Source organism: Triticum aestivum, chromosome 3D (genome assembly GCF_018294505.1).
Source record: "Triticum aestivum cultivar Chinese Spring chromosome 3D, IWGSC CS RefSeq v2.1, whole genome shotgun sequence".
Lineage (NCBI taxonomy): Eukaryota > Viridiplantae > Streptophyta > Magnoliopsida > Poales > Poaceae > Triticum > Triticum aestivum.
The window spans coordinates 354,894,086-354,966,174 of NC_057802.1; the positions used below are offsets into that span (position 1 = coordinate 354,894,086).

The 72,089-nt window shown below is 42.8% G+C and overlaps 1 pseudogene; it reads right to left on the reverse strand.

The window, feature by feature from the left end:
• Positions 1-7,793: 7,793 nt before the first annotated feature.
• LOC123074644 (uncharacterized) lies at positions 7,794-57,943 on the reverse strand (annotated as a pseudogene).
• Positions 57,944-72,089: the final 14,146 nt, after the last annotated feature.

Below are 72,089 nucleotides of genomic sequence, written 5' to 3' on the forward strand. Positions count from 1 at the left end.
ATAGCTATGCTCCCTGATGACCCACAAGTATAGGGGATCAATTGTAGCTCTTTTCGATAAGTAAGAGTGTCGAACTCAACGAGGAGCAGAAGGAAATGACAAGTGGTTTTCAGCAAGGTAATGTCTGCAAGTGCTGAAATTATAAGTAGTAGAGTAGTTTGATAGCAAAGTAATTTGCAACGAGCAAGTAATGATAGTAGTAACAAAATTGCAGCAAGGTATCCCAATCCTTTTGCGTCAAAGGACATGCCAAAACGGTCTCTTATGATAAGCACAACGTTCTTGAGGGTACACGGGAATTTCATCTAGTCACTTCCACCATGTTGGTTCGATTTGTGTTCGCTACTTTGATAATTTGATATGTGGGTGGACCGGTGCTCAGGTGTTGTTCTTACTTGAACAAACCTCCTACTTATTATTAACCCTCCCGCAAGCATCCGCAACAACGAGAAAAGTATTAAGAATAAATTCTAACCATAGCATTAAACATTTTGATCCAATCGGTCCCTTACGGAATAGCGCATAAACTGGGGTTTAAGCTTCTGTCACTCTCGCAACCTATCATCTAATTGCTACTCCACAATGCATTCCCTTAGGCCCAAATATGGTGAAGTGTCATGTAGTCGACGTTCACATGACACCACTAAGGGAATCACAACATACATACTATCAAAATATCGAACACATATCAAGTTCACATGATTATTTGCAACATGATTTCTCCCGTGACCTCAAGAACAAAAGTAACTACTCACAAATGATAATCATGCTCAAGATCATGGGGGTATTAAATAGCATATTGGATCTGAACATATAATCTTCCACCAAATAAAACATATAGTAATCAACTACAAGATGTAATCAACACTACTAGTCACCCACAAGCATCAATCTATAGTTCCGGTAAAAAGATTCAACACAAGAGATGAACTAGGGTTTGAGATGAGATGGTGCCGTTGAAGATGTTGATGAGGGTTGCCCTCCCCAATATGGGAGAGTTGTTGGTGGTGATGTTGACAATGATTTCCCCCTCCGGGAGGGAAGTTCCCCCGGCGGAATCACTCCGCCGGAGGCTAAAAGTGCTCCTGCCCAAGTTCCACCTCGAGATGGCGGCGGTCCGTCCCGAAAGACCTCTCCTTATTTTTTCTAGGTCAAAACGACCTATATACCAGAAGATGGGCACCGGAGGTGGGCCTGGGTGAGCACAACCCACCAAGGTGCGCGTGGGCTCCCTGGCGCGCCCAGGTGGGTTGTGCCCACCTGGTGGGCCCCTTCTTATACGTATTTGCTCCAATATTCATCATATATTTGATAAAAAATCTTCGTGAAGTTTCAGCTTGTTTGGAGTTGTGCAGAATAGTTGGCCTGACGTAGCTTTTCCAGGTCCAGATTTCCAGCTGCCGGAATTCTCCCTCTTTGTGTGTACCTTTCATATTATGAGATAAAAGGCACTAGAATTACTCCAAAAAGCATTATTATGGATAAAAACATCATAAATAACAGTAGGAAAACATGATGCAAAATGGACGTATCAACTCCCCCAAGCTTAGACCTCGCTTGTCCTCAAGCGAAAACCAAAATCGGAAAACATGTCCACATGCTTAGAGAGAGAGAGGTGTAGATAAAAACAAAATACAGACATAGAAGCATTAGGTTCATTATTATAACAGCAAAAAAATTAAACATAAGGCTTTTGTCATAGAACTTTTATCATATACTTCTCATGAATAAGTAACAGTTCATCACACAATCGAAGTATAAAGCAAAAACTCTATTAGAAACCAACAAACTATGTTCTCAGTCAACTTTGCAACTACAATTCATCATCTTTTCAGGAAGGGTCGCGTATCAGAGCCTTTAGGCAAGTCCACATACTCCACCATCATATAGTCTTCTATGATTGCTAACACTCACCGCATACACATGAGCAAAACATGTCAACCGGACACATAAGAAGATAGGGGCTTATAGTTTCGCCTCCCAATGTATTCACCTCAAGGGTGATGTCAACAATAATAACTCATGCTACCCATATTCAACTGGACATATGTGCCTAGATCTTTCCTCACCACATGATGCTTGACAAAGGGGAAAATAAAAAGGAATAGAGAGAAAACTTTGACTCTTTGCATAAAAGTAAATACATAAAAGTAAAAGATAGGCCCTTCACAGAGGGAAGCAGATGTTGCCATGTGCTTATTTGTTTGTATGCTCAACCCCTTAGTGCAAAAGAACGTCATGTTGCATTGCCCCTTGTGATAGAGACCTTTATTATGCAGTCTGTCGCTTTTATTCTTCACCAGCACAAGTTCATGCAATGCTCAATTTTCTCTTACACTAAATGATCTCACACATTTAGAAGCAATTTTTATTGCCTTTTTGCACCGATGACAACTTAATTGAGGGATCTTGCTCAATCCCTAGGTAGGTATGGTGGACACTTGAAAATAAGATTTGGGTTTAAGGGTTTTTGGATGCACAAGTAGTATCTCTAGTTAGTGAGGAATTTTTGGCTAGCAAAGATAGGGGGCAAGCACCACATGTTAAAGGATCTCTGACAATATGACTTCTCTGTGAATATGAATAAACATAGATCATTAAGTTGTCTTCCTTGTCCAACGTCAACAATTTTGCCATATAATATTTTGATGGGGGGCTCACAATCACAAAAGATTTCTAGGATAATATATTTATATGTGAATCTTCTCTTCCCTTATTAATTCTTTCTTGAGTTGCATCTGTCGGATTTCGGGTTCCGGCAAAACCCTTGAGGTTCGAACACTGGGGTGCGCATGAAGATCTCTCCCTACCTACTCATGCCCTCATCCTCACCGCGATCTCAAAGCTTAGCGCGTCGAACCCGCAAGAAGAGAGACACAAGAGGTATACTGGTTCGGGCCACCGATGTGGTGTAATACCCTACTCCAGTGTGGTGTGGTGGATTGCCCCTTGGGTTGAGCATGAACAGTTACAAGGGAAGAACAGCCTCCTGAGGAGAGGTGCTCTTGTGCTTGGTGGTGGCTCTGTTCGAGGTGAGATCCAGCCTTTTCCTTTGGTGGTGGCTAGTCCTATTTATAGAGGCCTTGGTCTTCTTCCCAAATATTGAGCGAGAAGGGATCCAACAATGGCCAAATTCGAAGGGGGACAACTAGTACAAGTTATCCTGACTAAAGGTGGTCTTCGCCTGCCAAAGGCTCTGGTGGTGATGCCATCTTGGGCTCCACGGTGACCTCCGTCTTGTCGTCCATCTGGTCTTGATCTTGTTTGCACTGATATGGAAACCTTTGCCTGATGCCTCGGGACTCCTCGCCTGCGCTTGCCTCTTTAGCACCAAAGAGGAAACAAGGACACTGCGCGCGCTGGCGCCCGCCTGGCTCCAGTCATCATGGCTTGCGTCACAGGAACCTCGTGAGGTGTCCCTTGCCTTGATCTCTCCGCCCCTCGCGATCCGGCCTGGTGAGGCCGCCCCCGAGGAGGTCTTGTGTCGTTCGCCCTCGCGAGGGTCTTGAGTACTTGCCGGTGAAGATGGGTCGTACAGGGCCGCTGGTGAAGCCACGCTGTGGGCCGCAGGCAGGCAAGTCTGGGAACCCCCGTTCCCAGGACCCCAACAACATCATTCACTAATGCTATGTTTGTCAATCTCTAATAAAATTTTCTACTTATACTTTTCCTTATGTGGTTCCATCACCTACCATAAGATTAGTATATGATCTTCTTGATTTATTTCCTTTCTTTTTATTTATTTCCTTCCCTTCTATTTATTTCCTTTCTTTTAATTTGCAACAAGAAAGTAAAGAAAGCAAAAACTGAAACTAAACTTTATTATATATCTTGCACATGATTACAAGGATAGATCACTAAGAAAACTCACAAAGAAGAAAGGATCGAACTAAACATTTATTCATCTAAAGCAAAAGATCGAACTAAAATAAATAAAGGTAAAAAGATAGTGGGGATGATACGATACCGGGGCACCTCCCGCAAGCTTGGCGGAAGCCAAGGGGAGTGCCCATACCCGATACTCAGTTATCTTTTGGTGATGAAGAAGAATGTGGTGGTGCAGTGGTGGTTTCCAGTATAACCATGAGTAGATCCTTCAAGCCTTGGATCTCCCGAAGGGCTTGATGAATTAGCTCACCGTTTCTCTTCACTTCAGCCATTATGTGTTTATTTTCCGGGCCCCAAGGGTTTATTCCTGCACTGTTTTCTCTTGGGCGAGATATGTCCCAATTGTACGGTATATGCCTACGAGGAGTATTCTCGAACCCATAGTTATGAATCAAATTACGAAAATTGTTACGATGTAACCTGTGTAAGGGCCTCCTTGGCCGGGTTTCTTCTTGCACTTCAAGGCTCTCTTGATTATTTGGTGACCTCATAGCTTGATGAGGATTCGGGTGAGTGGAGATGCCGGCCAAGGTGCCTCTCTCGGAAGCCGGAGAGTGAACCCGAAAAGTATTTTCCTCCTCTTCCTCCATAGCCACCTCTTCAACTTCCTCTCTTCTTAGATCCTCCTAAACCGCCCATGCGTCTTCTTCACCATTGTTGGAGGGTGAGGAAGACATGAGGCTAGCCTGGCTGAATCTGACAGGAAACAGCAAGAAAAGAAAACAGAGGATTTCTCCGCGATACGTGGTCAACAGGTTCGGGGAGTATATATGGATATTTTTATCTGGGGGGACAAGCAAATAGTAGAAAACGGAATCCGGAAGCTGCCCCAGGTGGGCACAACCCACCTGGGCGCGCCAGGCAAGCTTGGCGCGCCCTGGTCTTGTGCCCACCAGTGTACGCTTCGTGGAAGTTTCTTATTTTCCTATTTTTAAAAATATTCCAAAACTGACAAAAAATATTTTTGTGGATTTTTCGGAGTCCGCTTACTTAACGTATCATGTACCTCCTTATTTTCATGATTCTGGAGTGTTCCGGAAGGACTCTTTTATGTGTTCTTCCGATGTCAAAGTTTGGACAATATTACTTTCAACATTAATGGGCATACCTGCAGGTTAGTACCTTCGGCATTATTTATTTTGATGGCTCCAGACCGATAAACCTCCTCGATAACATAGGGGCTTTCCCATTTTCAGAGGGGTTTTCCTGCACAGAATCTGAAATGATAGTTGTACAAAAGAACATATTCTCCAAAATTAAACTCACGCTTTTGGATTCTTTTGTCATGCCATTAACTGTGGGGACCCTGACTCATAAGTCGTGATCACCGAATGCACGTGTACAGTGATCCCAGAGATCAATGCTCACTGAACACACAGTAGCTGAATAACAAGAGTCTTACATCCATACATATCGTCTTACATAAATTATGACCATTATGGTCAAGTCTTGAGCATAACTTCGCAGCGGAAATCTTCGTCGATAACTGGGACCCATGCCATCTGCCTTAACCCTACAGGCATTCTGACTGGGAAGCGTCCTAGCTCGCACGATCGTCACCAAAGAACTCTTCAATATATCTTGTCTCTCATGCCTGGCCAATAAAATAACCAGTGGCAAGCCAATGATTACTTTGAATGTACTCGCAAGCAACCCATGTTTTGGTTCAATATACAACAATGCATGATATAGGTAAAGTTTTGCAGAAAGCTAGTTTTGAGTGCAATGACATGTTCGACAACTTGGAAGACGTGCATCAGGAGAATTCAAGTAACCATGAGGACAGGTTACAGATATCAACATAAATAGAGTGGGCATCAACCCAACTCAATTATGTCAAGTCCTTTGACTTGACCCAAGTAGTTCTTCCACTTATCCAAACACACTCACCAGGTTTCGTAAACATGTGGACGTAGCCCAAGAGCGGTTACCCAACTGTCCTTGACCGTGGACACGGCTATTCAAATAGTTTTACACTCTGCAGAGGTTGCACACTTTACCCACAAGATCCGGGGAACTTCCGTGTCATCCACGACCCGCGGTACCTCAAGTACCCGGGGTAAGCACCCGATCACTATCTTTCCCTAGACGACACTAACATGGAGTCCACTCGATTGGTAGTAACCCCCGTGCCCAACATTTCACATCTTAAAATTGTGGAGCCTCGCTCAGCCTCGCTCCCATATTTATCACATACCACTGGCACGGGGTACCAACGGTGTGTCCGGTGCCCCATAAAAATGTTCTTGGCCGCCCTACCTGGCACGACCCCGTCCCGAGAGAGCGCACCAACAACTCTCCCGTCACTAGTAATGCGGGCTCCAAGCTAGCATCGGCCTAGGTAATCAATAATGCCCTTTCCCATATAAGGGTAGAGTGGTTGCGCATGTAAGGTTGGAATAACGGTCGCAACTTAAACCAATCCATTTATGAAACCACACTCACATATCCTTCTCCGGTACACCACTTCTTTGTCAAGTGGTTACCTAGCTCAACATCTCCCTCGGGCGTTAGTGGCACCCAACGGGGTTTTCAAAAAGTCTTTGGGAGCATACTTGCCTCCATCACCATGCATATACCCGTCCCATTTGCGTAGCATCTACTTTAGCATCCTATCTACTCCCACCCGCATAACCCTCGTAGGAAGGTAGGGTCATGCACAATGCAAGTATCAACAAGGAAGCAACAAAGGCAACCCACTGAAGTGGTTACCATCTCATCATGATTCCGATGCAACAATAGTAAAGTGCTATATGACATGCATAAAAAGGGTTTCATGGACATGGTAAAAGGGCTGCTTGCCTGGTTCATCAGAGCCTTGAAATCTTCTGGTCCTTCTCCAAGTACTCCGTCTACTTCGTCAACTAACGCCGGAAGCAACCATAATAAGCAACACAACAAGGTAGAAAATAAAAGTGCTCTAAAAATATTAATTTGACTTTTCTAGGACATCTCTGGTTATATGAAAAATAACCAGAGTAGTTTCATTAGAATTGGGTCAGTGGATATTTCTAAACATTTTGATATGATGGAATCAAGGGGTTTATGGATTTGCAAGAAGTGTACAGAAATATATTTTTGAAAAATGAGCAAAGGCACCCATTTAACAAAACATGATTTTAGAAGCATCCAGGAGTTGGTTTCACTGGATTTGGAGTTGAAATGATTTTCCTATGAATTTGCAAAGTTGACAAATATGAAGAAATGGCTCATTATTTTGTGTGGTACATAAAGTATTACTAAAAATGTTCATAAACTAAGTTATGAACTTAGAAGCATCTAGGAATTTGAATCATGGAATTTGGATCAACTTTGAGCTCTCTGTGATTTTCTAAAGTTCATCACAGAAATGGAAAATGGGGTTTTGATAAATATGTGTGAAGAAAAGTTTCCTGGAAAAATTTGCAAACAGCACCATGTGATAGATCATGATTTATGGATACCCTAGAAATTTGAATCATCAAATTTGGAGTTAATTTGATTTATTTAAGTGCTTTTGAAGTCTACTTGGAAAAAGAAAAAGGGAAAGGGGGCTTTACCCTTATCATGCGCGCAAGGCAAGAGATAGGCAGCGGGCCGGCCCAGCTGCTCGCCCGCGCGCGGGCTGTCGACGCAGGAGGCGCACTCGAGCGAGTACGCCTTCCCCGAGCGAAGGCGGTGGCAGGCAGAGCTAGGGGGTATGTATTTAGCGACAATATAATTAGCATAGTCAGCATACCAAGGTGTACTATTAGAAACATTTATTGCAGCAAATTGCTCATCAGGAAAACTATCATCAATAGGTAGTGGATCATCAAAAACATTCTCCAACCTAGACAGGTTATCAGCTACAGGGCTCTCCGCTCCTTTTCTATCAGTGATATGCAAATCGAATTCTTGTAGCAAGAGAACCATCGAATAAGCCTAGGTTTGACATCTTTCTTTTCCATAAGATACTTTATTGAAGCATGATCAGTGTGAACAATTACTTTTGAATCTACAATATAGGATCTAAATTTATCACAAGAAAACACCACTTCTAGAAATTCTTTTTCAGTAGTAGCATAATTTCTTTGTGCACTGTCTAGATTTTTACTTCCGTAGTGACTAACATTCAGTTTCTTATCAACTCTTTGTCCTAGAACAGCACCAATAGCATAATCACTAGCATAACACATAATTTAAAAAGGCAGGTTCCAATCAGGTGGTTGAACAATAGGTGAAGAAATTAAGGATTTCTTGAGTGTTTCGAAGGCTTCTAAACAATCATCATCAAAAACGAAAGAAATGTCCTTTTGCAAAAGATTTGTAAGAGGCCTGGAAATTTTAGAAAAGTCTTTGATAAATCTCCTATAGAAACCAGCATGACCAAGGAAACTACGAATACCTTTGATATCTTTTGGACATGGCATTTTCACAATTGCATCAACCTTAGCTTTGTCCACCTCAATACCTATTTAAGTGATTTAATGGCCCAAAACAATACCTTCGTTAACCATAAAGTGGCACTTCTCCCAATTCAAGACAACATTTGTTTGCTCACATCTCTGCAAAACTCGATCAAGATTGCTTAAACAATCAACAAAAGACTTCCCATAAACAGAAAAGTCATCCATGAAAACCTCAACAATCTTTCCACAAAAGTTAGAGAATATAGCAATCATACATATTTGAAAGGTAGCAGGTGCATTGCATAAACCAAAAGGCATACGTCTATAAGCATAAGTTCCAAAAGGACAAGTAAAAGTGGTCTTTTCTTGATTAGGTTGAGAAACAGGTATTTGTGAAAACCCAGAATATCCATCAAGGAAGCAAAAATGTGTGTGCTTAGAATATCTTTCAAGCATTTGATCAATAAAAGGCAGAGGGTAATGATATTTTCTAATTGCTTTGTTTAATTGTCTAAAATCAATTACCATTCTATAGCATTTAACAATTCTTTGTGGAATAAGTTCATTCTTATCATTTGGAACAACAGTAATACCTCCTTTCTTAGGGACACAATGGACAGGACTTACCCATCTACTATCAGTTGTAGGATAGATTATACCTGCTTCTAGAAGTTTTAATATTTCCGTTCTTAGCACTTCTTTCATCTTCGGATTTAACCGTCTTTGGTGATCAACAACAGGTTTAGCATCAGGTTCCATATTAATTGTGGGGACCCTGACTCATAAGTCGTGATCACCGAATGCACGTGTACATTGATCCCAGAGATCAATGCTCACTGAACACACAGTAGCTGAATAACAAGAGTCTTACATCCATACATACCGTCTTACATAAATTATGACCATTATGGTCAAGTCTTGAGCATAACTTCGCAGCGGAAATCTTCGTCGATAACTTGGACCCATGCCATCTGCCTTAACCCTACAGGCATTTCAACTGGGAAGCGTCCTAGCTCGCACGATCGTCACCAAAGAACTCTTCAATATATCTTGTCTCTCATGCCTGGCCAATAAAATAACCAGTGGCAAGCCAATGAGTACTTTGAATGTACTCGCAAGCAACCCATGTTTTGGTTCAAGATACAACAATGCATGATATAGGTAAAGTTTTGCAGAAAGCTAGTTTTGAGTGCAATGACATGTTCGACAACTTGGAAGACGTGCATCAGGAGAATTCAAGTAACCATGAGGACAGGTTACAGATATCAACATAAATAGAGTGGGCATCAACCCAACTCAATTATGTCAAGTCCTTTGACTTGACCCAAGTAGTTCTTCCACTTATCCAAACACACTCACCAGGTTTCGTAAACATGTGGACGTAGCCCAAGAGCGGTTACCCAACTGTCCTTGACCGTGGACACGGCTATTCAAATAGTTTTACACTCTGCAGAGGTTGCACACTTTACCCACAAGATCCGGGGAACTTCCGTGTCATCCACGACCCGCGGTACCTCAAGTACCCGGGGTAAGCACCCGATCAATATCTTTCCCTAGACGACACTAACATGGAGTCCACTCGAATGGTAGTAACCCCCGTGCCCAACATTTCACATCTTAAAATTGTGGAGCCTCGCTCCCATATTTATCACATACCACTGGCACGGGGTACCAATGGTGTGTCCGGTGCCCCATAAAAGTGTTTTTGGCCGCCCTACCTGGCACGACCCCGTCCCAAGAGAGCGCACCAACAACTCTCCTGTCACTAGTAATGCGGCCTCCAAGCTAGTATCGGCCTAGGTAATCAATAATGCCCTTTCCCATATAAGGGTAGAGTGGTTGCGCATGTAAGGTTGGAATAACGGTCGCAACTTAAACCAATCCGTTTTTGAAACCACACTCACATATCCTTCTCCGGTACACCACTTCTTTGTCAAGTGGTTACCTAGCTCAACATCTCCCTCGGGCGTTAGTGGCACCCGACGGGGTTTTCAAAAAGTCTTTGGGAGCATACTTGCCTCCATCACCATGCATATACCCGTCCCATTTGCGTAGCATCTACTTTAGCATCCTATCTACTCCCACCCGCATAACCCTCGTAGGAAGGTAGGGTCATGCACAATGCAAGTATCAACAAGGAAGCAACAAAGGCAACCCACCGAAGTGGTTACCATCTCACCATGATTCCGATGCAACAATAGTAAAGTGCTATATGACATGCATAAAAAGGGTTTCATGGACATGGTAAAAGGGCTGCTTGCCTGGTTCATCAGAGCCTTGAAATCTTCTGGTCCTTCTCCAAGTACTCCGTCTACTTCGTCAACTAACGCCGGAAGCAACCATAATAAGCAACACAACAAGGCAGAAAATAAAAGTGCTCTAAAAATATTAATTTGACTTTTCTAGGACATCTTTTGTTATATGAACAATAACCAGAGTAGTTTCATTGGAATTGGGTCAGTGGATATTTCTAAACATTTTGATATGATGGAATCAAGGGGTTTATGGATTTGCAAGAAGTGTACAGAAATATATTTTTGAAAAATGAGCAAAGGCACCCATTTAACAAAACATGATTTTAGAAGCATCCAGGAGTTGGTTTCACTGGATTTGGAGTTGAAATGATTTTCCTATGAATTTGCAAAGTTGACAAATATGAAGAAATGGCTCATTATTTTGTGTGGTACATAAAGTATTACTAAAAATGTTCATAAACTAAGTTATGAACTTATAAGTGTCTAGGAATTTGAATCATGGAATTTGGATCAACTTTGAGCTCTCTGTGATTTTCTAAAGTTCATCACAGAAATGGAAAATGGGGTTTTGATAAATATGTGTGAAGAAAAGTTTCCTGGAAAAATTTGCAAACAACACCATGTGATAGATCATGATTTATGGATCCCCTAGATATTTGAATCAGCAAATTTGGAGTTAATTTGATTTATTTAAGTGTTTTGAAGTCTACTTGGAAAAAGAAAAAGGGAAAGGGGGCTTTACCCTTATCATGCGCGCAAGGCAAGAGATAGGCAGCGGGCTGGCCCAGCTGCTCGCCCGCGCGCGGGCTGTCGACGCAGGAGGCGCACTCGAGCGAGTACGCCTTCCCCGAGCGAAGGCGGTGGCAGGCAGAGCCCGTCTCCACTTAACGGGGTGGGGCGAGGCCCACTAGCCAGCGGCTCCGCCTTGCTGGCTGATCGACAGGGGCGCCCGGCTGTCGGGTTCGTCTCCCTCCCCCCGCTCGAACCGATCAGCGGCAGGAGCGACTTGCCGTCGCTCGCGCCGGCGACCCAGGCAGCCTCCGGCGACGTTCCACCCACCAGCGTGGTCAGCGCGAAGGGGCGCATCCATCCATGTGTCACACGCATGCCGGAGAGGACCAGGTCAAGGAGAACGCCGACCGTGGGGGACGTGGCCGATGGCGATGGCGGGCACGGCGCTCCGGCCGTCGGGAGGAGTAATCGGAGTGCGGGGGAGCTCCGCGGGGGCAGTAGAGATGCAAAGTAACCCATAGGTGGGGAGGAGGGGGCCTGGACGACGAGAATTTAGGCGGTGGTCGGCAGTTTGGCTCCGGCCATGGACGAGGTTGGAGGGCGGGAGGAGGGGAGTGGGTCGGTCCAGGGGGTGTACGGGAGGGAGAGAAAGCCAAAGGAGTAGAGAGGGGGCTCGGGGTGGCCTTAAATAGAAGGGGGCGAGGTGCACCATGGACGGGTGCGCCGGCGAGGTCGTTGCCGTTGCTAGGTGTCACGGGGGCTCGCGTGTGCGTGTCCGGGGCATTTGTAGAGATGGTCTACGGCCAGGGGAAGGGAGAGAAGGAGTGGGGAGAGCTCCGGTTGGAGCCACGAACTCGCGCCCGCATAAGCCGAGCCGGGCGGCTCTGGCCACGCGTTGCTGGAGGTGATAGAGAGGGAGAGAGGAGGGGGCCAGCAGGGTTGTCGTGGTGCGGACGTCGAGGGCCTCGACTGGCGCGCTGGGGCGGCCCGAGGTGGTGGGGGAGCGCGGCGTCAACGGTCGGGTGCTCTGCCAAGCGCTCCAGAGCGCGTCTTTGGCCGGCATCCGCGGCTTTTCTGCGCGCACTCGTGCGTCCACTTGTGTCTGGCAGCTGCAGGGGGTATGGGCAAAAGCTGAGGAGAGCCTTGGATGCTCTGGAATGTCAAGGAGGGAGAGAGAGGCTGCGAGAGAGAGAGAATGCTGCTGCCCAGAGAAGAAAAATGGGGTTCTACCCCCCTTAATCATGGCTCCTCGGGCAGGGAAAGATGCAGGAGGTAGAGGAGGAGCAGGTGAGGCCGTGGGATAAAGTTCAGCTCATGGAGATTAGTGGAAGACGTCAAAAATGGAATTTTGGTAAAGTGGCAGAAGGTGTTTGATGCTTGTTTGGTTTAGCAAATGATCTATATTTGGCATGAGACTCCACAAGGTGAAATGGCACATATAATTAGGTTCTTCAACCAATTTTGAGCTCATTTGGGAAAAGTTGCCAATGCAACTTTTGTAAACCCTAGAAATTAGCAGAAATGGACTTTCCAAGATTTAGTCATGCAAATCTATTCTCCTTGATTCACCACTTAGTGTAGTGTCATAATTTGAGGTTCTGAACATGTCCACAAAACTTGTGATCAAAAGGAGAAAGTTGCCAATGTAAAGTTGTTCAAACTTGGTTCTGGACAGGAAGGGTTTTGGGGCACTTTGATCAAGTTAACTTGTTCTCCAACTTGTGCCACTTGGTATAGATGCATTATTACACCATTTGAGCATGTGCACCAAGTTTGAGAGCATTTGGACATGTTTGATAGTGCAAAGTTGTTCAAACTTGAAAAAGGACAGAAGTGGTTTTGAGAGGGTTTCATGGGGTTATACTGTTCTTCATGACATGAGACTTGGCAAGATCATCAAACATGTCATATGTGACATGCTATAATTTTCTTGGAATATTTTTGGGGAATATTTCCTTTGTAAATACTTCAAAGCTTGAAATATCCAGAAAGGGTTTTTGAGGGATTTGACTAATATTTTGAACATGACCATGTGTTGAAACTCTTATATATGTACAATATATGTCCACTGAGTTTCCCTAGGTTTTTCCCAAATATTTTTAAAGCAATAAAATAATTTTAACCTATTAAAGACCATTTCTGGACTTAAGAAAAAGCCTTTAAATAAAATAGGAAAAAAAATTTAAAATTATATTTTTGTCATTTCTGGGTGTCCTATATCTAATAGGAGTCAAATATATTTTTGGAAAGATTTTTACTGCCCTTAATTAAGTACTTGCAGTGCAAATCTCAATTTAGGGGTTTTTGGAAAACTAATTTTTGAAATTACTATTTGGCCAAATTGTTTTTGTAAGAATTATTTTTATGTCCTATACACATGGCATGATCATTGGGCAAGGTTTCGGATCAAGGAGAAGGAGTATAAGAGTTGGAAAATTTATTTGATTTTTAGGGCACTTGCAAACAGTAGTCAAACATTCAATGAAAGCAAAGACAAAACACTCAAAAGTTTTTGTCAAACCACATTTTATCATGATTCATTAGCTTAAGTGTTGTGGCATGAAAATCAGGGTGTGACAGACCTACCCCCCTTACAAGAATCTCGTCCCCGAGATTCCCAAACTAGGTGCGGAAAGGAGTATGGAGACTTGGATTTGGGGTAGTCTTCACGTCCTCATACTGCTTCTGCTTCCGAGTGGTGCTCCCTTGAACTTGAAGTACTTGATGGTGTGGCTTCGTGTATGACGTTCTTCTTGATCCAGGTTGCTAATGGGTAGCTCGCGGTAGGTTAGATTGGGCTAGGGGTCGATGGTTTGGTGATCGATATCCTTGTAGAGATCGGGCTTATCAGGAAGTTGGAAACACTTCCAGGGTTGTGATGCATGGAAAACGTTGTGCACATCAGGTAACTCAGGTGGCAACTCTAGCTGGTAACTGTCTATTTCTCGTCTTGCAGTGATCTCGAAGGGGGGCGGTAAATCTTGGTGTGAGCTTCCTTTTGACATGGAAATGCTCGGCTTCTTTAATAGGAGTGGTTTGCAGATACGCGTGGTCTTCGATGAGGAAGTTCACTTCTTGACGATGGTGGTTGGTATAATTCTTCCTCCTTGACATGGCGGTCTTCAGATGTTCCCTAACCAGCTGAACAACTCTTCTTCCGTCTTCAGGTGGACATGCATGTCCTCAAATAAAGATGATAACTAACTTGCCCAAGTACTCTATGAAGTATATGGGGTATGTAGAGTGGGCTGAGGCAGTGGTGGTGGTCACTGTTGAGTATTGGCCAAACTCTCCTCGTCCTAGGTCCAAAGCCCATGGTCATGATCCAGCCATGTTGTGGCTTGGTAGGGCTTAAGGGTTTCAAGGATTCTAGGGTGCGAGTGAACGTTTATCATCTTATCCTTGAGCACAATTCCTGAGATGCCAATTGTTCTATCTAGTCCTCCAAACAGATCACCTTATACCGCTGAAAGCATCATTCCGTATAGGTCAACTCCAATCATCACTCATGTGATTCATAACCTCATGGCTCCCGAGAGGAGGTCTAACGAAATCGTATATGTCTATGATCCCCGAACCCATATGTATGGCTACCCCTAAAAATCCATGGGTAGAGCATATAAGCTGCTAAGCTTGAATTTAATCACCACAACCCAAGTGCTCAGTCTATTGATCCAAGGTCCATGATAGTGCATCTCTATCCTAAAGAAACACGTCGTATGCCACTCCAAGATCTTGGTGCCTTCCTATGAATCAACTCCAGCAGCCCATTATCTTCCGTCAATCACTACACAATCCATTAATTCTACAAATCCAATGTTTATGGTGTTCCACATGATCTCCTAATGTCCTATAATCCCCAGATACTTGAAAGGGCTATCTTTGCTATAGTCAGTCCATCGATTCCCATTATCGGGGTCGAGTAAACTCCAAGGTCAGGCTTATATAGATCCCTAAATCAACTCCAACAATTTATCCAATATCCTAGTTTACCGTGTACCGAGAACATGGTATCATGATCGAGATCTTTAATCTAAATCCAATTTACTCTGAACCATGTAGACTTACTCAGCACCTTTACTCCACTAGGGTCACCTATTAATCCAAATCTAATGTCCTACGAGAATTCATACACGTTTCCCCCGAAGTCATATTCGTAATGTCAACAACCTCCTATTGATATTATCTGATCAAGTCAAAATCGTATTCCTCCAAGAATCTCAGCTTGTGATCCTAATTGTCCAATTTACTCAGGGGCAATGAGAGTCATGCTACTCTATTAACTGATCCCACCAAGTTCATCTACCAACATGAAAGCCTCATAATCCACCAAATAGTCTCATATAATTCTCAAAGTCATTGATATAAACTCATCAAGTCATTTGTCCTCTATTCCTATATCCTCAAATTGGTCTTCCCTATGGCATCGTTAGTTTGGTGCTATCTTAAGATGATCACGTGCTCGTTCACTATGCCCACAGTTCCATAATGAACCCAGTGATAAGCAAGGCTTACTGTAGCTTAACTTGTTCTCTTGTGATTCCGTAGGTTAAGCTCATGTTTAAGGATTTGTTATGGGGTATCTTGTGAAATCTCGAAGGGTCTAGGAATGGGTTTCCAGTCTGGAGGGTTGAACATAATTCTACGGGTTGCACTTGGTCGTGGAGATTGTAGCAGAAGTCTTCATTGCTAGTTGGCTGTTGAGGCAGAATCCTTGGTGTAGCTTGTCTTGCCGGTCTTCAGTTGAGGAGAGAGATGAGAGGGAAAAGTAGCATAGAGGAGGTGGGATGCCTAAAGGGGGCTTCTATAGTGCAACCGCAAACAAACAGGTGCAAAAAGGGCCAAACAAAAGAAACAAGGTAAGGAAGGTGATATAGTCGCCTACCTGTTGCCTAGGGAAAAAGTGGACTTATATCGAAACACAAACAATAAAAACAAGCAACACACAATCATGGTTTTATTCGAACCATCACACGGACTCGACTGCGCATAGGGGGTACACGACTTATCCTACCCTAGGGGTTCTCGGATTCAGTAGTCGTGCTTTGCTCCGTGCCTCGTGCAGTCTTCTGGGTTTCCCTCAGGTGTTGCTACGTCTCTTGTAGTTGTTCGATGAAACAATCCGGGTTGAGCCTGAAGATTCTTCAACAACTTCTCTCCTATTGAAGTGGTGGGGTGAAGGTGGCTTCTCGTAGCAGGGCATTGACTCGGTCTTCTGTTGTCTCCTTAATCATGACGATCCTTTTTTGTCTTTTAAGGCGTCGATGGTACCATGTAGGTAATACTTTATGCAATGACCTTAACAAGGCATAGTAGTGGTCCAACATGTCGGTTATGTTGATGACAACACCGAGAGCGGGGGATGAAGAGAACCGTTTTCCTGCTCACTATAGTGAGGCGGACCAAATGGCGAGGTTCTCATCCACCGGTGGTTGCCGATACAACAACGGTAAGGACAGGGTTGCTCTATTAGCGATGTATATCATTATCTTGCATATCCTATGCCCTGATCATCGTAGGCCAAGGTTGCATCATCCTGGCGCAAATTCAAAGGTATCACCATCCTCTGGGTCTTCATGTCCTCATTCCTCGAAGACGTATCTTCTGTTGGCATCGTTTGCTCGGGTGTCGCCAATCTTGTGTTCAGAAGAGGTGGGTGAGTGTTTGGCAAGGTGTACTCCTTCGAGGATTACAAGGAATCCTATGGTCAGGGGCATAAGGGTAGTAGCGACCAAAAGTTTTGAAGGGGAAGAGATCAATAAGGAAAATATACCTTAGTTTTCGAAAAACTGAGAAGGGAAGAGAAGTATAGATAGTTTTGAAAAGTAGTAATAGTTTTGGAAATAGTTTCACCCTAACTAACGACCATGCTAACTAAGGCTTCCTACAGTCAGGATGGCTCTGATACCAGCTCTGTGGGGACCCTGACTCATAAGTCGTGATCACCGAATGCACGTGTACAGCGATCCCAGAGATCAATGCTCACTGAACACACAGTAGCTAAATAACAAGAGTCTTACATCCATACATACCGTCTTACATAAATTATGACCATTATGGTCAAGTCTTGAGCATAACTTCGCAGCGGAAATCTTCGTCGATAACTTGGACCCATGCCATCTGCCTTAACCCTACAGGCATTCTGACTGGGAAGCGTCCTAGCTCGCACGATCGTCACCAAAGAACTCTTCAATATATCTTGTCTCTCATGCCTGGCCAATAAAATAACCAGTGGCAAGCCAATGAGTACTTTGAATGTACTCGCAAGCAACCCATGTTTTGGTTCAAGATACAACAATGCATGATATAGGTAAAGTTTTGCAGAAAGCTAGTTTTGAGTGCAATGACATGTTCGACAACTTGGAAGACGTGCATCAGGAGAATTCAAGTAACCATGAGGACAGGTTACAGATATCAACATAAATAGAGTGGGCATCAACCCAACTCAATTATGTCAAGTCCTTTGACTTGACCCAAGTAGTTCTTCCACTTATCCAAACACACTCACCAGGTTTCGTAAACATGTGGACGTAGCCCAAGAGCGGTTACCCAACTGTCCTTGACCGTGGACACGGCTATTCAAATAGTTTTACACTCTGCAGAGGTTGCACACTTTACCCACAAGATCCGGGGAACTTCCGTGTCATCCACGACCCGCGGTACCTCAAGTACCCGGGGTAAGCACCCGATCAATATCTTTCCCTAGATGACACTAACATGGAGTCCACTCGAATGGTAGTAACCCCCGTGCCCAACAGTTCACATCTTAAAATTGTGGAGCCTCGCTCCCATATTTATCACATACCACTGGCACGGGGTACCAATGGTGTGTCCGGTGCCCCATAAAAATGTTTTTGGCCGCCCTACCTGGCACGACCCCGTCCCAAGAGAGCGCACCAACAACTCTCCTGTCACTAGTAATGCGGCCTCCAAGCTAGTATCGGCCTAGGTAATCAATAATGCCCTTTCCCATATAAGGGTAGAGTGGTTGCGCATGTAAGGTTGGAATAACGGTCGCAACTTAAACCAATCCGTTTTTGAAACCACACTCACATATCCTTCTCCGGTACACCACTTATTTGTCAAGTGGTTACCTAGCTCAACATCTCCCTCGGGCGTTAGTGGCACCCGACGGGGTTTTCAAAAAGTCTTTGGGAGCATACTTGCCTCCATCACCATGCATATACCCGTCCCATTTGCGTAGCATCTACTTTAGCATCCTATCTACTCCCACCCGCATAACCCTCGTAGGAAGGTAGGGTCATGCACAATGCAAGTATCAACAAGGAAGCAACAAAGGCAACCCACCGAAGTGGTTACCATCTCATCATTATTCCGATGCAACAATAGTAAAGTGCTATATGACATGCATAAAAAGGGTTTCATGGACATGGTAAAAGGGCTACTTGCCTGGTTCATCAGAGCCTTGAAATCTTCTGGTCCTTCTCCAAGTACTCCGTCTACTTCGTCAACTAACGCCGGAAGCAACCATAATAAGCAACACAACAAGGCAGAAAATAAAAGTGCTCTAAAAATATTAATTTGACTTTTCTAGGACATATTTTGTTATATGAACAATAACCAGAGTAGTTTCATTGGAATTGGTTCAGTGGATATTTCTAAACATTTTGATATGATGAAATCAAGGGGTTTATGGATTTGCAAGAAGTGTACAGAAATATATTTTTGAAAAATGAGCAAAGGCACCCATTTACAAAACATGATTTTAGAAGCATCCAGGAGTTGGTTTCACTGGATTTGGAGTTCAAATGATTTTCATATGAATTTGCAAAGTTGACAAATATGAAGAAATGGCTCATTATTTTGTGTGGTACATAAAGTATTACTAAAAATGTTCATAAACTAAGTTATGAACTTAGAAGTGTCTAGGAATTTTAATCATGGTATTTGGATCAACTTTGAGCTCTCTGTGATTTTCTAAAGTTCATCACAGAAATGGAAAATGGGGTTTTGATAAATATGTGTGAAGAAAAGTTTCCTGGAAAAATGTGCAAACAGCACCAAGTGATAGATCATGATTTATGGATCCCCTAGAAATTTGAATCATCAAATTTGGAGTTAATTTGATTTATTTAAGTGCTTTTGAAGTCTACTGGGAAAAAGAAAAAGGGAATGGGGGCTTTACCCTTATCATGCGCGCAAGGCGAGAGATAGGCAACGGGCCGGCCCAGCTGCTCGGCCGCGCGCGGGCTGTCGACTCAGGAGGCGCACTCGAGGGAGTACGCCTTCCCCGAGCGAAGGCGGTGGTAGGCAGAGCCCGTGTCCACTTAACGGGGCGGGGCGAGGCCCACTAGCCAGCGGCTCCGCCTTGCTGGCTGACCGACAGGGGGGCCCGGCTATCGGGTTCGTCTCCCTCCCCCCGCTCGAACAGATCAGCGGCAGGAGCGACTTGCCGTCGCTCGCGCCGGCGACCCAGGCACCTTCGATGACGTTCCACCCACCAGCGTGGTCAGCGCGAAGGAGCGCATCCATCCATGTGTCACAAGCATGCCGGAGAGGACCAGGCCAAGGAGAACGCCGACCGTGGCGGACGTGGCCGATGGCGATGGCGGGCACGGCGCTTCAGCCGTCGGGAGGAGTAATCGGAGTGCGGGGGAGCTCCGCGGGGGCAGTAGAGATGCAAAGTAACCCATAGGTGGGGAGGAGGGGGCCTGGACGACGAGAATTTAGGCGGTGGTCGGCGGCTTCGCTCCCGCCATGGACGAGGTTGGAGGGCGCGAGGAGGGGAGTGGGTCGGTCCAGGGGGTGCACAGGAGGGAGAGAAAGCCAAAGGAGTAGAGAGGGGGCTCCGGGTGGCCTTAAATAGAAGGGGCGAGGTGCACCGTGGACGGGTGCGCCGGCGAGGTCGTTGCCGTTGTTAGGGGTCACGGGGGCTCGCGTGTGCGTGTCCGGGGCGTTTGTAGAGATGGTCTACGGCCAGGGGAAGGGAGAGAACGAGTGGGGAGAGCTCCAGGTGGAGCCACGAACTCGCGCCCGCATAGGCCGAGCCGGGCGGCTCTAGGCACGCGTTGCTGGAGGTGATAGAGAGGGAGAGAGGAGGGGGCCAGCAGGGCTGTCGTGGTGCGGACGTCGAGGGCCTCGACTGGCGCGCTGGGGCGGCCCGAGGTGGTGGGGGAGCGCGGTGTCAACGGTCGGGTGCTTTGCCAGGTGCTCCAGAGCGCGTCTTTGGCCGGCATCCGCAGCTTTTCCGCGCGCACTCGTGCGTCCACTTGTGTCTGGCAGCTGCAGGGGGTATGGGAAAAAGCTGAGGAGAGCCTTGGATGCTCTGGAATGTCAAGGAGGAAGAGAGAGGCCGCGCGCGAGAGAGAATGCTGCTGCCCAGAGAAGAAAAATGGGGTTCTACCCCCCTTAATCATGGCTCCTCGGGCAGGGAAAGATGAAGGAGGTAGAGGAGGAGCAGGTGAGGCCGTGGGATAAAGTTCAGCTCATGGAGATTAGTGGAAGAGGTCAAAAATGGAATTTTGGTAAAGTGGCAGAAGGTGTTTGATGCTTGTTTGGTTAAGCAAATGATCTACATTTGGCATGAGACTCCACAGGGTGAAATGGCACATATAATTAGGTCCTTCAACCAATTTTGAGCTCATTTGGGCAAAGTTGCCAATGCAACTTTTGTAAACCCTAGAAATTAGCAGAAATGGACTTTCCAAGATTTAGTGATGCAAATCTATTCTCCTTGATTCACCACTTAGTGTAGTGTCATCATTTTAGGTTCTGAACATGTCCACAAAACTTGAGATCAAAAGGAGAAAGTTGCCAATGTAAAGTTGTTCAAACTTGGTTCTGGACAGGAAGGGTTTTGGGGCACTTTGATCAAGTTAACTTGTTCTCCAACTTGTGCCACTTGGTCTAGATGCATTATTACACCATTTGAGCATGTGCACCATGTTTGAGAGCATTTGGACATGTTTGACAGTGCAAAGTTGTTCAAACTTGAAAAAGGACAGATGTGGTTTTGAGAGGGTTTCATGGGGTTATACTGTTCTTCATGACATGAGACTTGGCAAGATCATCAAACATGTCATATGTGACATGCTATAATTTTCTTGGAATATTTTTGGGGAATATTTCCTTTGTAAATACTTCAAAAGCTTGAAATATCCAGAAAGGGTTTTTGAGGGATTTGACCAATATTTTGAACATGACCATGTGTTGAAACTCTTATATATGTACAATATATGTCCACTGAGTTTCACTAGGTTTTTCCCAAATATTTTTAAAGCAATAAAATAATTTTAACCTATTAAAGACCATTTCTGGACTTAAGAAAAAGCCTTTAAATAAAATAGGAAAATAAATTTTAAAATTATATTTTTGTCATTTCTGGGTGTCCTATATCTAATAGGAGTCAAATATATTTTTGGAAAGATTTTTACTGCCCTTAATTAAGTACTTGTAGTGCAAATCTCAATTTAGGGGTTTTTGGAAAACTAATTTTTGAAATTACTATTTGGCCAAATTATTTTTGTAAGAAATTATTTTTATGTCCTATACACATGGCATGATCATTGGGCAAGGTTTTGGATCAAGGAGAAGGAGTATAAGAGTTGGAGAATTTATTTGATTTTTAGAGCACTTGCAAACAGCAGTCAAACATTCAATGAAAGCAAAGACAAAACACTCAAAAGTTTTTGTCAAACCACATTTTATCATGATTCATTAGCTTAAGTGTTGTGTCATGAAAATCAGGGTGTGACATTAACTTTTTCTTTGAATAATTTTGCATTTTCATAAGCTTGAATTCTCCATTCATCGAAAGAGCTAATATCAAATAACCTCTTTTCACCAGCGAGTTTGAAATCATAATTGAGTTCTTTGATGGCCCAATATGCTTTATGTTCTAAATCAAGAGGAAAATGACAAGCTTTTCCATAAACCATTTTATAAGGAGACATACCCATAGGATTTTTATATGCTGTTCTATAAGCCCAAAGTGCATCATCTAATTTCTTAGACCAATTCTTCCTGGACCTATTGACAGTCTTTTGCAAAATTAATTTTATTTCTCTATTGCTAAGTTCAACTTGACCACTAGACTGAGGGTGATAAGGTGATGCAGTTCTATGGTTAACATCATACTTGGCAAGCATTTTACGAAAAGCACCATGAATAAAGTGGGAACCACCATCAATCATTAAATATCTAGGAACTCCAAACCTTGGGAAAATAACTTCCTTAAGCATTTTAATAGTGGTGTTGTGATCAGCACTACTAGTTGGAATAGCTTCTACCCATTTACTAACATAATCAACAGCAACCAAAATATCTGTATACCCAGTAGAGGAAGGAAAAGGTCCCATGTAATCAAATCCCCAAACATCAAGTGGTTCAACAGCAAGTGAATAGTTCATAGGCATTTCTTGACACTTACCAATGTTACCTATTCTTTGACATTCATCACAAGATAAGATGAACTTACGGGCATCCTTGAAGAGAGTAGGCCAATAAAATCCAGATTGCAATACCTTGTGAGTAGTTCTATCTCCAGCATGATGCCCTCCATAAGCTTCAGAGTGACATTTCCGTAGGATTTTTCCCTGTTCATGCTCAGGTACACAAAGTCTAATAATACCATCTATTCCTTCTTTATAAAGATGTCGGTCATCCCAAAAGTAATGTCTTAAAACATGGAAGAATTTTTTCTTTTGTTGCTAAGTAAAGCTAGGTGGTAAATATTTAGCAACAATGTAATTAGCATAGTTAGCATACCAAGGAGTACTATGAGCAACATTTATTGCAGCTAACTACTCATCAGGAAAACTATCATCAATAGGTAGTGGGTCATCTGGCACATTTTCAAGCCTAGATAAATTATCAGCTACGGGGTTCTCAGCTCCTTTTCTATCAATGATATGTAAATAAAATTCTTGTAACAAGCTAAGCCATCGAATAAGTCTAGGTTTAGCATCTTTCTTTTCCATAAGATATTTAATAGCAGCATGGTCGGTGTGAACAATTACTTTAGAATCGACAATATAAGGTGTAAATTTATCACAAGCAAACACCACTGCTAAGAATTCTTTTTCAGTAGTAGCATAGTTTTTGTTGAGCACTGTCTAGAGTTTTACTAGCATAATGAATAACATTCAATTTCTTATCAACTCTTTGTCCTAGAACAGCACCAACAACATAATCACTAGCATCACACATAGTTTCAAAAGGCAAGTTCCAATCAGGTGGTTGAACAATACGTGCAGAAATTAAGGCTTTCTTGAGTGTTTCAAAGGCTTCTAAACAATCATCATCAAAAACAAAAGGAATATCCTTTTGCAAAAGACTCGTAATAGGCCTAGAAATTTTAGAAAAGTCTTTGATAAATCTCCTATAGAAACCAGCATGACCTAAGAAACTACGAATACCTTTTATATCTTTAGGACATGGCATTTTCTCAATTGCATCAACCTTAGCTTTGTCCACTTCAATACCTCTTTCAAAAATTTATGACCCAAGACAATGCCTTCATTAACCATAAAGTGGCACTTCTCCCAATTCAAGACAAGATTTGTTTGTTGACATCTCTGCAAAACTCGATCAAGATTGCTTAAACAATCATCAAAAGACTTCCCATAAACAGAGAAGTCATCCATGAAAACCTCAACAATCTTTTCACAAAAGTCAGAGAACATAGCAGTCATACATCTTTGAAAGGTAGCAGGTGCATTGCATAAAACGAAAGGCATACGTCTATAAGCATAGGTTCCAAAGGGACAAGTAAAAGTGGTCTTTTCTTGATCAGGTTGAGAAACAGGTATTTGTGAAAAACCAGAATATCCATCAACAAAGCAAAAATGTGTGTGCTTAGATAATCTTTCAAGCATTTGATCAATAAAAGGCAGAGGGTAATGATCTTTTCTAGTTGCTTTGTTTAATTTTCTAAAATCAATTACCATTCTATAGCCTGTAGCAATTCTTTGTGGAATAAGTTCATTCTTACCATTAGGAACAACAGTTATACCTCCCTTTTTAGGGACACAATGAACAGGACTTACCCATCTACTATCAACTATGGGATAGATTATACCTGCTTCCAGAAGTTTTAATATTTCTGTTCTTACCACTTCTTTCATCTTCGGATTTAACTGACGTTGGTGATCAACAATGGGTTTAGCATCAGGTTCAATATTAATTTTGTGCTGACATAGAGTGGGACTAATGCCCTTTAAATCATCAAGAGTATATCCAATAGCAGCTCGGTGCTTCCTTAGAACTTTCAATAATATTTCTTCTTCATGTTCTGAAAGGTTAGCACTGGTAATAACAGGATATATCTTATTGTCATCAAGATAAGCATATTTGAAAGTGTCTGGCAATTTTTTTAATTCAAACGCAGGATCACCTTTAGGTGGAGGAGGACCTCCTAGAGTTTAAATAGGCAAGTTGTGTTTAAGTAGAGGACGTTGTTCAAAGAAAATCTTATCTATTTCATTTCTTTCATGCATATGTAAATCATTTTCATGGTCTAGCAAATATTGTTCTAAAGGATTAGTAGGTGGTACAACAATAGAAGCAAGACCAATTATTTCATCCTCACTAGGCAATTCTTTTTCATGAAGCTTTCTACTAAACTTGGAAAGATTAAACTCATGAGACTCATCACCAAAACTAGCACTGACAGTTTGTTTCTCACAGTCTATTCTAGCATTAACGGTGTTCAAGAAAGGTCTACCAAAGATAATGGGACAAAAGTCATCTTGTGAGGAAACAAGAACAAGAAAATCGGTAGGGTATTTTAGTTTCCCACACAAGACTTCAACATCTCTAACAATCCCAATTGGTGATATAGTGTCTCTATTAGCAAGTTTAATAGTAACATCTATGTCTTCTATCTCTGAGGGTGCTATGTCATTCATAATTTCTTGATATAAGGTGTAAGGAATAGCACTCACACTAGCACCTATGTCACATAAACCATGATAACAGTGATCTCCTATTTTAACTGAGACAACGGGAATGCCAACAACAGGTCTATGTTTATCCTTTTTATCAGGTTTGGCAATTCTAGCATCTTCTTCACAGAAGTAAATAACATGCCCATCTACATTTTCTTCTAAGAGATCCTTAACCATAGCAATACTAGGTTCTACTTTTATTTGTTCATCAGGTTTAGGTGTTCTGATGTAGCTTTTGTTTACCACAGTTGAAACTTTAGCATGTTCCTTTATCCTAACAGGGAAAGGTGGTTTCTCAATATGAGCAGAAGGAACAACTGGATCAACATTGTAAAGTATAGTTTGTTCTTTAACTGGTACCGGTTCTTTGATTTCTTATTTAATAGGTGGGTGATATTTAAACCACTCCTCTTTAGGGAGATCAACATGAGTAGCAAATGATTCACAGAAGGAAGCTACTATCTCAGAGTCAAGTCCATATTTAATGATAAACCTTTGAAAAGCATCGGTATTCATAAAAGATTTAACACAATCATACTTAAGTTTAATACCTAACTCTTTACCTTCGTCGAGTTCCCAATCTTCAGAGTTGTGTTTAATTCTTTCCAAAAGATCCCACTAGAATTCAATAGTCTTCTTCATAAAAGAACCATCACAAGAAGTATCAAGCATGGTTTGATCATTACGAGAAAGCCGAGCATAGAAGTTCTGGATAATAATTTCTCTTGAGAGCTCATGATTGGAGCATGAATATAACATTGACTTAAGCCTCCCCGGAGCTAGAGCGATACTTTCTCCTTCACGAGGCCAAAATATATATATATATATATATATAATTCCGATCACGATGAACTAGATGCATAGGATAATTTTTTTGATGAAACTCCAATTTCAAACGATTCCAATTCCAAGATCCAATATCATCGCATAGCCTATACCATGCCAATGATTTTCCCTTCAAAGATAAAGGGAAAACCTTTTTCATAACTTCATCCCCGGATAAACCTCCAAGCTTGAACAATCCACAAATTTGTTCTACATATATCAAGTGCATATCAGGATGTTCGGTTCCATCTCCTGCATAAGGATTAGGTAGCAGTTGTTCTATCATACCCGAAGGAATTTCATATTCAATATTTTCAGTAGGTGCAGTAGGTTGAGGGGTAGCTAATTGTGGTTCCGGCCGAGGTGAAGATACCCCGAACAAACCCCTCAAAGATTGTTTTCCATAATAACACGTGACAATAAATGTCAGCACACTATATAAATGTTTCCTTACCAAATTCCACTTACCAAAGGCGCTTCACTCCCTCGCAACGGTGCCAGAAAATAGCCTTGATAACCCACAAGTATATGGGATCAATTGTAGCTCTTTTCGATAAGTAAGAGAGTCGAACCCAATGAGGAGCAGAAGGAAATGACAAGTGGTTTTCAGCAAGGTAATGTCTGCAAGTGTTGAAATTATAAGTAGCAGAGTAGTTTGATAGGAAAGTAATTTGTAACGAGCAAGTAACGGTAGTAGTAACAAAAGTGCAGCAAGGTAGCCCAATCCTTTTAAGGCACAGGACAGGCCAAAACGGTCTCTTATGATAAGCAAAGCGTTCTTGAGGGTACACGGGAATTTCATCTAGTCACTTTCACCATGTTGGTTCGATTTGTGTTCGCTACTTTGATAATTTGATATGTGGGTGGACCGGTGCTTAGGTGTTGTTCTTACTTGAACGAACCTCCTACTTATGATTAACTCTCCCGCAAGCATCCGCAACTACGAGAAAAGTATTAAGATTAAATTCTAACCATAGCATTAAACTTTTGGATCCAATCGGTCCCTTACGGAATAGCGCATAAACTGGGGTTTAAGCTTCTATCACTCTCGCAACCCATCATCTAATTTCTACTCCACAATGCATTCCCTTAGGCCCAAATATGGTGAAGTGCCATGTAGTCGACGTTCACATGACACCATTAAGGGAATCACAACATACATACTATCAAAATATCGAACACATATCAAGTTCACATGATTACTTGCAACATGATTTCTCCCGTGACATCAAGAACAAAAGTAACTACTCACAAATGATAATAATGCTCAAGATCAGAGGGGTATTAAATAGCATATTGGATCTAAACATATAATCTTCCACCAAATAAACCATATAGTAATCAACTACAAGATGTAATCAACACTACTAGTCACCCACAAGCACCAATATTCTATAGTTCCCGTAACAAGATTGAACACAAGAGATGAACTAGGGTTTGAGATGAGATTGTGTTATTGAAGATGTTGATGAGGATTTCCCTCCCCAAGATGGGAGAGTTGTTGGTGGTGATGATGACGATGATTTCCCCCTCCAGGAGGGAAGTTCCCCCGGCGGAATCGCTCCGCCGGAGGGCAAAAGTGTTCCTGCCCAAGTTCCGCCTCGAGACGGCGGCGCTCCATCCCGAAAGTACTCTCCTTATTTTTTATAGGTCAAAATGACCTATATACCAGAAGATGGGCACCGAAGGTGGGCCTGGGTGAGCACAACCCACCAGGGCGCACCTGGGATCCATGGGGTGCCCAGGTGTGTTGTGCCCACCTGGTGGGCCCCCTCTAGTACTTATTTGCTCCAATATTCATCATATATTTGATAAAAATATCCATGAAGTTTCAGCTTGTTTGGAGTTGTGCAGAATAGGTGGCCGAACGTAGCTTTTCCAGGTCCAGATTTCCAGCTGCCGGAATTCTCCCTCTTTGTGTGTACCTTGCATGTTATAAGAGAAAAGGCACTAGAATTACTCCAAAAGGCATTATTATGGATAAAAACATCGTAAATAACAATAGGAAAACATGATGCAAAATGGACGTATCACTCCCCGGCAACGGCGCGAGAAAAAGTTCTTGATAACCCACAAGTATAGGGGATCGCAACAGTTTTCGAGGGTAGAGTATTCAGGCCAAATTCATAGATTCGATACAAGGGGAGCGAAAGAATATTTGTAAGTATTTGCAGCTGAGTTGTTAATTCAACCACACACTGGAGATTAAATATCTGCAGCAAAGTGATCAGTAGCACAGTAATATGATAGTTTTGATAGCAATGGTAATGGTAACAGTGATAGCAATGATATTGTAGCAAGTGTAATAGTAACAGCAGCAGTAGTGACTTAGCAAGAACAAAATATATGGAAAATTCGTAGGCATTGGATCGGTGGATTCATTGGATGATATTCATCATATAATAGTCATAACCTAGGGCGATACAAAACTAGCTCCACTTCATAAGTATAATGTAGGCATGTATTCCGTAAATAGTCATACGTGCTTATGGAAATAACTTGTATGACATCTTTTGTCCTACCCTCCAGTGGCAGCTGGGTCCATAAGGAAACTAAGGGATATTAAGGCCTCCTTTTAATAGAGAATCGGAACAAAGCATTAACACATAGTGAATACATGAACTTCTCAAACTACTTTCATCACCGAAAAGTATCCCAATTACTGTCACACTAGGGTTTACGGATCATAACACGTAACACTAGTTCAGTAGGTTGAGGAGAAACTCTTTGCTCTACTGGTCGGGGTGAAGATACCCCGAACAAGCCCCTCAGAGGATTACTTTCCATAGTAACAAGTGACAGCAAATTTCAGCACACTATATAAATTTTTCCTTACCAAATTCCACCTACCAAAGGCGCTTCACTCCCAGACAACGGTGCCAGAAAAGAGTCTTGATGACCCACAAGTATAGGGGATCTATCGTAGTCCTTTCGATAAGTAAGAGTGTCGAACCCAACGAGGAGCAGAAGGAAATGATAAGCGGTTTTCAACAAGGTATTCTCTGCAAGCACTGAAATTGTAGGTAACAGATAGTTTTGTGATAAGATAATTTGTAACGAGCAACAAGTAACAAGAGTAAATAAAGTGCAGCAAGGTGGCCCAATCCTTTTTGTAGCAAAGGACAAGCCTGGACAAACTCTTATATAGAGAAAAGCGCTCCCGAGGACACATGGGAATTATCGTCAAGCTAGTTTTCATCACGTTCATATGATTCGCGTTCGGTACTTTGATAATTTGATATGTGGGTGGACTGGTGCTTGGGTGCTGTCCTTACTTGGACAAGCATCCCACTTATGATTAACCCCTATTGCAAGCATCCGCAACTACAAAAGAAGTATTAAGGTAAACCTAACCATAGCATGAAACATATGGATCCAAATCAGCCCCTTATGAAGCAACGCATAAACTAGGGTTTAAGCTTCTGTCACTCTAGCAACCCATCATCTACTTATTACTGTTGGAACACGCGGTACACTAAGCTAGCGCCAAATAAAATTTTCTACCGCGCACCCAAGATCATGCTGCTGGAAATAGATCACGGGGTCGGGTTTACCACTAGACGCACAGTCACCACAAAGGAAGTAGAGTTGGTGATGCGTGTAGCCGATCTCCCGGGCCGTCTCCTCCTCGCATTGCCGATCTCCCGCGAACAGCGAAGACCCGTGAACGGTGATCTCCCGCGAACGGCACCTCGCGGTTCCCTCGAACAGTTCGTCCAAGCACTGTAGCGACCTGACCCAAATGGATCAAGTCTCTGTGCTTAAGTGTCATCCCTGGATCGGTATGCTGACACACACAGTACTCGAGGATTTATAACAGAGGTAAATCACATGTATAAAATAACGTAAATACTATTACCTCAATCCAAAATAGCGGAAGTAACAAGGTTGTGGATTCCCATCAACACCAACGGCAAAGTTGAGTGTAGAAATCGTAACCCTAACGTATCACTTACTCGTCGTAAGATATCCTGCAACATGAAACGTTGCAGCCCGAAAACGGGTCAGCACATGGAATATGCTGGCAAATTCACACCATAGAGAAATGATGAACAAAGGCTATCACTACATGCATATATGGCTGGTGGAAAAGCTCTATGGTTATAATGTTTTTGCGAAAAGCCAATTTTTTCCCTACTGCAAAGGAATAAATTTTATTTAACTATCATGGTGGTTGTGAAACATTGAGATGGTTGACAGCATCTCAATCCCAATTAAGTATCATCATTAACCCAACAATATTAATTAAAGTAACATGATGAGATCAACGGGATAATCCAAGAACTAGATACTCAAGATGTCCATAACCGGGGACACGGCTAATCATGATTAGTTTGTACACTCTGCAGAGGTTTGCGCACTTTTCCCCACAAGACTCGATCGCCTCCGCTTGATTCTCGCACTGCATGATGTTTGAGAAACGGATGACCGAGACACAGTCTTTCAGGAACAATCACTCTTTACTCCGGGTGGACCGGTACACCTACTTTCCCCTACATCTGCTAGCCCACCTCTTCAAGAGATCATGTAACCTACTCAACTATGCTAGAGCCCATAATAGCTTGTGGCTGCACACGGAAGTTTCTAGCATGAATAATCTTATGATCCCTTTGAGCCTGGGTGGCGGTCCTTATACAAACAGACAACACTGGATTCTCCAGGTGCCTCAATCCACCCAGATGTGAGTTTTAGTTGCCACCTTAAGTTAAACCATTATTAACAATCTCACATCTGTCATGAATATCTCTCAAACCCAATCCACGTCTACGAGCATAGCATGGCAATATAAAGCAACGTAGAAGTAACTCCCAAGGGTTTGATAAGAAACAGGGTAATAGGTACTACCTCAACTACTTCCCAATACCCACAATTTAATTAGATCCTAATCATGCAATGTTTGAGGAATAGATCTAATGCAATAAAAACTGGGTATGAAAGGGTATGATCAAAGTGTGAACTTGCCTGCAATGTTGATGAAGATGATTCGCACTCAAAACTCTTGATAGATCTACTCGTCACACTCCGGTCAATCTATCGTAAGCAAGCAATGGTAACCACACATAAGCAATCACTCAAAAGATCAGAAAGAACGAGGAAAACAATTCGGAAAACTTCAAAACCAAGCAAATAACTCTTGCAACATAAAACAATTTCTAACAGTACCAAAATTATGTGAATTTGGCCTTATCAGAAAGTTTAGTTCAAGAGCTTCGGTTTGCAAAAAGAATCAACTCAAACGGAGTTACGGAACTTAAGTTATGAACAAAAGAAGTTTGAATACAAATCTGTTTGAATTCAAATTTTAAAACTTTCAAAAACATGTTTAAGTTGTTTTACTGGATAGAGGGGATCATAACGAAGACGTGGGCGTTGGTTTCGTTGGATTTGGACAAACGAGTAAAAAGTAGTGATCGTTTGAAAATCAGGGGCTAATCTGTAAATAAATTATTCACAGATGGGTCCCTGGCCGAAAATAACAGAAAAAGAAAAAGCTAAATAGTGAACGTTCGTTTTCTAAGCCTAACCAGCGGACGTTCGTTGTTTAGTAAAACCTAAAAAAACAGATCTAGTCTAGGGTTTTTTTAAAAAAAAACCAGACTTGAAAAAAACCGGATTGGACCGGCGGGTTATACCGGTTCAGCAGCGGTCCGGCATCGGCGGGGAAATTCCGGCGAGGCGGGGCAGTGGCGACGGCGAGCTCCCGGCAGGGCGCGGCCTCCGGCGAGCGGTGCGGCGTTGGCGGGGAGCGGCACGGGGCGGTGGAGGCAGCAGCGCGGGCGGCGCGGCGAGGGGAGGCGGCGCAGCGGCGACAGAAGGCGGCGGCGGCGTCGGATCTGCGGTGGCGCGGCGAGGAGAGGAGAACAGGGGCCCCGGGGCTGCGGGATTTATAGGAGGAGGGGGAAGGCGGTGGCGTGGAGGAGGGGCCAAGCGCGGGCGAGGCCGGGTCGGGCACGGGCGGCGGCGATGCGTGCTCGCTCAGGACTCCGTCCCAAGCTGGAAGACGAGGCGGTGGGCCGGCTGGGCCGTGGCTTGGCTGGGAGCCGGGCCGGCCCAGTTCGGTCCGCGGGAAAGTTTTTTTTAAAACACAGACAAACAAACAAAGGAAATAAAAAATATTATATAGGCATATAATATATCAAAATTTTTCGAAAAAGATTTTCTACAACATGAACATTTTTGTAAAGTCAAATAAAATCCACACAAATTTGAATAAATCAAACAGTGCTACTGCCTTAATAAAATCCAATAAAAATCATTTTAAAAATACCAAAATGATTTCAAATTTATTTCTCTCCAATTTTCTGATGTAGGGAATCATGTTACCCTATTTTCTGTATATTTTATTTTGGAGAAAAATAATTTGAATAAAACTCAAATAACTCCAATATTGAAAATAATTTCAATGGGACTTTGAATTTAATCCTTTGAAACTCCCAACTCATATTTCATATGTTTTGAAGAAGTCATTTTATCTTCTCTCGTGAAAATCATTGAGTTGCATAAAGTTTCAGAATTGGAAATATTTTCAAATGAAATTCAAATATTTTCAACACCCCTTGTCATTTAAATAAATGGAAGAAGTCATGTCATCTTCTCTCCAGGGTTTTGTGATGAAAAGAATTTGAATTCATGGAGATCATAAAAGCAAAATGAAAGTTTGGGAAAGTCCTTTTATTCCCTCTCATTTAACTTTCAAAAGATTTCGAATTCCACTCACTTTCAGTCAATCAATCAAACAATCAATCCAATCTATCTGTTTATTATAACATTCCAAAATTTAGAATTTTGGGATGTTACAAACCTACCACCCTTAAAATGAATCTCGTCCTCGAGATTCGGAGAGGCTAGCAAGAAATAGGTTAGGGTTTGGGGGTCTTCTCAAAATCCATCGATCATCACAGGGGTCTGGGGTGCTACCACCCTTAGAAGCATGGTTACGGTTCCATCAAAACTCATATACTCCATCCTTATCTTTGACAGTGTCGGTCTTCTCAGATCTTCAGTATAATTCCTTCTCTGGCTCTTCAGGTAGTGGCATAACCTTTACCTCAATTCTTCTGTCCTTTCATCTTGGTAAGGTTATTCCATGACTGGGTCTTCTTAGCTGACGGGTCAGGCGCCAATACTAAACAACTATCGACATCTCCTGGTGGTCAACAATTTATGGTTTCTCCTGCAGGAAATGGGTCTGGGTTGATCCTCACCGTATAACCTACGATTGGCAACAACTGCCGTGTACAAGGGAAAATACTTATACCATTCTAAGGTTCAAACAAGGTTTAATCGTCGTCTCTCTACTATAGGTAAGTCACTCAGATTTACCATCCCATATAGCAAAGCGAATAATAAGAGTAAGTCGGTATGGTGATCAATCCATCCCGCACCCAAATCATTACCTTGTATATGGTTTAGCGAATCTCGCATTCTAACACTCGGTCATCCTCGCAAGCATTGCAGAATTTCTCTTGTCGACGAACCAAGTTCGGATAAATCCATGGATTCTGCAAGCCAAACAAACATCTATCGTTCCTTCCCAACCCTCAGGTTTTGCGTAACTCCTATAAGATCGTCTGTCGATAAAATCGTAACTTCTTCCAGGGTTTTTCCTTCAGCAAGAATGTGCTTGCTTCTTGGCAGGTCCTGGGGCCTGTGGGTTATGGCCCATCTCATCACTTGTAAACCTTGAACTCATCATCGGGCAACTGATCCTTAATCCAACATCCAACTTCCTAGTATTCTTAAATCCATCCAATTGTACTGTCTTCCTTCCTTCTATTGGCACCAAACTAGGACATGATTACTCAGACTCATCATGGAATTTCCATTGATCCATATTTCCAACATCATACCTCCTTTATATCCAATAGTAATTCATCTCTTCATCCTCGGGGATATCCCACATACCGAGATAAAAAAACTTATACTTATGAAGTCCATACTCCACTTCGTGGAACATCATTATCCTTTCCAGGGTCAAGCGTCCTTACAGGGGAATATTGGCCATCTCTGCATGGCACTTCTTCAACTGGGAAACGTGAAACACATCATGAACTCCTGACAGTCCTTCGGGTGACTCCAGCTTGTTGGCCACTTCTCCCATACGCTCCAAAACTCGGTATGGTCCTACAAATCTCGGGGCTAACTTTCCCTTAACTCCAAATAGTTTAACTCCTCGCAGAGGGACACACGAAGACATGCTCTGTCTCCAATTTCATAGACTACCTCCTTTACATCCAATAATACTCCATACCCTCATATTCTTGGGGTATCCAACATATCGAGATAAAACTCATACTTATTTTGTTCGAAATCCACTTCGTGGAATATCATTACCTTTTTCCAAGGGTCAAGTTTCCTCACAGGGTACTACCACCTTTAAAATGCACAATCTTCCATAGACCATATTTCTCATATCCTCGAAAATGGTCAAAATCTTTCTTCATAGAGTAACAACTCATAAAATCCAAATCAATACCAATGATGCTAACTTTATTGATTCTCAAATTATTACAATCTCCTGCATTCCATTACATGCCTCAATCCGACACCTCACTAATAAAAGAAATGTCCACACTACTACTACTATATTTCTCGTTGCACTCAACTATTTGTCACAAGTCTCCGTCTCCTTGGGGCATTCTCTGGCAAAGTGCCCTGCTTCATCACAACGGAAACATATTACTTCTGACATATCTCGGGGTTTCCTTGTGATTATATAGCCTCCTGGGGTCCTCATCTTCCCTTTTGGGCAATCATTGTGGTAGTGTCCTGAATTTTTGCACCTGAAACATGTGATATGACTCAGGTCTCTCTTTGTAGAAATTGGGTTGTTCCTGGGATCCAATCTACTTCTCTTCCTGGACTTTTCCGTTCCAATCAGGGCTTCTATTTCCTGTGGGTCATACTCTACTTCCTCTGTCGGGAATTCTACTAAATCCCCATTCAGACAATTTTGGGAGATGTGTCCTTCTTCTCCACATGAATAGCATGACTTGGTGCAGGGTTTAATTGGTTCTTCTTTGGGTGTGTCCTCCACCTCTTCCTTCATCACAGATTCCTCTAAAATTTCCATGAGGGCTCTTTTCATTGCTTCTTTCTTCTGCTGGATGGTCCTTTGTACCATGGGGTAGATGTGACACTGAGCAGGGTAGTGGGTAGTCCCTTCACACAAGAAACAAGTGATCTGCCTAGTTGGGCATTCTTCAGCTGGGTGACTTCCTTCACAATTAGGGCATTCATCCTTGTGTTCCTTATGGTTGTGTCCTATTTCTCCACAAGGCTTGTATGCACAAGGTTTCTTCATATCCTTTCCATAAGGCTTCAATTTCTGGGACACAAGACGAGATCTTTGTAGAGTCCACTTAAATTCTTTCCAAGTGGTTACTCCTTGCCATCCATTGATGGTTTGGTACATCCTCCACCAAGTAGCAGCACCTCTTTCAAAACATTGAAGAGCATGCCGGGTCATATCCTTTCCGACTATAGGGTTATTCTTCATGTGATCCTCCATGTTCTGAATCCATCGGTCCGTCTCCAATTGACTCATCGGTCCAGAAAATACAAGCTCATCTCCATTCATCCTCTATTGGGTCCATGGGTTTGGGGTGAGATAAGAGAGGTCGAGAGGGATACACACAATACAAACAATAGTTTTGAAAAGAAAGATTTTATTGTGGCTGTCGGAAAAACAACAAACAAATGACAGCTCACAAACGTCGCATCTAACGTAGGTATAACAGGGGTTTGGTCTTCTAAAGGTCAAAAAGTCTTCAACGTCGCCAAACTCTTCAAGTCTTGTTAATGTCTCCGATGGCTTCTTCCAATCATGCTTGTCCAATCATGTTCTTTTGCCAAATCATCTCTGTTGACGCAAAGTCTCTCGTGACGTCCTTTATATTTCTGGAGTTGCGCTCCAACTTCTGGGTCTCAACATCCTTGACATGAACCATGATCCTACTGTCCTTCAGTTCTTGACGAGTCTCCGTTATCTCGAGGTTTTGCTTTCCCAGCTTGGCTACTTTCAGTTTCTGCGTCCTGAGTTCTTCACGAAACACTTCTTTGTCAAATACAGCTTCCTGCAGGTCCATTCTAAACTTCTTGATGTAATACTCCGGATCCTGGTGATACACCGGTCTAAAGTTAAAACTTCATCTTGCTGATAGGTGCTCCATCAGCCTTCTACCATCCAATCCTTCCATGCATATGCATACTTAACTCAACACGGTGACAATATGATAAGCGGGCGATAACCTCATGGGTATCCGTGTTTCTGCTCTTGTCATTACCATGAGCTATCATTCCATAGTTGATATCTCCTGCCTTAGGGTTTCCTTGACAAAACTTTGAGTTTCTAACTCTCCATGTTTCGGTCTTTCTCCGATACACCTTGCTCTCGAGTATTGACAGCTTCCATAGTCTGCCAAGTTCCATAAGGGTAACCTTCCTAGGTCATACACATCTGGCAATTCTTCAGAGCAACCGTTGTAGTTTCCATTATCATAATGCGCGGTAAAATCGTCTTCATTCCGAATGGTCTTAGTTGTCCGATATCCTGTACTTCTTGGAGTGGTCTCATCAGTCGAATCTTCGAGTGGTCAAAAGGGGAAAGGGGTATGGTCTCACTAAAAGGGAATATTTGAATAAGACTCAGAAAAGCAGAGAGGTAAAAGATCTTTTTGAAAAGGAAAGTTGTAGAGAAAAAAAAATCCTATGGGCTTGCCAGTTTCTAGGGTCACGTCCTACAGTCAACATGTGCTCTGATACCATCTTGTAGCGACCCGACCCAAATGGATCAAGTCTCTGTGCTTAAGTGTCATCCCTGGATCGGTATGCTGACACACACAGTACTCGAGGATTTATAACAGAGGTAAATCACATGTATAAAATAACGTAAATACTATTACCTCAATCCAAATAGCGGAAGTAACAAGGTTGTGGATTCCCATCAACACCAACGGCAAAGTTGAGTGTAGAAATCGTAACCCTAACGTATCACTTACTCGTCGTAAGAATCCTGCAACATGAAACGTTGCAGCCCGAAAACGGGTCAGCACATGGAATATGCTGGCAAATTCACACCATAGAGAAATGATGAACAAAGGCTATCACTACATGCATATATGGCTGGTGGAAAAGCTCTATGGTTATAATGTTTTTGCGAAAAGCCAATTTTTCCCTACTGCAAAGGAATAAATTTTATTTAACTATCATGGTGGTTGTGAAACATTGAGATGGTTGACAGCATCTCAATCCCAATTAAGTATCATCATTAACCCAACAATATTAATTAAAGTAACATGATGAGATCAACGGGATAATCCAAGAACTAGATACTCAAGATGTCCATAACCGGGGACACGGCTAATCATGATTAGTTTGTACACTCTGCAGAGGTTTGCGCACTTTTTCCCCACAAGACTCGATCGCCTCCGCTTGATTCTCGCACTGCATGATGTTTGAGAAACGGATGACCGAGACACAGTCTTTCAGGAAACAATCACTCTTTACTCCGGGTGGACCGGTACACCTACTTTCCCCTACATCTGCTAGTCCACCTCTTCAAGAGATCCTGTAACCTACTCAACTATGCTAGAGCCCATAATAGCTTGTGGCTGCACACGGAAGTTTCTAGCATGAATAATCTTATGATCCCTTTGAGCCTGGGTGGCGGACCTTATACATACAGACAACACTGGGTTCTCCAGGTGCCTCAATCCACCCAGATGTGAGTTTTAGTTGCCACCTTAGGTTGAACCATTATTAACATCTCACATCTGTCATGAATATCTCTCAAACCCAATCCACGTCTACGAGCATAGCATGGCAATATAAAGCAACGTAGAAGTAACTCCCAAGGGTTTGATAAGAAAACAGGTAATAGGTACTACCTCAACTACTTCCCAATACCCACAATTTAATTAGATCCTAATCATGCAAGTGTTTGAGGAATAGATCTAATGCAATAAAAACTGGGTATGAAAGGGTATGATCAAAGTGTTACTTGCCTGCAATGTTGATGAAGATGATTCGCACTCAAACTCTGATAGATCTACTCGTCACACTCCGGTCAATCTATCGTAAGCAAGCAATGGTAACCACACATAAGCAATCACTCAAAAGATCAGAAAGAACGAAGAAAACAATTCGGAAAACTTCAAAACCAAGCAAATAACTCTTGCAACATAAAACAATTTCTAACAGTACCAAAATTATGTGAATTTGGCCTTATCAGAAAGTTTAGGTCAAGAGCTTCGGTTTGCAAAAAGAATCAACTCAAACGGAGTTACGGAACTTAAGTTATGAACAAAAGAAGTTTGAATACAAATCTGTTTGAATTCAAATTTTAAAACTTTCAAAAACGTGTTTAAGTTGTTTTACTGGATAGAGGGGATCATAACGAAGACGTGGGCGTTGGTTTCGTTGGATTTGGACAAACGAGTAAAAAGTAGTGATCGTTTGAAAATCAGGGGCTAATCTGTAAATAAATTATTCACAGATGGGTCCCTGGCCGAAAATAACAGAAAAAGAAAAAGCTAAATAGTGAACGTTCGTTTTCTAAGCCTAACCAGCGGACGTTCGTTGTTTAGTAAAACCTAAAAAAACAGATCTAGTCTAGGGTTTTTTTTTTAAAAACCAGACTTGAAAAAAAACCGGATTGGACCGGCGGGTTATACCGGTTCAGCAGCGGTCCGGCACCGGCGGGGAAATTCCGGCGAGGCGGGGCAGTGGCGACGGCGAGCTCCGGCAGGGCGCGGCCTCCGGCGAGCGGTGCGGCATTGGCGGGGAGCGGCACGGGGCGGTGGAGGCAGCAGCGCGGGCGGCGCGGCGAGGGGAGGCGGCGCGGCGAGGGGAGGCGGCGCGGCGGCGACAGAAGGCGGCGGCGGCGTCGATCTGCGGTGGCGCGGCGAGGAGAGGAGAGACAGGGCCCGGGGCTGCGGGATTTATAGGAGGAGGGGGAAGGCGGTGGCGTGGAGGAGGGGCCAAGCGCGGGCGAGGCCGGGTCGGGCACGGCGGCGGCGATGCGTGCTCGCTCAGGACTCCGTCCCAAGCTGGAAGACGAGGCGGTGGGCCGGCTGGGCCGTGGCTTGGCTGGGAGCCGGGCCGGCCCAGTTCGGTCCGCGGGGAAAAGTTTTTTTTAAAACACAGACAAACAAAACAAAGGAAATAAAAATATATTATATAGGCATATAATATATCAAAAATTTTCGAAAAAGATTTTCTACAACATGAACATTTTTGTAAAGTCAAATAAAATCCACACAAATTTGAATAAATCAAACAGTGCTACTGCCTTAATAAAATCCAATAAAAATCATTTAAAAAAATACCAAAATGATTTCAAATTTATTTCTCTCCAATTTTCTGATGTAGGGAATCATGTTACCCTATTTTCTGTATATTTTTATTTTGGAGAAAAATAATTTGAATAAAACTCAAATAACTCCAATATTGAAAATAATTTCAATGGGACTTTGAATTTAATCCTTTGAAACTCCCAACTCATATTTCATATGTTTTGAAGAAGTCATTTTATCTTCTCTCGTGAAAATCATTGAGTTGCATAAAGTTTCAGAATTGGAAATATTTTCAAATGAAATTCAAATATTTTCAACACCCCTTGTCATTTAAATAAATGGAAGAAGTCATGTCATCTTCTCTCCAGGGTTTTGTGATGAAAAGAATTTGAATTCATGGAGATCATAAAAGCAAAATGAAAGTTTGGGAAAGTCCTTTTATTCCCTCTCATTTAACTTTCAAAAGATTTCGAATTCCACTCACTTTCAGTCAATCAATCAAACAATCAATCCAATCTATCTGTTTATTATAACATTCCAAAATTTAGAATTTTGGGATGTTACAAACCTACCACCCTTAAAATGAATCTCGTCCTCGAGATTCGGAGAGGCTAGCAAGAAATAGGTTAGGGTTTGGGGGTCTTCTCAAAATCCATCGATCATCTCAGGGGTCTGGGGTGCTACCACCCTTAGAAGCATGGTTACGGTCCATCAATACTCATATACTCCATCCTTATCTTGACAGTGTCGGTCTTCTCAGATCTTCAGTATAATTCCTTCTCTGGGCTCTTCCGGTGGTGGCATAACCTTTACCTCAATTCTTCTGTCCTTTCATCTTGGTAAGGTTATTCCATGACTGGGTCTTCTTAGCTGACGGGTCAGGCGCCAATACTAAACAACTATCGACATCTCATGGTGGTCAACAATTTATGGTTTCTCCTGCAGGAAATGGGTCTGGGTTGATCCTCACCGTATAACCTACGATTGGCATCAACTGCCGTGTACAAGGGAAACATTCTTATACCATTCTAAGGTTCAAGCAAGGTTTAATACGTCGTCTCTCTACTATAGGTAAGTCACTCAGATTTACCATCCCGTATAGCAAAGCGAATAATAAGAGTAAGTCGGTATGGTGATCAATCCATCCCGCACCCAAATCATTACCTTGTATATGGTTTAGCGAATCTCGCATTCTAACACTCGGTCATCCTCGCAAGCATTGCAGAATTTCTCTTGTCGACGAACCAAGTTCGGATAAATCCATGGATTCTGCAAGCCAAACAAACATCTATCGTTCCTTCCCAACCCTCAGGTTTTGCGTAACTCCTATAAGATCGTCTGTCGATAAAAATCGTAACTTCTTCCAGGGTTTTCCTTCAGCAAGAATGTGCTTGCTTCTTGGCAGGTCCTGGGGCCTGTGGGTTATGGCCCATCTCATCACTTGTAAACCTTGAACTCATCATCGGGCAACTGATCCTTAATCCAACATCCAACTTCCTAGTATTCTTAAATCCATCCAATTGTACTGTCTTCCTTCCTTCTATTGGCACCAAACTAGGACATGATTACTCAGACTCATCATGGAATTTCCATTGATCCATATTTCCAACATCATACCTCCTTTATATCCAATAGTAATTTATCTCTTCATCCTCGGGGATATCCCACATACCGAGATAAAAAAACTTATACTTATGAAGTCCATACTCCACTTCGTGGAACATCATTATCCTTTCCAGGGTCAAGCGTCCTTACAGGGGAATATTGGCCATCTCTGCATGGCACTTCTTCAACTGGGAAACGTGAAACACATCATGAACTCCTGACAGTCCTTCGGGTGACTCCAGCTTGTTGGCCACTTCTCCCATACGCTCCAAAACTCGGTATGGTCCTACAAATCTCGGGGCTAACTTTCCCTTAACTCCAAATAGTTTAACTCCTCGCAGAGGGAACACACGAAGACATGCTCTGTCTCCAATTTCATAGACTACCTCCTTTACATCCAATAATACTCCATACCCTCATATTCTTGGGGTATCCAACATATCGAGATAAAACTCATACTTATTTTGTTCGAAATCCACTTCGTGGAATATCATTACCTTTTTCCAAGGGTCAAGTTTCCTCACAGGGTACTACCACCTTTAAAATGCACAATCTTCCATAGACCATATTTCTCATATCCTCGAAAATGGTCAAAATCTTTCTTCATAGAGTAACAACTCATAGAATCCAAATCAATACCAATGATGCTAAATTTATTGATTCTCAAATTATTACAATCTCCTGCATTCCATTACATGCCTCAATCCGACACCTCACTAATAAAAGAAATGTCCACACTACTACTAGTATATTTCTCGTTGCACTCAACTATTTGTCACAAGTCTCCGTCTACTTGGGGCATTCTCTGGCAAAGTGCCCTGCTTCATCACAACGGAAACATATTACTTCTGACATATCTCGGGGTTTCCTTGTGATTATATAGCCTCCTGGGGTCCTCATCTTCCCTTTTGGGAAATCATTGAAGTAGTGTCCTGAATTTTTGCACCTGAAACATGTGATATGAATCAGGTCTCTCTTTGTAGAAATTGGGTTGTTCCTGGGATCCAATCTACTTCTCTTCCTGGACTTTTCCGTTCCAATCAGGGCTTCTATTTCCTGTGGGTCATACTCTACTTCCTCTGTCGGGAATTCTACTAAATCCCCATTCAGACAATTTTGGGAGATGTGTCCTTCTTCTCCACATGAATAGCATGACTTGGTGCAGGGTTTAATTGGTTCTTCTTTGGGTGTGTCCTCCACCTCTTCATTCATCACAAATTCCTCTAAACTTTCCACGAGGGCTCTTTTCATTGCTTCTTTCTTCTGCTGGACGGTCCTTTGTACCATGGGGTAGATGTGACACTGAGCAGGGTAGTGGGTAGTCCCTTCACACAAGAAACAAGTGATCTGCCTAGTTGGGCATTCCTCAGCTGGGTGACTTCCTTCACAATTAGGGCATTCATCCTTGTGTTCCTTATGGTTGTGTCCTATTTCTCCACAAGGCTTGTATGCATAAGGTTTCTTCATATCCTTTCCATAAGGCTTCAATTTCTGGGACACAAGACGAGATCTTTGTAGAGTCCACTTAAATTCTTTCCAAGTGGTAACTCCTTGCCATCCATTGATGGTTTGGTACATCCTCCACCAAGTAGCAGCACCTCTTTCAAAACATTGAAGAGCATGCCGGGTCATATCCTTTCCGACTATAGGGTTATTCTTCATGTGATCCTCCATGTTCTGAATCCATCGGTCCGTCTCCAATTGACTCACCGGTCCAGAAAATACAAGCTCATCTCCATTCATCCTCTATTGGGTCCATGGGTTTGGGGTGAGATAAGAGAGGTCGAGAGGGATACACATAATGCAAACAATAGTTTTGAAAAGAAAGATTTTATTGTGGCTGTCGAAAAAACAACAAACAAATGACAGCTCACAAACGTCGCATCTAACGTAGGTATAACAGGGGTTTGGTCTTCTAAAGGTCAAAAAGTCTTCAACGTCGCCAAACTCTTCAAGTCTTGTTAATGTCTCCGATGGCTTCTTCCAATCATGCTTGTCCAATCATGATTCACACTCAATACTCTGGATAGATCTACTCGTCACACTCTGGTCAATCTATCGTAAGCAAGCAATGGTAACCACACATAAGCAATCACTCAAAAGATCAGAAAGAACGAGGAAAACAATTCGGAAAACTTCAAAACCAAGCAAATAACTCTTGCAACATAAAACAATTTCTAACAGTACCAAAATTAGGTGAATTTGGCCTTATCAGAAATTTTAGGTCAAGAGCTTCGGTTTGCAAAAAGAATCAACTCAAACGGAGTTACGGAACTTAAGTTATGAACAAAAGAAGTTTGAATACAAATCTGTTTGAATTCAAATTTTAAAACTTTCAAAAACGTGTTTAAGTTGTTTTACTGGATAGAGGGGATCATAACGAAGATGTGGGCGTTGGTTTTGTTGGATTTGGACAAACGAGTAAAAAGTAGTGATCGTTTGAAAATCAGGGGCTAATCTGTAAATAATTTATTCACAGATGGGTCCCTGGCCGAAAATAACAGAAAAAGAAAAAGCTAAATAGTGAACGTTCATTTTCTAAGCCTAACCAGCGGACGTTCGTTGTTTAGTAAAACCTAAAAAACAGATCTAGTCTAGGGTTTTTTTAAAAAAAACCGAACTTGAAAAAAAAACCGGATTGGACCGGCGGGTTATACCGGTTCAGCAGCGGTCCGGCATCGGCGGGGAAATTCCGGCGAGGCGGGGCAGTGGCGACGGCGAGCTCCGGCAGGACGCGGCCTCCGGCGAGCGGTGCGGCGTTGGCGGGGAGCGGCGCGGGGCGGTGGAGGCAGCAGCGCGGGCGGTGCGGCGAGGGGAGGCGGCGGCGGCGGCGACAGAAGGCGGCGGCGGCGGCGTCGATCTGCGGTGGCGCGGCGAGGAGAGGAGAGACAGGGCCCGGGGCTGCGGGATTTATAGGAGGAGGGGGAAGGCGGTGGTGTGGAGGAGGGGCCAAGCGCGGGCGAGGCCGGGTCGGGCACGGCGGCGGCGATGCGTGCTCGCTCGGGACTCCGTCCCAAGCTGGAAGACGAGGCGGTGGGCCGGCTGGGCCGTGGCTTGGCTGGGAGCTGGGCTGGCCCAGTTCGGTCCGCGGGAAAAAGTTTTTTTTTAAAACACAGACAAACAAAACAAAGGAAATAAAAAAATATTACATAGGCATATAATATATCAAAATTTTCAGAAAAAGATTTTCTACAACATGAACATTTTTGTAAAGTCAAATAAAATCCACACAAATTTGAATAAATCAAACAGTGCTACTGCCTTAATAAAATCCAATAAAAATTATTTAAAAAAAATACCAAAATGTTTTCAAATTTATTTTTCTCCAATTTTCTGATGTAGGGAATCATGTTACCCTATTTTCTGTATATTTCTATTTTGGAGAAAAATAATTTGAATAAGACTCAAATAACTCAAATATTGAAAATAATTTCAATGGGACTTTGAATTTAATCCTTTGAAACTCCCAACTCATATTTCATATGTTTTGAACAAGTCATTTTATCTTCTCTCGTGAAAATCATTGAGTTGCATAAAGTTTCAGAATTGGAAATATTTTCAAATGAAATTCAAATATTTTCAGCACCCCTTGTCATTTAAATAAATGGAAGAAGTCATGTCATCTTCTCTCCAGGGTTTTGTGGTGAAAAGAATTTGAATTCACGGAGATCATAAAAAATGAAAGTTTGGGAAAGTCCTTTTATTCCCTCTCATTTAACATTCAAAAGATTCCGAATTCACTCACTTTCACTCAATCAATCAAACAATCAATCCAATCTATCTGTTTATTATAACATTCCAAAATTTAGAATTTTGGGATGTTACAAACCTACCACCCTTAAAATGAATCTCGTCCTCGAGATTCGGAGAGGCTAGCAAGAAATAGGTTAGGGTTTGGGGGTCTTCTCAAAATCCATCGATCATCTCAGGGGTCTGGGGTGCTACCACCCTTAGAAGCATGGTTACGGTCGCATCAATACTCATGTACTCCATCCTTATCCTTGACAGGGTCGGTCTTCTCAGATCTTTAGTATAATTCCTTCTCTGGACTCTTCAGGTGGTGGCATAACCTTTACCACAATTCTTCTCTCCTTTCATCTTGGTAAGGTTATTCCATTACTGGGTCTTCTTAGCTGTCGGGTCAGGCGCCAATACTAAACAACTATCGACATCTCCTGGTGGTCAACAATTTATGGTTTCTCCTGTAGGAAAATGGGTCTGGGTTGATCCTCACCGTATAACCTACGATTGGCATCAACTGCCGTGTACAAGGGAAACATTCTTATACCATTCTAAGGTTCAAGCAAGGTTTAATACTGTCGTCTCTCTACTATAGGTAGGTCACTCAGATTTACCATCCCGTATAGCAAAGCGAATAATAAGAGTAAGTCGGTATGGTGATCAATCCATCCCGCACCCAAATCATTACCTTGTATATGGTTTAGCGAATCTCGCATTCTAAAACTCGGTCATCCTCGCAAGCATTGCCCAATTTCTCTTGTCGACGAACCAAGTTCGGATAAATCCATGGATTCTGCAAGCCAAACAAACATCTATCGTTCCTTCCCAACCCTCGGGTTTTGCGTAACTCCTATAAAATCGTGTGTCGATAAAAAAATCGTAACTTCTTCCAGGGTCTTTCCTTCAGTAAGAGTGTGCTTGCTTCTTGGCAGGTCCTGGAGCCTGTGGGTTATGGCCCATCTCATCACTTGTAAACCTTGAACTCATCATCGGGCAACTGATCCTTAATCCAACATCCAACTTTCTAGTATTCTTAAATCCATCCAATTCTACTGTCTTCCTTCCTTCTATTGGCACCAAACTAGGACATGATTACTCAGACTCATTATGGAATTTCCATTGATCCATATTTCCAACATCATACCTCCTTTACATCCAATAGTAATTTATCCCTTCATCCTCGTGGGATATCCCACATACCGAGATAAAAAAACACTTATACTTATGAAGTCCATACTCCACTTCGTGGAACATCATTATCCTTTCCAGGGTCAAGCGTCCTTACAGGGGAATATTGGCCATCTCTGCATGGCACTTCTTCAACTAGGAAACATGAAACACATCATGAACTCCTGACAGTCCTTCAGGTGACTCCAACTTGTTGGCCACTTCTCCCATACGCTCCAAAACTCGGTATGGCCCTACAAATCTCGGGGTTAACTTTCCCTTAACTCCAAATAGTTTAACTCCTCACAGAGGGACACACGAAGACATGCTTTGTCTCCAATTTCATAGACTACCTCCTTTACATCCAATAATACTCCATACCCTCATATTCTTGGGGTATCCAACATATCGACATAAAACTCATACTTATTTTGTTCGAAATCCACTTCGTGGAATATCATTACCTTTTTCCAAGGGTCAAGTTTCCTCACAGGGTACTACCACCTTTAAAATGCACAATCTTCCATAGACCATATTTCTCATATCCTCGAAAATGGTCAAAATCTTTCTTCGTAGAGTAACAACTCATAGAATCCAAATCAATACCAATGATGCTAAATTTATTGATTCTCAAATTATTACAATCTCCTGCATTCCATTACATGCCTCAATCCGACACCTCACTAATAAAAGAAATGTCCACACTACTACTAGTATATTTCTCGTTGCACTCAACTATTTGTCACAAGTCTCCGTCTACTTGGGGCATTCTCTGGCAAAGTGCCCTGCTTCATCACAACGGAAACATATTACTTCTGACATATCTCGGGGTTTTCCTTGTGATTATATAGCCTCCTGGGGTCCTCATCTTCCCTTTTGGGCAATCATTGAAGTAGTGTCCTGAATTTTTGCACCTGAAACATGTGATATGACTCAGGTCTCTCTTTGTAGAAATTGGGTTGTTCCTGGGATCCAATCTACTTCTCTTCCTGGACTTTTCCGTTCCAATCAGGGCTTCTATTTCCTGTGGGTCATACTCTACTTCCTCTGTCGGGAATTCTACTAAATCCCCATTCAGACAATTTTGGGAGATGTGTCCTTCTTCTCCACATGAATAGCATGACTTGGTGCAGGGTTTAATTGGTTCTTCTTTGGGTGTGTCCTCCACCTCTTCATTCATCACAGATTCCTCTAAACTTTCCACGAGGGCTCTTTTCATTGCTTCTTTCTTCTGCTGGACGGTGCTTTGTACCATGGGGTAGATGTGACACTGAGCAGGGTAGTGGGTAGTCCCTTCACACAAGAAACAAGTGATCTGCCTAGTTGGGCATTCCTCAGCTGGGTGACTTCCTTCACAATTAGGGCATTCATCCTTGTGTTCCTTATGGTTGTGTCCTATTTCTTCACAAGGCTTGTATGCATAAGGTTTCTTCATATCCTTTCCATAAGGCTTCAATTTCTGGGACACAAGACGAGATCTTTGTAGAGTCCACTTAAATTCTTTCCAAGTGGTTACTCCTTGCCATCCATTGATGGTTTGGTACATCCTCCACCAAGTAGCAGCACCTCTTTCAAAACATTGAAGAGCATGCCGGGTCATATCCTTTCCGACTATAGGGTCATTCTTCATGTGATCCTCCATGTTCTGAATCCATCGGTCCGTCTCCAGTTGACTCACCGGTCCAGAAAATACAAGCTCATCTCCATTCATCCTCTATTGGGTCCATGGGTTTGGGGTGAGATAAGAGAGGTCGAGAGGGATACACACAATGCAAACAATAGTTTTGAAAAGAAAGATTTTATTGTGGCTGTCGAAAAAACAACAAACAAATGACAGCTCACAAACGTCGCATCTAACGTGGGTATAACAGGGGTTTGGTCTTCTAAAGGTCAAAAAGTCTTCAACGTCGCCAAACTCTTCAAGTCTTGTTAATGTCTCCGATGGCTTCTTCCAATCATGCTTGTCCAATCATGATTCACACTCAATACTCTGGATAGATCTACTCGTCACACTCTGGTCAATCTATCGTAAGCAAGCAATGGTAACCACACATAAGCAATCACTCAAAAGATCAGAAAGAACGAGGAAAACAATTCGGAAAACTTCAAAACCAAGCAAATAACTCTTGCAACATAAAACAATTTCTAACAGTACCAAAATTAGGTGAATTTGGCCTTATCAGAAAGTTTAGGTCAAGAGCTTCGGTTTGCAAAAAGAATCAACTCAAACGGAGTTACGGAACTTAAGTTATGAACAAAAGAAGTTTGAATACAAATTTTAAAACTTTCAAAAACGTGTTTAAGTTGTTTTACTGGATAGAGGGGATCATAACGAAGATGTGGGCGTTGGTTTTGTTGGATTTGGACAAACGAGTAAAAAGTAGTGATCGTTTGAAAATCAGGGGCTAATCTGTAAATAAATTATTCACAGATGGGTCCCTGGCCGAAAATAACAGAAAAAGAAAAAGCTAAATAGTGAACGTTCGTTTTCTAAGCCTAACCAGCGGACGTTCGTTGTTTAGTAAAACCTAAAAAAACAGATCTAGTTTAGGGTTTTTTTTAAAAAAAACCGAACTTGAAAAAAAAAACCGGATTGGACCGGCGGGTTATACCGGTTCAGCAGCGGTCCGGCATCGGCGGGGAAATTCCGGCGAGGCGGGGCAGTGGCGACGGCGAGCTCCGGCAGGGCGCGGCCTCCGGCGAGCGGTGCGGCGTTGGCGGGGAGCGGCGCGGGGCGGTGGAGGCAGCAGCGCGGGCGGCGCGGCGAGGGGCGGCGGCGGCGGCGACAGAAGGCGGCGGCGGCGGCGTCGATCTGCGGTGGCGCGGCGAGGAGAGGAGAGACAGGGCCCGGGGCTGCGGGATTTATAGGAGGAGGGGGAAGGCGGTGGCGTGGAGGAGGGGCCAAGCGCGAGCGAGGCCGGGTCGGGCACGGCGGCGGCGATGCGTGCTCGCTCGGGACTCCGTCCCAAGCTGGAAGACGAGGCGGTGGGCCGGCTGGGCCGTGGCTTGGCTGGGAGCTGGGCCGGCCCAGTTCGGTCCGCGGGAAAAAGTTTTTTTTTAAAACACAGACAAACAAAACAAAGGAAATAAAAAAATATTACATAGGCATATAATATATCAAAATTTTCAGAAAAAGATTTTCTACAACATGAACATTTTTGTAAAGTCAAATAAAATCCACACAAATTTGAATAAATCAAACAGTGCTACTGCCTTAATAAAATCCAATAAAAATCATTTAAAAAAATACCAAAATGTTTTCAAATTTATTTTTCTCCAATTTTCTGATATAGGGAATCATGTTACCCTATTTTCTGTATATTTCTATTTTGGAGAAAAATAATTTGAATAAGACTCAAATAACTCAAATATTGAAAATAATTTCAATGGGACTTTGAATTTAATCCTTTGAAACTCCCAACTCATATTTCATATGTTTTGAACAAGTCATTTTATCTTCTCTCGTGAAAATCATTGAGTTGCATAAAGTTTCAGAATTGGAAATATTTTCAAATGAAATTCAAATATTTTCAGCACCCCTTGTCATTTAAATAAATGGAAGAAGTCATGTCATCTTCTCTCCAGGGTTTTGTGGTGAAAAGAATTTGAATTCACGGAGATCATAAAAAATGAAAGTTTGGGAAGGTCCTTTTATTCCCTCTCATTTAACATTCAAAAGATTTCGAATTCACTCACTTTCAGTCAATCAATCAAACAATCAATCCAATCTATCTGTTTATTATAACATTCCAAAATTTATAATTTTGGGATGTTACAAACCTACCACCCTTAAAATGAATCTCGTCCTCGAGATTCGGAGAGGCTAGCAAGAAATAGGTTAGGGTTTGGGGGTCTTCTCAAAATCCATCGATCATCTCAGGGGTCTGGGGTGCTACCACCCTTAGAAGCATGGTTACGGTCGCATCAATACTCATATACTCCATCCTTATCCTTGACAGGGTCGGTCTTCTCAGATCTTTAGTATAATTCCTTCTCTGGACTCTTCAGGTGGTGGCATAACCTTTACCACAATTCTTCTGTCCTTTCATCTTGGTAAGGTTATTCCATTACTGGGTCTTCTTAGCTGTCGGGTCAGGCGCCAATACTAAACAACTATCGACATCTCCTGGTGGTCAACAATTTATGGTTTCTCCTGCAGGAAAATGGGTCTGGGTTGATCCTCACCGTATAACCTACGATTGGCATCAACTGCCGTGTACAAGGGAAACATTCTTATACCATTCTAAGGTTCAAGCAAGGTTTAATACTGTCGTCTCTCTACTATAGGTAGGTCACTCAGATTTACCATCCCGTATAGCAAAGCGAATAATAAGAGTAAGTCGGTATGGTGATCAATCCATCCCGCACCCAAATCATTACCTTGTATATGGTTTAGCGAATCTTGCATTCTAAAACTCGGTCATCCTCGCAAGCATTGCCCAATTTCTCTTGTCGACGAACCAAGTTCGTATAAATCCATGGATTCTGCAAGCCAAACAAACATCTATCGTTCCTTCCCAACCCTCGGGTTTTGCGTAACTCCTATAAAATCGTGTGTCGATAAAAAAAATCGTAACTTCTTCCAGGGTCTTTCCTTCAGTAAGAGTGTGCTTGCTTCTTGGCAGGTCCTGGAGCCTGTGGGTTATGGCCCATCTCATCACTTGTAAACCTTGAACTCATCATCGGGCAACTGATCCTTAATCCAACATCCAACTTTCTAGTATTCTTAAATCCATCCAATTCTACTGTCTTCCTTCCTTCTATTGGCACCAAACTAGGACATGATTACTCAGACTCATTATGGAATTTCCATTGATCCATATTTCCAACATCATACCTCCTTTAAATCCAATAGTAATTTATCCCTTCATCCTCGTGGGATATCCCACATACCGAGATAAAAAAACACTTATACTTATGAAGTCCATACTCCACTTCGTGGAACATCATTATCCTTTCCAGGGTCAAGCGTCCTTACAGGGGAATATTGGCCATCTCTGCATGGCACTTCTTCAACTAGGAAACATGAAACACATCATGAACTCCTGACAGTCCTTCAGGTGACTCCAACTTGTTGGCCACTTCTCCCATACGCTCCAAAACTCGGTATGGCCCTACAAATCTCGGGGTTAACTTTCCCTTAACTCCAAATAGTTTAACTCCTCACAGAGGGACACACGAAGACATGCTTTGTCTCCAATTTCATAGACTACCTTCTTTTACAGCCAATAATACTCCATACCCTCATATTCTTGGGGTATCCAACATATCGACATAAAACTCATACTTATTTTGTTCGAAATCCACTTCGTGGAATATCATTACCTTTTTCCAAGGGTCAAGTTTCCTCATAGGGTACTACCACCTTTAAAATGCACAATCTTCCATAGACCATATTTCTCATATCCTCGAAAATGGTCAAAATCTTTCTTCGTAGAGTAACAACTCATAGAATCCAAATCAATACCAATGATGCTAACTTTATTGATTCTCAAATTATTACAATCTCGTGCATTCCATTACATGCCTTAATCCGACACCTCACTAATAAAAGAAATGTCCACACTACTACTACTATATTTCTCGTTGCACTCAACTATTTGTCACAAGTCTCCGTCTACTTGGGGCATTCTCTGGCAAAGTGCCCTGCTTCATCACAACGGAAACATATTACTTCTGACATATCTCGGGGTTTTCCTTGTGATTATATAGCCTCCTGGGGTCCTCATCTTCCCTTTTGGGCAATCATTGAAGTAGTGTCCTGAATTTTTGCACCTGAAACATGTGATATGACTCAGGTCTCTCTTTGTAGAAATTGGGTTGTTCCTGGGATCCAATCTACTTCTCTTCCTGGACTTTTCCGTTCCAATCAGGGCTTCTATTTCCTGTGGTTCATACTCTACTTCCTCTGTCGGGAATTCTACTAAATCCCCATTCAGACAATTTTGGGAGATGTGTCCTTCTTCTCCACATGAATAGCATGACTTGGTGCAGGGTTTAATTGGTTCTTCTTTGGGTGTGTCCTCCACCTCTTGATTCATCATAGATTCTCCTCAAAGATTTCGAATTCACTCACTTTCAGTCAATCAATCAAACAATCAATCCAATCTATCTGTTTATTATAACATTCCAAAATTTAGAATTTTGGGATGTTACAAGCACCGTAGATGCGATGCCTCCAAGGTATCCACACGTACGGGGAGCAGCGTCGAGCGGCGGACTGCTAGGTCCGGTCGCACGGCATGGGCATGGGGAGTGGCGGTGGCTAACCCGGGTTCAATCCGATGCACCCTAAGTGGTGTGCCCACTCCCCTTTATATAGACCTCCGAGGTGGGCTCAACACTTGAGCCCACTAGGAGTCCACATCCATTTTCCACTCAGATCCAATCCGATTGGGCTTCAGCCCCTTAAGTGTGCGACCCTATAGGTTCACGTACACATGGACACGACCAGAGTCGATAGTTGGTAGCAGCTCCTAGCAGAACGTGCCAACTCCCATGTGGGCGTAAAGTCGTTTGACGAACCTCAACAATGTGGCATATGCAACATTCCTTTTGCCTCACGATATTTGTTGTCGAGCTCAAGGCGAGTACTTGTCACCCTTGTGTTAGCTCGACCTCTCTTCTCGAAACCATGATACAGATTCCCGAACTGGGTTAACACTTAACCCAAGTCACATGGCCATGCTTTCCAAATATGATCACTCGAGAGGCCCCAGAGAATATCTCTCCAAAGAGGAGGTGCAAATTCCATCTTGGTCAACCATGTGTCGCGGCATGTCTCACAACTCACCTGAAAGCTACCTTTATAACTACCCAGTTACGGAGTAGCGTTTGATAGACCCTAAGTGAGTCGATCCTCATCCCGAGAACATGCGAGGACCTCAGGTCTATGACATGGCATAGACATTGCACTTGAGACTAACAGATGACTATATCTCACTGCATCGCAAAGTGGGTCTGTCCGGCTCGGTGATCTCCATCCCCGAGCCCATACTATCGGTTTAGCATCTCCATGCACATGACTTGTGAAACATAGTCATCAACCGAGTCGTATACTAGTCAAGGATATGTGTCCGCATAACCTTATCAACTAGGGACCATTAAAACAATCATCATACAATACATAGTTCCACAATCAAGTCACATACTTATTGATACATATCATTGATGATGTTCAAGGACAATACAAAGGACTCATGAATACATATGGAAATATCATCATCACATGATTGCCTCTAGGGCATATCTCCAACAATTACTTCCCAATGCCTTCCTCTAGGCCCAAATAATGGTGAAGTGTCATGTAGTCGACGTTCACATAACACCACTAGAGGAGAGACAACATACATCTCATCAAAATATCGAACGAATACCAAATTCACATGACTACTAATAGCAAGACTTCTCCCATGTCCTCAGGAACAAACGTAACTACTCACAAAGCATATTCATGTTCATAATCAGAGGAGTATTAATATGCATAAAGGATCTGAACATATGATCTTCCACCAAATAAACCAACTAGCATCAACTACAAGGAGTAATCAACACTACTAGCAACCTACAGGTACCAATCCTAGACTTAGAGACAAGAATTGGATACAAGAGATGAACTAGGGTTTGAGATGAGATGGTGCTGGTGAAGATGTTGATGGGGATTGGCCCTCTCCCAATGAGAGGAGCATTGGTGATGATGATGGCGATGATTTCCCCGTCCCGGAGGGAAGTGTCCCTGGCAGAACAGCTCTGCCGGAGCCCTAGATTGGTTCCGCCAAGGTTCCGCCTCGTGGCGGCGGAGTCTCGTCCCGAAAGCTTGCTTATGATTTTTCTTCGGACGAAAGACTTCATATAGCAGAAGATGGCCACTGAAGGGCCACCAGGGGGTCCACGAGGCAGGGGGCGTGCCCAGGGGGTAGGGCGTGCCCCCCACCCTCGTGCCTGGTGGGTGGCCCCCCTCTGGTATTTCTTCCGCTCAATATTTTTTATTAATTCCCAAAATGACTTTCGTGGAGTTTCAGGACTTTTGGAGTTGTGCAGAATAGGTCTCTAATATTTGCTCCTTTTCCAGCCCAGAATTCCAACTGCCGGCATTCTCCCTCCTTATGTAAACCTTGTAAAATAAGAGAGAATAGGCATAAGTATTGTGACATAATGTGTAATAACATCCCATAATGCAATAAATATCGATATAAAAGCATGATGCAAAATGGACGTATCAACTCCCCCAAGCTTAGACCTCGCTTGTCCTCAAGCGAAAGCCGATAACGATAAATATGTCCACACGTTTAGAGGTAGAGGTGTCGATAAAATAAAATACGGACATGAGGGCATCATGATTATTCTTATAACAGCAACATATATGGATATTGTCATATGATTTCTTATGCTCAAGTAATAATCTATTCATAATGCAAAGTATGAATCAGAAACTTGATTGAGAACTAACAAACTATAATCTCAGTCATTGAGGCAATTGAAATTTATCATAACATCAGAAAGAGTCTATGTCAGAGCTTTTCAGCAAGTCCACATACTCAACTATCATTTAGTCTTTCACAATTGCTAACACTCATGCAATACTTGTGGTTACGGAGTTTTAATCGGAAACAGAGAAAGATAGGGGTTTATAGTTTCGCCCCCAACCTTTTACCTCAAGGGTAATGTCAACAATAGTAGTTCATGCCAACTTACATCCAATTAGATATATCTATCAGGATCTTTCCAACACACTGTGCTTGCCAAAGGATAAAATGTAAAAAGGAAATGTGAAGATCACCATGACTCTTGCATAAGGTAGAAGATAATAATAAAGATAGGCCCTTCGTAGAGGGAAGAAGAGGTTGACATGCGCTTTCAGGGTTGGATGCACAAAATCTTAATGCGAAAGAACGTCACTTTATATTGCCACTTGTGATATGGAGCTTTATTATGCAGTCCGTCGCTTTTATTTCTTCCACATCACAAGATCGTATACAACTTATTTCCTCCACACTAATCAATCATACATATTTAGAGAGCAATTTTTATTGCTTGCACCGATGACAACTTACTTGAAGTATCTTACTCAGTCCATAGGTAGATATGGTGGACTCTCATGGCAAAACTGGGTTTAAGGGAATTCGGAAGCACAAGTAGTATCTCTACTTGGTGCAAATAATTTGGCTAGCATGAGGTGGAAAGGCAAACTCAACATGTTGGATGATCCATGACAATATACTTTATCTCAGATATAAGAAAACATAACCCATTACGTTGTCTTCCTTGTCCAACATCAACTCTTTAGCATGTCATATTTTAATGAGTGCTCGCAATCATAAAAGATGTCCAAGATAGTATATTTATATGTGAAACCTCTCTTTCTTTATTACTTCCTATTAATTGCAACGATGACCAAAGCTATGTTTGTCAACTCTCAACAACTTTTAATCATCAAACTCTTTCTATGTGAAGTCATTAATCTCCATAAGATCAATATGATCTCTTTGTTTCTTTTTATTCTTTTCTCTTTTCTTTTATTCCCTCAAGATCATAGCAAAATAATCAAGCCCTTGACTCAACACTAATCTTTATTATATAGCTCACGGACTCGATTACATAAAGGGATCATAAAGCAAAACTCGAAACTAGATCATACCAAAAAATTTATTCTACTAGACCAAGATATTACTAAAAGGATAAAACTAAGAAAAACGGTAAAGATAGGAGTGTGGTGGTGATACGATACCGGGGCACCTCCCCCAAGCTTGGCAGTTGCCAAGGGGAGTGCCCGTACCCATGTGATTATATCTCCTTTGCTGGTGAAGGGGTTGTTGATGATGTAGGCTTGTCGTCCATCTTCCAAGGCATAGGCTCACCATCATAGAAGGATGATCGAGTCTCCGGGATCCTTAAATCTGCAGCCAAACTCATCCTCTTGAATCTATATTCATACTCACAGTTTTGGTTTTGCAGGTCATAGATTTGGGCTTGGAGGTGCTCGATTTTCTCGTGGAGCTTGAAGATGGCCTCCCCAATGTCCTTGGCATCTAGCTTGTGGTTGTTGGTGAACTCCGCGATCATCATGTGATTGGAGTCAAGTCCATGCTCCACCATCTCCTGGCACTTGAAAACTTGTTGCTCCATTGCCTCGAGCCTCGTCTCCACGCTTCCGGTCCTCCTTGGTCCCTCAACATCGCGGATGTGCAGCACCCCCTCATGCATCTCAATGGTTTGAGGGTGTTGCAGCACCTCCGCGAGGTAGGGGTTGATGACCTTCTCGAAGAACTTGTCCTTGGGGGCACTTGGAGACGTCATGATGATCTAGATGTGTCAGAAAAACAGCTCGAAACAAGAACAAAGGACAATTGCGTGATAGAGGAGTCAAAACCTTCAGGAGATTATATAATGAATTTTTACCGACCAAAATACGTATCGTGCAAGAAAACGGAGTCCGTAGAGCGCACGAGGTGCCCACGAGGCAGGGGGCGTGCCCAGGGGGTAGGGCGCACCCTCCACCCTCGTGGAGGCCTCGTGTCCTTCCCAGACTGCTTCTTATTTTTCTGTTTTTCTAAATATTCCAAAACGGAGAAAAATTGCCATTAGAACTGTTTTGGAGTCGGTTTACTTACCGTACCACGTACCTATTCCTTTTTGGAGTCTGAAACGTTCTGGAAAGTGTCCCTTATGTATTCCTCCGGGGTTACGATTTCAATAACAGTGGTTTCAACATTTATAGGGTTACCTGAGATATAATGTTTGATTCTTTGACCGTTCACCACCTTCGGATTTGTGCCCTCGAAGTTGTTGATTTTTATGGCACCGGAACGATAGACCTCCTCGATAATGTAAGGGCCTTCCCATTTAGAAAGAAGCTTCCCTGCAAAAAATCTTAAACGAGAGTTGTATAGTAATGCATAATTACCTACATTGAACTCACGCTTTTGTATTCTTTTGTCATGCCATCTTTTAACTTTTTCTTTAAACAACTTGGCATTTTCATAGGCTTGGGTTCTCCATTCATCAAGTGAGCTAATGTCAAATAACCTCTTCTCACCGGCAAGTTTGAAATCATAATTGAGCTCTTTAATAGCCCAATATGCCTTATGTTCTAGTTAGAGAGGTAAGTGACATGATTTTCCATAAACCATTTTATACGAAGACATACCCATAGGATTTTTATACGCAGTTCTATAGGCCCATAATGTATCATCAAGTTTCTTGGACCAATTCTTTCTACATCTATTAACAGTCTTTTGCAAAATTAATTTGAGCTCTCTATTGCTCAATTCTACTTGACCACTAGACTGTGGGTGATAAGGAGATGCAATTCTATGATTAACATCATACTTAGCAAGCATTTTACGAAAAGCACCATGAATAAAATGTGAGCCACCATCAGTCATTAAATATCTAGGGACTCCAAACCTTGGGAAAATAACTTCTTTAAGCATCTTAATAGAGGTGTTATGATCAGCACTACTAGTTGGAATAGCTTCTACCCACTTAGTAACATAATCAACAGCAACTAAAATATGTGTATATCCATTAGAGGCAGGAAAAGGTCCCATATAATCAAAGCCCCAAACATCAAATGGTTCAATAACAAGTGAATAATTCATAGGCATTTCTTGACGTCTACTAATATTACCAATTCTTTGACATTCATCACAAGATAAGACATACTTACGGGCATCCTTGAAGAGAGTAGGCCAATAAAAACCGAATTGCAATACCTTATGTGCAGTTCTATCTCCAGCGTGGTGTCCTCCATAAGCTTCGGAGTGACACTTGCGTAGGATCTGTTCCTGTTCATCCTCAGGTACACAACGTCTAATAAAACCATCTACTCCTTCTTTATAAAGATGTGGGTCATCCCAGAAGTAATGTCTTAAATCATAGAAAAACTTTTTCTTTTGCTGGTATGTGAAACTTGGTGGTATAAATTTAGCAACAATGTAATTAGCATAATCAGCATACCATGGAGTAGTACGAGAAGCATTTATGAAATTTAATTGTTCATCAGGAAAGCTATCATCAATAGGTAGTGGGTCATCAAGAACATTTTCTAACCTAGACAAGTTGTCTGCAAAGGGGTTCTCAGCTCCCTTTCTATCAATAATATGCAAATCAAACTCTTGTAGCAAGAGAACCCATCTAATAAGTCTAGGTTTAGCATCTTTCTTTTCCATAAGATATTTAATAGCAGCATGATCCGTGTGAATAGTTACTTTAGAATCAACAATATAAGGTCTAAACTTTTCACAAGCAAATACAACTGCTAAGAATTCTTTTTCAGTAGTGGCATAATTTCTCTGGGCATTGTCTAGAGTTTTACTAGCATATTGAATAACATTTAATTTCTTATCAACTCTTTGCCCGAGAACAGCACCTACAGCATAATCACTAGCACACACATAATTTCAAAGGGTAAATTCCAATCAGGTGGCTGAACAATAGGTGCAGAAATTAATGCTTTCTTAAGTATTTCAAATGTTTCTATAGAATCATCATCAAAGACAAATGGTATATCTTTTTGTAATAGATTGGTCAGAGGCCGAGAAATTTTTGAGAAGTCCTTAATGAACCTCCTATAAAAACCGGCGTGACCAAGGAAACTTCTTATACCTTTGATGTCCTTGGGACACGGCATCTTTTCAATAGCATCAACTTTGGCTTTATCAACTTCAATACCTCTTTCAGAAATTTTATGCCCCAAAACAATACCTTCATTAACCATAAAGTGGCAACTCTCCCAATTCAAGACAAGATTAGTTTCTTCACATCTCTGCAAAACTCGATCAAGGTTGCTCAAGCAATAATCAAAAGAGGATCCATAAACGGAGAAATCGTCCATAAAAACCTCACAAATCTTTTCACAAAAGTCAGAGAATATAGCCATCATGCATCTTTGAAAGGTAGCAGGTGCATTACATAAACCAAAAGGCATACGTCTATAAGCAAAAGTACCGAAAGGGCAAGTAAAAGTGGTCTTAGCTTCATCATCAGCTGACACAGGTATTTGAGAGAAACCAGAATAACCATCTAGAAAGCAAAAATGTGTATGTTTGGTTAATCTTTCTAGCATTTGATCAATAAAAGGTAAGGGCTAATGGTCTTTTCTAGTAGCTTTATTTAATTTGCGGAAATCGATTACCATCCTATAACCTATAATAATTCTTTGTGGAATCAATTCATCCTTATCATTAGGAACGACAGTAATACCTCCCTTCTTAGGGACACAATGGACAGGACTTACCCACTGACTATCAACAACGGGATAAATTGTACCTGCCTCAAGGAGCTTTAGTATTTCCTTTCTTACCACTTCTTTCATCTTAGGATTTAACCGTCGTTCATGATCAATAACTAGTTTGGCATCTTTCTCCAAATTTATTTTATGTTGACATAGAGTGGGACTAATGCCCTTAAGATCATCAAGAGTATATCCAATAGCAGCACGGTGCTTCTTTAGAGTTTTCAATAATTTTTCTTCCTCATTCTCTGAAAGGTTAGCACTAATAATAACAGGATATATCTTCTTTTCATCAAGATAAGCATATTTAAGAGTATCAGGCAATGGTTTGAGCTCAAACACGGGATCACCCTTGGGTGGAGGGGGATCCCCTAGGATTTCAACAGGCAAGTTGTGTTTCAGAATAGGACCCTGTTTAAAGAACACTTCATCTATTTCCCTTCTTTCATTCATAAACATATCATTTTCATGGTCTAGCAAATATTGTTCTAAGGGATCACTAGGAGGCACGGCAATAGAAGCAAGACCAATGATTTCGTCTTTACTAGGCAATTCCTCTTCGCGGTGTTGTCTACGAAATTTAGAAAAGTTAAACTCATGAGACATATCACCTAGACCAATAGTAACAACATCCTTTTCGCAGTCTATCTTAGCATTAACAGTGTTCAAGAAGGGTCTACCAAATATAATGGGACAAAAGCTATCTTGTGGGGAACCAAGAACAAGAAAATCAGCAGGATATTTAGTATTCCCACACAAGACTTCAACATCTCTAAGAATCCCAATTGGTGATATAGTATCTCTATTGGCAAGCTTAATGGTAACATCAATTTCTTCTAACTCAGCAGGTGCAATATCATGCATAATTTCTTTGTATAAGTCAATAGTTATTGCACTAGCACTAGCACCCATATCACACAAGCCATGATAACAATGATCTCCTATTTTAACAGAAATAACAGGCGTGCCTACCATAGGTCTATGTTTATCTTTAGCACAAGGTTTAGCGATTCTGGCAGTTTCATCACAGAAGTAAATAACATGCCCATCAATATTATCAGCCAAGAGATCTTTAACAGTAGCAATATTAGGTTCAACTTTAACTTGCTCAGGAGGTGTATAAGTTCTAATATTGCTTTTACGAACCACAGTTGAAGCTTTAGCATGATCCTTTATTCTAACAGGGAAAGGTGGTTTCTCAACATAAGCAGTAGGAACAATAGGATCATTATAAGTGATAGTCTTTTCTTCAACTTTAATAGGTGCAACTACTTTTACTTCTATGGGAGGATGATATTTAAACCACTTCTCCTTAGGGAGATCAACGTGAGCAGCAAAAGATTCACAAAAAGAAGCTACTATCTCAGAGTCAAGTCCATATTTAGTGCTAAATTTACGAAAAACATCGGTATCCATAAAAGATTTAACACAATCAAACTTAGGTGTTATACCCGACTCCTTACCTTTGTCGAGATCCCAATCTTCAGAGTTGCGTTTAATTCTTTCCAATAAATCCCATTTGAATTCAATAGTCTTCATCATAAAAGAACCAGTACAAGAAGTATCGAGCATGGAGCGATTGTTTTCAGAAAGCCGATCATAAATTTTTTGAATAATCATTTCTCTTGAGAGCTCATGATTGGGGCATGAATATAACATTGATTTAAGCCTCCCCAAGCTTGGGCAATGCTTTCTCCTTCACGAGGCCAAAAATTATATATATAATTACGATCACGATGAACAAGATGCATAGGATAAAACTTCTGATGAAATTCCAATTTCAATCATTTGTAGTTCCATGATCCCATATCATCACATAGCCTATACCATGTCAATGCATCTCCCTTCAAAGATAAAGGAAAGACCTTCTTCTTGATAACATCATCGGACATACCTGGAAGCTTAAATAATCCACAAACTTCATCCACATATATTAGGTGCTCATCAGGATGTAATGTGCCATCTCCTGCAAAAGGATTAGCTAGCAGTTTTTCTATCATACCCGAAGGAATTTCAAAGTAGACATTTTCATTTTCAGTAGGTTCAGTAGGTTGAGGAGCAATTCTTTGCTCTACTGGTCAGGGTGAAGATACCCCGAACAAGCCCCTCAGAGGATTACTTTCCATAGTAACAAGTGACAGTAAATTTCAGCACACTATATAAAATTTTCCTTACCAAATTCCACCTACCAAAGGCGCTTCACTCCCCGGCAACGGCGCCAGAAAAGAGTCTTGATGACCCACAAGTATAGGGGATCTATCGTAGTCCTTTCGATAAGTAAGAGTGTCGAACCCAACGAGGAGCAGAAGGAAATGATAAGCGGTTTTCAACAAGGTATTCTCTACAAGCACTGAAATTGTAGGTAACAGATAGTTTTGTGATAAGATAATTTGTAACGAGCAACAAGTAACAAAAGTAAATAAAGTGCAGCAAGGTGTCCCAATCCTTTTTGTAGCAAAGGACAAGCCTGGACAAACTCTTATATAGAGAAAAGCGCTCCCGAGGACACATGGGAATTATCGTCAAGCTAGTTTTCATCACGTTCATATGATTCGCGTTCGGTACTTTGATAATTTGATATGTGGGTGGACCGGTGCTTGGGTGCTGTCCTTACTTGGAAAAGCATCCCACTTATGATTAACCCCTATTGCAAGCATCCGCAACTACAAAAGAAGTATTAAGGTAAACCTAACCATAGCATGAAACATATGGATCCAAATCAGCCCCTTACGAAGCAACGCATAAACTAGGGTTTAAGCTTCTATCACTCTAGCAACCCATCATCTACTTATTACTTCCCAATGCCTTCCTCTGGGCCCAAATAATGGTGAAGTGTCATGTAGTCGACGTTCACATAACACCACTAGAGGAGAGACAACATACATCTCATCAAAATATCAAACGAATACCAAATTCACATGACTACTAATAGCAAGACTTCTCCCATGTCCTCAGGAACAAACGTAACTACTCACAAAGCATATTCATGTTCATAATCAGAGGAGTATTAATATGCATAAAGGATCTGAACATATGATCTTCCACCAAATAAACCAACTAGCATCAACTACAAGGAGTAATCAACACTACTAGCAACCTACAGGTACCAATCCCAGACTTGGAGACAAGAATTGGATACAAGAGATGAACTAGGGTTTGAGATGAGATGGTGCTGGTGAAGATGTTGATGGAGGTTGGCCCTCTCCCGATGAGAGGAGCGTTGGTGATGATTTCCCCCTCCCGGAGGGAAGTGTGCCCGGCAAAACAGCTCTGCCGGAGCCCTAGATTGGTTCCGCCAAGGTTCCGCCTCGTGGCGGCGGAGTCTCGTCCCGAAAGCTTGCTTATGATTTTTCTTCGGACGAAAGACTTCATATAGCAGAAGATGGCCACCGGAGGGCCACCAGGGGGCCCACGAGGCAGGGGGCGCGCCTAGGGGGTAGGGCGCGCCCCCACCCTTGTGCCTGGTGGGTGGCCCCCTCTGGTATTTCTTCCGTTCAATATTTTTTATTAATTCCCAAAATGACTTTCGTGGAGTTTCAGGACTTTTGGAGTTGTGCAGAATAGGTCTCTAATATTTGCTCCTCTTCCAGCCCAGAATTCCAACTGCCGGCATTCTCCCTCCTTATGTAAACCTTGTAAAATAAGAGAGAATAGGCATAAGTATTGTGACATAATGTGTAATAACAGCCCATAATGCAATAAATATCGATATAAAAGCATGATGCAAAATGGACGTATCACCCACCAGGGCGCGCTTGGAGGGGTGGTCGTGCACTGTTGTCTTGTGCTCACCCAGGGCCCCCCTCATGTGGTTCTTGGCTCCAGCATTTTTCTTTTATTGTAAAACAATTCTCCAAAAAGTTGTGTTCCGTTCCGAGAACTTCTACACAAAAACAACACCATGGTAGTTCTGCTGAAAACAACGTCAGTCCGGGTTAGTTTCATTCAAATCATCCAAATTAGAGTAAAAAACAAGAGCAAAAGCGTTAGGAAAAGTAGATATGATGGAGACGTATCAGCCTCATATCATTGGGCAACGTCCTAGGGGATGAACATCAAGCTCCTCCTTTAGTCGATCCCAACGTCGGTTCCTTGAAACCAGCCTTGGGCTCGGGGGCTGCTCACTGACCATGCTGTTTAGAAGACCATGAAAATATGTCCCCAGACACATATATGGATTTACAAAGTAAAATCAAACACAAATTTATTTTGGCACAAGGATAAAGGAGTACCTTGAAGCTCGTGACGAGGCCCTTGAAAACATCGTGCAATTCGGCCCCTGCAGACCGGAAGCCCTGTAGCGCTACGCCTATTAAGGCATGGTACTCTTCCTTGAGGGAGGAGCCCTTCAAGGTCTCCTCTGATGACCCACAATTATAGGGGATCAATCGTAGTCCTTTTGATAAGTAAGAGTGTCAAACCCAACGAGGAGCAGAAGGAAATGACAAGTGGTTTTCAGCAAGGTAATGTCACCAAGCGTTGAAATTATAAGTAATAGATAATTTGGTAGCAGGATAATTTGTAACGAGCACGTAACAGTAACGGCAAATAATATGCAGAAAGATATCCCAATCCTTTTGTGGCAAAGGACAGGCCAAAACGGTTTCTTATAATAAGCAAAGTGTTCTTGAGGGCACACGGGAATTTCATCTAGTCAATTACACCATGTGGGCTTGATTTGTGTTCAGTACTTTGATAATTTGATATGTGGGTGGATCGGTGCTTAGGTGATGTTCTTACTTGAACAAACCTCCTACTTATGATTAACCCCCTCGCAAGCATCCGCAACTACGAGAAAAGTATTAAGATAGAATCTAACCATAACATTAAACTTTTGGATCCAAATCGGTCCCTTACGAAGTAGCACATAAACTAGGATTTAAGCTTTTGTCACTCTAGAACCCCATCATCTAATAACTACTCCACAATGCATTCCCTTAGGCACAAATATGGTGAAGTGTCATGTAGTCGACGTTCACATGACACCACTAAGGGAATCACAACATACATATTATCAAAATATCAAACACATATCAAGTTCACCTGATTACTTGCAACATGATTTCTCCCGTGACCTCGAGAACAAAAGTAACTCCTCACAAGTGATAAACATCATGATCAGAGGGTTATTAAATAGCATAATTGATCTGAACATATAATCTTCCACCAAATAAACCATATAGTGATCAACTACATGATGTAATCAACACTACCACTCACCCACAGGTACCAATCTGAGGTTCCGGTACAAAGATTGAACATAAGAGATGAACTAGGGTTTGAGAGGAGATGGTGCTGGTGAAGATGTTGATGAAGATTGGCCTCCTCAAGGTGAGAGGGGTGTTGGTGATGATGATAAGGATGATTTCCCCCTCCGGGAGGGAAGTTCCCCCGGCGGAATCGCTCTGCCGGAGGGCAAAAGTGCTCCTGCCCAAGTTCCGCCTCGAGACGACGGCGCTCCGTCCCAAAAGTCCTCCCCTTATTTTTTTTCTAGGTCAAAATGACCTATATACCAAAAGAGGGGCACCAGAGGTGGGCCTAGGAGGGCACAACTCACCAGGGCGCGCCTGGGCTCCCTGGCGCGCCCAGGTGGGTTGTGCCCACCTGGTGGGCCCCCTCTGTTAGTTATTCACTCCAATAATTCTTATTTATTCCATAAAAATTCCTCGTGAAGTTTCAACTCATTTGGAGTTGTGTAGAATAGGTATCCAGACGTAGCTTTTTTAGGTCCAGATTTCCAGCTGCCGGAATTCTCCCTCTTTGTGTGAACCTTGCATATTATGAGAGAAAAGTCATTATAATTACTCCAAACAGCAATATTCTGCATAAAAACATTATAAATAACAATAGGTAAACATGATGCAAAATGTACGTATCAACTCCCCCAAGGTTAGACCTCGCTTGTCCTCAAGCCAAAACCGAAATCGAAAAAACATGTCCACATGCTTAGAGAGCGAGGTGTCGATAAAAACAAAATACAGACATAGAAGCATCATGTAAATTATTATAACAGCAACAAACTTTAACATAAAACTTTTGTGATAGAACTTTTATCATAGACTTCTCATGAATAAGTAACAATTCATCACAACATCGACGTATAAAGCATAAACTATATTGGAAACCAACAAACTATGTTCTCAGTCAACTTTGTAACTACAATTCATCATCTTTTCAGGTAGGGTCGTGTATCGGAGCCTTTAGGCAAGTCCACATACTCAACCATCATATAGTCTTCTATGATTGCTAACACTCACCGCATACACATGAGCAAAATGTTTCAACCAGGCACATAGAAAGATAGGGGCTTATAATCTCACCTCCCAACGTATTCACCTCAAGGGTGATGTCAACAATAATAATTCATGCTACCCATATCCAACTAGATATATGTGCCTAGATCTTTCCTCACCACATGATGCTTGCCAAAAGAGAAAAATAAAAAGGAATAGAGAGAAAAACTTTGACTCTTGCATGAAAGTAAATACATAAAAGTAAAAGATAGGCCCTTCGCAGAGGGAAGCAGAGGTTGCCATGCGCTTTTCTTGTATGCTCAATCCCTTAGTACAAAAGAACGCCACTTTATATTGCCTCTTATGATAGCAACCTTTATTATGCAGCCTGTCGCTTTTATTCTTTGCCATCACAAGTTCGTACAATGCTCAACTTTCTCTTACACTAAATGATCTAACACTTTTAGAAGCAATTTTATTGCCTTATTGCACCGATGACAACTTACCTGAAGGATCTTACTCAATCCTTAGGTAGGTATGGTGGACTCTTGAAAATAAGATTTGGGTTTAAGGGTTTTCGGATGCACAAGTAGTATCTCTACTTGGTGCGGAATTTTTGGCTAGCAAAGATGGGGGGCGAGCACCACATGTTGAAGGATCTATGAGAATATAACTTCTATGTGAATATGAACAAACATAAATCATTACATTGTCTTCCTTGTTCAACGTCAACAGTTTTGGCATATAATAGTTTGATGGGGGCTCACAATCACAAATGATTTCCAAGATAGTGTATTTGCATGTGAATCTTCTCTTCCCTTGTTAATTCTTTCATGAATTGCATCACTGACCAATGCTATGTTTGTCAATCTCCAATTAAATTTTCTACTTATACTTTTCCTTATGTGGTGTCATTACTTACCATAAGATTAGCATATGATCTTTTTCATTTATTTCCATTTTTGTTGAACATGAAAGTAAAGAAATAAAACTCCAACTAAACTTTATTATATAACTCGCATACGATTACAAAGATAGATCACTAAGCAAACTCTCAAAAAGAAAGGATCGAACTAAACTTTTCTTCATCTAAAGCAAAAGATAACTATGGATCGAACTAAGGTAAATAAAGGCAAAAGATAGTGGAGGTGATACGATACCGGGGCACCTCCCCCAAGCTTGGCACAAGCCAAGGGGAGTGCCCATACCCGATACTCAATTTTCTTTTGGTGATGAAGAAGGAGGTGGTGGTGATGAAGTGGAGGGTTTGTCTTTCTTCCTTAGCTTACGCTTGAGGATGGAATTCTCCTACTTCAATTCACTAATCTCCTGCTCAAGCTCCAATACCTTTTTACATAAATCTTGTTTGTTTTCCTGCAAAAGACGAAAGGGGATAAACTGGATCTTAGGCTTCCTTGCTTTGTTGGGGAGACTCGACTTCTCAAATTCAATGTGCATGTCCCCATGTTGAGGCAATGGGGCTTCATCCTCGTCTGAGCTCATCTCCTCCTCCCTTTTAGGATCATAGTCTTCTTCTTCCTCCGAAGTCCAGCTATTGTGCTCCACATCCCCATAAACCTTAGGGTTTGCAATATAATCAGCAACATAGCTCTCACCCTCTGAGTCTTGGGATGACATATTTTCAGATCTGTCAGGAAAACGGCGACAAAATAAAACATAAGATTTCTCCATGATGTGATGGTCAGTAGGTTCGGGGGATATATAAAGATTTTTTTTATCTTTGGAAACAAGAAAACGGAAGAAAAACAGAGTCCGGGAAGTATCCGAGGTGGGCACAACCCACCTGGGCGCGCCTGGCAAGCCAAGCGCGCCCTGGTGTCTTGTGGCCACCAGAGGTGCCTTCCTGGTTGTTTCTTACTTTCCTAATTTTTGTTATATTCCAAAACGGATAGAAAATATTTTTGCAGATTTTTCGGAGTCCGTTTACTTGCCGTATCATGTACCTCCTCTTTTTCACGATTCTGGAGTGTTCCGGAAGGTTTCTTTTTATGTGTTCTTCCGGTGTCATAGTTTGGATAATATTGCTTTCAACATTAATGGGCGTACCTGAGATATAATATTTTATTCGTTGCCCATTAACAACCTTCGGGTTAGTACCTACATCATTATTTATTTTGATAGCTCCAGATCGATAGACCTCCTCGACAACATAGGGTACTTCCCATTTGGAGAGGAGTTTTCCTGCAAAGAATCTGAAACGAGAGTTGTACAAAAGAACATATTCCCCAACTTTGAATTCCCACTTTTGGATTCTTTTATCATGCCATCTTTTAACTTTTTCTTTAAATAACTTGGCATTTCCATAAGCTTGGGTTCTCCATTCATCTAATGAGCTAATATCAAATAATCTCTTCTCACCAGCAAGTTTGAAATCATAGTTGAGTTCTTTAATTCACTACAAAAAAAGACACATCCGTGACATTTTGGGCCGAACGAAAAAAATTTGTCATACTTATGAAACTTCTATGACGATAATTGTGACAAAACCCGGTATCATCATAGATGTGGTGGGCTCCTACTTCTATGACAAAAAATCATGACAGAAAATGGGCTTTTCCTCCTGGACGGGCCGGAGACGCAGCTGCATGACATTCTTTGGGCCGTCCATGACGGAAAAAACCGTGGTAGAAGTGAGGGCTAGGAAAATATCGGGGTGTTCCCGGTTACGGTGGGTGGTCGGGGCCGAGCGATCCATGGAGGTTTGTGCGTTTCTCTCATAAACGCACGCGCGTGGGTGCGAGGCGTTGGGCTCTAACTGAACCCGAGCGAGGTGTTCGCCTACTGAACCCGAGCGAGGCGTTCGCCTACTGAACCCGAGCGATTGCACTGCAGGCTACGCGTTACTGAACCCGAGCGATCGATCGATGGCTGTTAATTGAACCCGATCGAGCGATTCCTTCGCTACTGCTGCTAACTGAAGTCGATCGATGCTGCCTCTGGATGAACAGTGAGCGTTGCTGGGGGGGTTTGGATGAACAGTTCCCGGTGGGGGTGGTTGAACAGGACCCTGTGGTGTTGCCTCTGGATGAACAGGACCCCGATCGATCGAGCCGGTTGGGGCTAGATGAACAGGACCCCGTGGAGGGCTGGATGAACAGGACCACCCATGGAGGGCTGGATGAACAGTAGACGATGGAGGGCTGGATGAACAGTAGCCCGTGGAGGGGTGGTTGAACAGGAGCCCGTGGAGAGGGCTGGTTGAACAGTAGCCGGTGGAGTAGCGCGCGGTGGAGGCTGGATGAACAGTCGCAGGTGGAGGCTGGAGGAGGTCGACGGTGCATGAACAGTAGCCCGTGGATGCTGGAGGGGGTCGACGGTTGAGATGAACAGTAGCCTGTGGAGTCCCGTTTTGTGGTACGCCACATCCCTCCCGATGAACAGGAACCCCGTTTCGACTGTAGCACTCCAACACAAGTCTGTTTTCTCCGTTTTGCGGTACGCCACACCCCTCCGGTTCAACAGGACCCCGTTTCGACCGTAGGAGGTCCGTTTCCTCCGTTTTGCGGTACGCCAGACCCCTCCCGATGAACAGGATCCCGTTTCGACCGTGGCCGGTCGAACACAAGGACGTTTCCTCCATTATGCGGTACGCCAGGCCTTGTTTCCATCGGCTGTTCTGTCCAAGCCCTCCCGATGAACACGACGACGCATTCCGTTCCGACCCAGCCGGTTAGCTCCCCATGAACACGACGACAACGACACAGTTTCTCCATTCCGACCCAGCCATGTACACGAGCCCTGGTCGTACGTATGCGCGAGTAAGCGTTCGAGACCCAGCCCGTATGTACGTACGTGGCCGTATTTTCTTTTTTGCACACTGCCGTTGTACGTACGTGTACATGCTACGTGTGCGCCCCTACTACGACACGTGCGCACCTCTACATCGACCAGTATGTACGTACACGTTCGCGACCAGAATGACAACGCTACGTACGCTTCGACCAGGTGGGTCCCTGCTGTCAGGTGGAGGAATAATTATTTTCCGTTTAATAAGGAGGCACTTCCTTGTGGCTGCCGTGGACCCAGCTGTCAGCCTCTCCACGTACAGTACTCTTCCGATGGATGTCGGTCGCTGACCACATTGACCACGCCGCGCCGAGAGCACCACGACGGTGGACGACGGCGAGGCCTAGGAAGGGGACGACATGGAGCCGGGGAAGACGCGGCAGTGGATGCCCATGCGGAGAGGAGTACGAGGGTTCACTGGTTCGGCTATGGTGTGAGGCTGTCGTCACCGCAGAATAACAGGGTGTGTGGGTGAGTAGAGGGATGGCCTAGCCAGCGGTGGGAGTAGTAGGGGGCGGTGAGGCCTCCGCGGCATCACAGCCGGCCACGGGAGGCAGGAGCATGCGGCACGACCGGCGCTGGTTTGGGCGGCTGGAGCAAGAAGACCAGAGGTTGAAGAAGCACTACGGCCATTGGATGGACATCGTATGGTCAATGGAGCTAGAATCGTTCATATATTGACTATAAGTTGACAAAGCCCTCCGTCCCCGTCAACTTAGTTGGCCCACAAGTCAGCCTCCCACTATGGTGGGTCCTAGTTGGCAAGGGGTATTCATTTTTTTGTGCGCAATAAGGAGGCACTTCCTTGCGTGTGAAGATATACTTGGTGGGTCCGACCTATCAGCGAAGGGAACATTTTTTTCGCGAAATACAGAGGCCCTTCCGGCGGGTCCTAGATGTCAGGTGGAGGAATCATTATATTGCGCATAATAAGGAGGCATTTCCTTGTGTGCGGCCGTGGACCCAGCTATCAGCCTCTCCACGTACAGTCCACTTCCGATGGATGTCGTTTGTTGACCACGTTGACCAGGCTGCGCTGAGAGCACCAGGGTGGTGGACGACAGAGAGGCCTGGGAAGGGAATGACACGGAGCCAGGGAAGACTCGGCAGTTGTTTCCCACGCGGAGGGGAGTACGACTATACGAGGGTTTACTGGTTCATCTGCCATCGCCGGAGAATAACAGCAGGTGTGGGTGAGTAGAGGGATGGCTAGGCCAGCGATGGGAGTACGATGGGGCGGTGAGGCCTGCGCAGCAGCCCAGCCTGCCGCGGGGAGGAGGGAGCAGGCAGTCCCGCCGGCGCTTGTTTGAGCGGCTGGAGCAGGAAGAGCAGAGATTGAAGAAGCACTGCGGCCGTTGGATGGACATCCAACAGTCACTACTCTCGTGTGCATTATTTCTAATAATGTATAGCCCATTTGCTAATTCTTAAGAATTTTTTTTGGAGCCCATCTTGTTTTTGTTAGCATTACACCCCATATTGTGGCCACGGTTAAAAAGTATACAAAATTTTGCATATTTCGGTGCGGTCAACTGTTTTTATCCCGAAATATCGATTCACATTCAAACTACTTTCAAAAATAATTTATATAAATATAAAATCCAAATAATTGTCCACGCATAAAAATCAATGGAATTTAAAATCTTTAATGAAAAAAATTGAAACTAATTCCCGGTTTGATGTGTTTTAAAAATGTACAGCCCATTTCTGGGAAAACCGAATGAAACTCTTTGTCTTGAAAGATTTGCAGCCCAGTAGGGCTGATAAAGCAAGTAGGCCTCATTTTGGTATTTCTTTAAAAAATAGAACTGGGCTAGCCATTTTCAGCAAGAAAAAAACACAACTGGGCTCATGATGTGGTAAACATAAATAAAACCCTGGCTAGACGGGCCACAGCCCCCGCACAGCCCCATTGTTACCCTGATCCATCGCTAAAACTAGTATAAATAACAACTGCTTGTTCCTCAAAAAAAACTGTGCGACCTGCTGGGTCCCTGGTGTCAGCCGCTCATAGTGTAATTCTCTCGTTTATTGACTACGTTGACAATGGCCTGAGCCCCAGAAGTCCAACCATTAGGAGGAACCATATTTTTGGGCTTGTAATATAGAGGCACTTGCTTGCGTACTGCCATGACGCTGGTGGGTCCCTACTGTCAGCCTCTCCACGTACAACCATGTCCTTGTTCCTCTCAGTTGTTGACGACGTTGACAACGCAAGAGGGCGGCGCACCGCGCACGGCGAACGAACCAAGGCCGCAAGGCGGAGGACGAGGCGAGGCCTCGGATGGAACGAACATGAGCCGTGGAAGATGCGCCGGTCCAGTCGCAGGTGGAGGGGAGTACGAGGGTTGACTGGTTCGGGTGCGGGTGTGTGTTGGGGCTGACGTCGCCAGAGAATAATAAGACGTGTGGGGGAATAGAGGGAGGGACTGGCCAACTTTGGAGGGTACGTATGGTAGGGCGGCGGAGGCGCAGCCAGCCATGGGAGGCGGGAGCAGGCGGAGCCGACGGGGTGGTTTGGTCTGGGTGGCTGGAGGAAGAAGAAGACAAGAGATAGAAGATACATGACAGATGTTGGATGTCAATCCAACGGCTGGTAGGCAGAATCGTTTGTTGACTAGCTAGTAAGTCGACACCACCTTGGATAGGCTATTTCCTCGTGGGTCCGAAATGTCAGAATCCAAATCTGTCACGGTCATGCAGCCTTTCCTATGAAAATTTACAACCCATTTGATGTGCTAGTTCAAAATAAGTTTGTGGGTGCTGGTGGGGGCTAATCACTTGGCTTCTGTAATGCACAGTGAGCTCAAGCAGTGATACGTCTCCAATGTATCTATAATTTTTGATTGCTCCATGCTATATTATATTCTGTTTTGGACATTATTGGGCTTTATTATACACTTTTATATTATTTTTGGGACTAACCTATTAACCGGAGGCCCAGCCCAGAATTGATGTTTTTTGCCTATTTCAGAGTTTCACAGAAAAAGAATATCAAATGGAGTCCAAATGGAATGAAACCTTCGGGAA